The sequence below is a fragment of the Nuphar pumila genome, chromosome 9 (genome assembly GCF_984573655.1).
Source record: "Nuphar pumila chromosome 9, dmNupPumi1.hap1.1, whole genome shotgun sequence".
NCBI classification, from domain to species: domain Eukaryota; kingdom Viridiplantae; phylum Streptophyta; class Magnoliopsida; order Nymphaeales; family Nymphaeaceae; genus Nuphar; species Nuphar pumila.
This window is the reverse complement of record NC_143257.1, coordinates 113614561-113686649: the sequence shown is the minus strand read 5'-3', so window position 1 is coordinate 113686649 and position 72089 is coordinate 113614561. Positions and strand designations below refer to the sequence as shown.

General features: G+C 36.4%; 1 protein-coding gene across 3 annotated transcripts; it reads left to right on the top strand.

The window, feature by feature from the left end:
- Positions 1–34336: 34336 nt before the first annotated feature.
- On the top strand, positions 34337–55659 carry LOC149828930 (protein ROOT HAIR DEFECTIVE 3-like). 3 transcript variants are annotated; one of them, XM_090017806.1, is made up of 17 exons: positions 34345–34377; positions 34584–34692; positions 35287–35430; positions 36842–36908; positions 37053–37155; positions 39902–39972; positions 40060–40123; positions 40198–40269; positions 40348–40395; positions 40468–40530; positions 40629–40685; positions 40909–41067; positions 41334–41425; positions 43907–43985; positions 45679–45844; positions 54344–54423; positions 55344–55659. In XM_090017806.1, the coding sequence occupies exons 3-17, from the start codon at positions 35289–35291 to the stop codon at positions 55491–55493; spliced, it is 1413 nt and encodes a 470-aa protein (XP_089873932.1). In that variant the 5' UTR covers positions 34345–34377; positions 34584–34692; positions 35287–35288; the 3' UTR covers positions 55494–55659. The 3 variants fall into 3 exon arrangements, with proteins under 3 accessions (XP_089873931.1, XP_089873932.1, XP_089873930.1); XM_090017805.1 differs by lacking the exon at positions 34584–34692 and having other exon boundaries at positions 34337–34377; XM_090017804.1 differs by lacking the exon at positions 34345–34377 and having other exon boundaries at positions 34385–34688; positions 34869–35430.
- Positions 55660–72089: the final 16430 nt, after the last annotated feature.

Sequence of the window (72089 nt, the reverse complement as noted above, 5' to 3'; positions counted from 1 at the left end):
AGCATTCAAAAATCACATTTTCATCCAAAATGCACGGTCCAATGGTTGTTTCTTAGCAAATTCACCATGACAAGCACATCCACATGGTTGGATTTGCCAAAAAAAAAGTATTTGAAATACCCATATTTTTAGTTCTCATATTCTAGTGACTCGTATATATAGTCACTAGAATATAAGAACTAGTGTATGAACCACGATTTTTATCAATTTTTTGTTCTTTTATCTTGAATATAGCCATACAGATGTGATCTACATGTTTGGTTTTATAAGAACCCACTCTCGAATCATCTAATTTTGATACATAAATGAGATTTTTTTAAGACTTTAAAATCAATGGATTATAGTATTCATAAATATCCAATCAATCAAAAATCACATTTTTCATAAAAATACATGATTGAATGGTTGATTCCTAGCAAATTCACCATGCCAACCACATCCACAGAGTTGGATTTATAAAAAAAGGCATTTGGAAATGCCCATATTTCCGGTTTTCATATTCTAGTCTCTCTCTCTCTCTCTCTCTCTCTCTCTCTATATATATATATATATATATATATATATATATATATATATATATATATATATATATATATTAGAATGAATTTAACACTCAAAAATTTTTAAATATATAAATTCAGAATTTTTATGTATGATTACGTAAGTTTGAATCTAAAAGCGACTTAAACTCATCGAGTTCAGGTTCGATGTGGGTTAGAACGAACCAGACTCAATATCTGGTCTAAACAGAAGATGAAGCAATACATACTCCATAGAATTGATCCATACGAAATTCGGATTGACCAAGAATCCAAAAACCTCGTTCTATTGAAATAGGTGAGCATGACTTGGGTTTGAATCAAGATCTAAATAACCCAAAGCCCATAAGGGCAAGTACAAAAGAAAGAGAGGAACGAGGGGTGAAATAAGAAGAGGAGGGAAGGTTTTGGGTTTTCCCAATGAAGAGACCACCTTTTTTCCCCGCCCTTCCCTCTCTCTCTCTTCACTCACCCTTGACAGACCCCCTTCCCCCTTTCTTGAATGTACTCTCTATGTCCCTCTCTCACTCTCTCCTCCCACCACCTCTCTCTCTTATCTCTCCCTCTCTCTCTCTCCTCCTTCTTGCATCTCTCTTTTACCTCTTGTGCTTTCCCCTTCTCTCTCATGTTTCCCCAACTCTCTCCCTCTGTCACTCTCATTCACGAGGTCAAATCACTGCCACCAACCCCCACCAACACTAACGTCGGGCCTCCCACGACCACCACCTTCTGACAGCTAAAAACCCCTTGTTAGCTGGGGTTCTCTACCAGTCGAAACCACTTTCATTCAGTAGGGATTTTCTCCCGCCAACCACTCTCTATCGATCGGAGCCCCCCAGCATCAGAAGCATCCTCTTTGCTTGACAGAGCTCCCCTCTGTCGAACACCCCCCTCTGCTGTATCTATTTGCTGGTACCACCTTCTGTCAGGGCCACCCACTGTCGGGACTCCTTCCTACCGAGGTCATCTGAACCCTAGCTAGCCTCCTCTTTGTTTGTCGGTCCTTCCCCTGTCCAGCCACCTTGCAGTCGTTGACCAATCGTCGGCTATCGAATGAGGGATCCTCTGCCAGCCGAACCCCCCATTTCACCGGGGTTTCCTCCCAACCGAGGGCACCTGGACTGCCCCCTCCTCCTATCGGTTTTGCTGGATGACTACTGCGTGTGCAATCGTTGCTACCACACCTCTAAAGTTGTTGCAACCATTCTTATCGAGTTGGGTGGGCCCCACTTATGCTGACAGCAAACCGTTACCACTATCGTACCATTGCCATTGTCGAAGTTGCCTCGAGAATCATGCCATAGTCGCCTCGTAGTTGTCTTAGACCACTTTGAGTGGTCGATATGCCACCCGAGTTCATGCTAAGTTAGAAAATTTTCTGAAGTGAAGGACATGACTAGAAAGGTATGGTTTCTCGGTTCCTTACTACATCTTTAAGATAATTGTGTGGATATAAAGCAAGCTCTACCCTAACCTCTCACAAAATATATAAATCCCAAAAAAGGCATCTTGGGGTTTATAATTATATATAATTATATTAATCAACTAACCGGTGTTGAGAGATTTGACGAACTAAAAATTATAATTATAGAATAAGGAAATTCAGAACTTTTAAAAGTATTTTATGTTGCAGATAAATGTCACACGATAAAATAAATTATATAAAATTGTGTGTCTTGCAGATAAGAATACTAAAAGTGAATGTTCTATATGTGTGTGAGTGTGTTGGGATGACATACGTACAAGTGTATAATTGTACACATATGTCATTAAGGCATTTGCATATACTTATGTGATGCGACCTGTATGTATGCAATCATGTCATACGTATAAGAAAATAGAATTGGGGTGGTTTGCAAATAACTGATTATCGATATGTAGTACGTGTGAATGCAATTGAAGGATACATATGAAAGATTGATGTGATGCATGTGTATATCGGTATGATATACATACTAATGTTTGATATGCTTGCATGTGTATATCAATATTGTATACATACAAATGTTGAGGTAATATGTATGTATAAAAGTTTGGCACATATACAAATACGTGTTAAAATGGGTATGTATTACATTGTACATACATATAAATATTTATTGATGTGAACTATATGTATGCAATTGTGTCGTACGCACGAATGTATAACTATTGTTGATAGGTGACACATACATATACAATTGTATCATATGTACAAATACTTGTGTGATGTTATGAGCGCTTATGCAATTGAGGTATATATGTGAATGCTTATGTCATTAATTATGTATGTAGGATCAACACACAAATTATTATTTATTTGTGCATGCATGCAATAAAAGCATATGCTTAATTTTTATGTTATAGTGTTTATGTATGTAACTGACATATGTATGTATAAATATAATGTATGAATTGGAATAGAATGAATTGATGTATGCATTAGAATTAAACTATATAAGACATCTTGCATGCATTAGAAGATATCTGCTTAGGACTGGTCATTTAGAGAAAGGTAAATGATATTTATGTGTATATATATGCAATTATGACATACAATACAATTACTGATGATATGTGTGTGTATAACTGCGGCATGCAAAACGATGAATGAAAATATTCATTATGCGTGTATGCAATAGAGGTATATGCATAGACATGTCTGAGGTGATGTCTACGTATGTGATCATAACATATGTATGAAAAATATGTTATTTTTTTGTGTGTGCATCAGAATGACATACAAATGAATGTTTATTTATTTGCATATGCAATAGAGGCATACATATGATTATGTATATTATGATGTGTACGTATGCAATTACAATATATATATACAAGAATTATATTGTGTGTGTGCACTTGATATGTATATTTTTTTGTACTCATTTCTAGAAGTCGAGTCTTTGTTGAGTCTATTACCTTCGCAAAATGGTTCCTAGGGTAAGATAATGTATGCATGCACTTTCGCTAAGGCGAGGTCCCTAGTGCTTAATTCTGTTAGTATGTTGCCATTAATTAAGCTTGTGTTGTTGATAAAGTAGAGTGAACAAAAATATTCATGAGGTACATATGCTTGGATGGTTTATATATACCAAATGTTGATATATGATATACAACTGATGTATACATACAAATGTTTGTGTTATTTATATTCAACATTATGAAGTTTAGTGTATTTACCTCAAATGGTCCCTACAAATGTGATGTTTCGTTGTTTGTGTTTAACATTTGCAAATATGGTAAATGGTGGGTCATAAACGTGATGTGTTTCTTCATGTACACTTTTAAATGCGAAAGTGATGGGTATCGACTCAATGATTTCATTGAATGTGAAAGTTTTGCTATTCGTGTGGTTTAATGCATCGTATACTTTCATATATGAAAGTGATAGGCATTGACCCATATGATGGATTCAAATATAAGATTTCTTATTCAAGTTTGATAATTGGCTGTTTGGCAAATGTATGGTGATGGTGTTTGATGTTATAGATTTTTGAGTATCGATTCGAATGATTTATTTGAATGCGAGTTTTTGCTATTTGTCTTAAACACTCACAAGTTTGAAGAATGATATGTGATATGATGCATGGATGAATGGCATAAATTATGGGTATTAACCCAAGTGTTTGATTGTTGTAAAAATTTGTTATTTATTTTTTAATTTTCAATTATGACAAATATGATATTCATAAAATACATGATTGAGTAGCATGAGATGTTTAGGTATTGACTCGAGTGCAACTACTGATGTGATAATATTTGGTTGTGTGCATTCTTTATGAATAGCATGTATTAAGAAAAAGTTATCGAAAGATAAGAAAGTTGCGCATATGTGTGTCACTCTAAGAAAGTTGCTCGTACTATTGAGGTTGAGCAAGTAGGTCAAATGTTAACCTGCGCCAACACCGATCGTATGAAAAATTGTGAATGTAGACTTAGTTCTTCCGGCAGACGTAGACTAAAGTTGTCCTGTCAGGTCAAATGTGAACATTTTTCTTACCATAGTGGTCTAAGGAGATTCATATTCTGAAATTGTGTCGGAATTGAGCTATAGTAGTGCATCTACGACGTTCCAATCCAAGGGATGACGTGAAGATGTATTTTAGACTTTGGTGCAAGTCTTTTGCCATCTCTCGGATTAAAATGCAAAAAATATAAATTGTTAAATTAAAACCCTCTTAAGAGGATTAAGTACCCATAGAATTATTAAGAGTGGTGCTCCAGAGTAATAAGAGAAATATTCATGCATTAACATCCTAATTCCTTCTCTTTTCTCTCTTTTTCCTCTTTCTTTTTCTCCCTTTCCTCACCTTTGCTCGATAATGTATGTGAATTTCAAGTGAGTAGATTGATTGCGTGTTTGAATTTCATATGAGCGTAATTGTATGTTGAATAGAATATTATTATGCTTGTATGCTTGTTTGAGATCAATTGCATAACAGTATGCTTGAGTGATTTTGACCTAAATATATGCTTAGGTTACTCGTACACATAAATTATTTTTGCTGCACGCATTGATGTATGTTTGTGTTATGTGTTAAGATCTATAAATAATGATATACGTAGATTTATACAGATCTTGTGTAGGAGTATGAGTGTGTGTTTGGATAACCTATACGCATAAGTGACTGCATCAATACAAGTGTTTATGATTATATATGTTTGAATGTCTTATGTGCATAAAAGTATGTGTTGGTTGTGTGTTTAATTATGGATGGGTGTGCGTAATTTGTATGCTCCTATACGTATAAAGGTATGCATGCATAGTATGTTCAATATACGTATGAAAATATGCTTAAATAGTTTATTGTTGTACACATAAATGTATGTGTGTAGTGTATGGGTGAATTGTATGGTTACATCATTATGGGATGATGTATGGGTTACATAAGTTACACTATAATCAATAATCGCTTGTGCATCATGGAGTAATAAGATAAAATAAATGTGTATAATGAAATGCACAAATTGCTAGGAGAGCAGGATAGTATATCTGTATGAATATTATGCATAATTGTATGCATGTGCTATTCGTGAGCCAAATGGTAGACTTTAGTGAAATGAATGTGTAATTGTATGCATAAATTGCATGTGAGTGTAAGAGTACACTAGAATGACTTGTGCACATAAGTATATGCATAAGTACAGGTACATATAATTATATACTGAATTTTTTGTGCATATAAAAGTATATGTGATGTATATGTTTATTTATGCATGGTGGTATGCATAAGTTGTTTGCTAGTGTGTGCATAAAGGGTGTGTGTATATTGTATGATTATCCACATATAATACATCATCGTTCGATGATGTAAATGTTACATAGTTATATCCTAATTATTGAGTGTTTGTATGGTATGTATATCGCCGAAACCTGGTAAGGGTCTGCAGAATTGTGTTGAGACATGTGTTTCATTCTACATATTTTATACTTTTCAGATCCGAGTATATAGACGAATGAATGTCAAAGATACAGGGACATTTAGTTTTTGGGGATAGACTGGATTAAACTCTTATGTTATTTTGTCTTTTGAATTGTAAACTCTGAATTTTATTTATGGAATGAATGAGTTTGTTTTGATGATATTTGAATTCCAATGTTTTGAATGATTTGATTCTAAACTTGTGATGCGTTCGAGAGAGTTTGAGGGTAATTTAAAAAAGTCTTTCGTTGTGCATTTAAAAAAAAAAATCCCCTATAGGTAGAATTTGCATGGATTTTTTTTTATCTTGAATTTAATCATATGGATGTGATTTACATGCTTGATTTTATAAGAACCTGCTCTTGATGCATCCGATTTTGATGCATAAACAAGACTTTTTTAAGGTTTTAAAATCAATGTCTCATAATCTTCATAAATATTCAAGCATTCAAAAATCACATTTTTTATCGAAAATGCATTATCCAATGGTTCATTCCTAGCAAATTCACCATGCCATGATCACATCATAAAAGATTTTCTAACGCAGGGTTTGAGCATCTCAGAGGCCTTCACTAGATGTAAAAAGCAGTGCAAGGTGAGTTATTTTTTATTCTTACCCATGTCCATGCTTTCCTTTCTTTGTTGGTTTTATGTTAGTTCATCTCTTCATTCGCTTTTGTTATTTGTCCTTTCTTGTAGGGATATTGAGCCCTCTGTTTCTTAGGCTCCCATTGCATGGCTTGCATTTGTTTTTCTGTAGTTTTTGTCGTTTTTAGCTCACCCATATTAATGGTTGTCAGTTTGTTGTCATTTTATGTTTCTTTAATTCATATTTTTCTAGAGATTGCAAGGTAATATTTTCATTTATTAGAAATAAACATAATCGCAATCATGTTCCCATGCACAAAAAGATCAATCAACCCCTTGTGTTTTCCCTAATATCTTCCCAAATGCATAAACTCTATCTGATTACCAGTTTCCAAACATAGCCCAAATGACTCAACTCTTTGTGTTTCAACACCATTCTTTAATGAACAATCTAGTCAGACGATAAAACTTCATGTCTATTTTATATATTTTTTAATGAAAATTATAAAAATTGAATGATTCAACCCCAAATCCGTTTGGAGCCTGAATCGCACGGATAGAAAATTTAATGATCCAGCTAAGCACCGGCAAGTTTAGCAGATTGTCTTAGGGACATAGTTATTTACCCTCCAACCATAGTGACAAATATCGCGAGATTTATGAAAATCTAGTTATAATATCGCGAGAAATTGTCTGAAATTTTAAAATGGCAATTTCTAGCGAGATTTTCAAAATATAGTGAGATTTATGAAAAAAACATAGATCTACTTTTGAAGGGGCGAACAAGAAAAATGAAAGTAAAACATTTAATGCTGCTTCTAAAGCCCTTAGGAATAGTAGTTTTGCAGATCCGAGTGGGTGGGAGATCCATTTATAATACATCTTGCTATGGCCCTTCCACTCTTTCTCATCAATATGGGATTATTTTTTTGCACATACACAGCAAGAGTCACAAGAGTATTTACCAAGGATCGGTACTAGGGGTGTCAATGGGTCGGGTTTGGTTAAAACCCAGGTCAAACCGACCTCAGTTTTTGGGTACGTATGGTATCGGGTCCGGACCCACTATAAGAGAAACCATACCTGGACCTGATAAGAACTACATGAACAAGACTCCATCCGGACACAGTAAAATAAATTTTTTATTATTATTTTTACATTGAAAAATTGTGGGTCTTAATCGGAACTCAGGTCGGGCCGAGTTTGATATAAAATTTCACAATCTATACCCAGATTTATGTATTAATCCAGACCCAAGTCTTAATCAGGTCTTCTTATTTATCACCATACTCAAACCCTATAGGGTTTGGTACTGGTCGTGACCGGTTGACACCCCCTAGTTGGTACATTGGACAAGGTTGCTAGTTTCTCCAAGCTAGAACCAAAAAAAACAAAGAAAAAAGAAAAACTTGGGTCCGGGGCTCATCTAATGCTGACTGGTTGATGGCATATAAGGGACCAATCAAGTGATCCCCTTCCCGGGCAGAAAAGGGAAAGAATGGTGGGCCCAGCTCCAGCTTTCTATTGTATGATAGAAAGTTGACTAGCCCATATGTATATTGTGAATTTCCTGAAAATCTGGGTCGTCCAATCTCTTTCATTCAAATGGTGGTGTCCATTTTTCTGTCAAGAAAAAATTATGGTATCAAATTTTGGCAACTTTGTTATGCATGGTAAAATAGATTCATAGCATGTGACTGCATTGTTCATTCTCACACTTGATGCTCTTTTTCTTGGGATGGATACAGTGGCGGAGCCACGGGTGGGCACGGGTGGGCATTGGGGATGGATCCCTTCCCGACAGAGGGCTTTGCCCTCTGTCCCTCGATTAACGGTTGGGGCTTTGCTTCTGATTGCCAACAGGGGGCTTCACCCCCTGCCTTGTTCTTTTTCTTGTTGTCATGGGGTAATAATTTCATATTGATCTGAACCAGATGTTTATAGTGCTCCTATGTTCCCTTAAGGGTATGCTACATGCCCAACATGAGGTCATGTTCAGTCATTCAGTGTTTCTTTCAAAGCTTTTAGGTGGTTCAGAACAACATTTCGTTCATTCACTAACTCAGTCTTCTTGTTCTTTTGACATCACACAGCCATCTTCAGCCAGTCTTAGGTGGTAGATTTGGGCGTGTATAAGCAACCGGATCATATGGGATGCTCTCTGCAAGATGACTTTCTTTTAATTTCTTTCTAGTGGTCCTCTTTCTGTTCCAGGATGCCTCCTTGGCATCTATACTCTTCTGCCTTCATCTGTTTTACTTTTTCTTTTGCCAGTTTTTTTGTTTATCTCGCTTTTTGTGAATTTTCAATCTTGCAGCTAATTAAGTGCTTAATTTTCATGAAGTCTTATCTTTCCCTCAATCTCCAACGAGTATATTATGTTATACTTTATGTTTCTGTGAAAATGCAGGTAAATGCCGCTGCAGAAGTGATATATGACCTTGTTGATCCCACTGCAAACCTAATCTTTGGTGCGGTTATAGACCAATCACTCAGTGGACAAGTAAGTTGGTGAATAACTATTTGCTGTTTTACCCCTTTCTTTCTGGAATTTCTGCTGCTGCTTCCAATGTAGAGAAATGCTTAGAAGTTAGAATCTAATAGTATTAATGATTAATGAGTCATGCATTCTCAAATGAGTGCTATAGTTCTTCTAAAGACCAACAATTCTATCTGGATTTGTGTCAATACTCAATAGACATTCTTTCATTGTTCCTAATCAAAATTAGTTGCTCTCTTGTTTTTTTAATAATCATGTCCTGTTTTAGTTGGTTTGAATGCCTTTTCAAAGTTCAGATTCTTTAATCAATCCTATCACTAGGTTATTGGCGACGGATTTGTAAAGGCATCTTACCCATGTATGTTGATGTGCCTGAGTTTGACTGGTAACTTAGTAATTTCTTAGTAGTAAATCATACATAGGTGTTTGAGATTGATATAATTTCTTCCAGGATACTCGTCATGACTTAGGGCACATTTGATAGTGAGGGGAAACTTCTCTGCCAGAGAAGTTTCCCCGCTTTTCGGGTGGGACCCACAGGGGGCTTTGCCCTCTGTCCCTCGATTATCGGTTGGGGCTTTGCTTCTGATTGCCAACAGGGGGCTTCGCTTCTTGCCTTGTTCTTGTTCTTGTTCTTGTTGTCATTTCATTTTACTTGATCATTTTTTGCAATGAGATTTGGCTTATATAACATTGTCATATTTTTTTTCGTTGCGTAGGAATGGATAAGTTTATAACGAAAGGGTCAATCTTTGATAAATCTTCTGTAACTCGAGATGGAGAACCAAGTCAGAAAATATGCAAAACAGAAAATGATGAATCAGAGTTACCTGCAGACCCTGCACTTCGTCCTTCTATTTCTAGTTATCATCCTAATATCCAAGATAATATTCGTAGAGCATATATGATCTGAGGTCCTTGTCAACCTCGAGATTGTATGTTTCAACTAAACCATCAAAAACGAAGATTCATTCCAGCTTGGTATGATGAGTATAAGGATTGGCTGGAGTATAGTACAAGTAAGCATAAAGCATATTGTTTGCAGTGTTATCTTTTCAGGCCAAAAAGCACAGAGAAGATTAATTTAGAGGCATTCGTATCTGAAGGATTTGATAACTGGAAAGACAAGAAGAGGTTTGATAAACATGTTGGAAGCTCTGGCAGTTTTCACAATTCAGCACGAATGAAGTGTCAAAATTTGATGCAACAAAAACAACATATTGATTCTATACTTTATCAACAAAGTGTTCGACAGAAAGATGAATATAGACTTCGCCTTTGGGCAACTGTTAGTGCAATCAGATACTTGTTAAGTCAAGGATTGGCATTTCGAGGGCATGATGAAGCTGAAGAATCTCTTAATAGAGGAAATTTTATTGAGTTGTTGAAGATATTTGTAAAGATCAATGATGACATAAATAAAGTTGTATTGAAAAGTGCTCCAGAAAATAACAAATTGATATCTCCTGATATACAAAAGGATATTGTCAAGGCTGCTTCTATACAAATCACAAATGCTATTATCATGGAACTTGGAGATACTTTTTTTTCTATTTTACTTGATGATTCTCGTGATGTATCAACTAAAGAACAAATGGCTATTGTTTCACGGTTTGTTAATGAAAAAGGTCGAGTGGTTGAGAGATTTCTTACACTTGTGCATGTTCTTGAAACAAGTTCTCTGTCACTCAAACAAGCAGTTGAAGAAGCATTCTGTAAGAATAAATTAAGCATATCAAGTTTGCGTGGACAGGGTTATGATGGAGCAAGTAATATGAGAGGGGAGTTTAATGGATTGAAAAGTCTTATATTACAAGAAAATGCATCTGCATATTATATTCATTGTTTTGCACATCAACTTCAATTGGCATTAGTTGGTGTTGCCAAAAAAAAAATCATTGCTTGATGTGTTTTTTAATATATTAGGCAGGTTGTCAACTTTTTTCTCCACTTCATGCAAGAGATCTGAGCTTATTCGAGAAACAGAATTTATGCGAATTGCTGAAGCACTTGCATTGGGTGAACTTGAAATAGGACGAGGATTAAATCAAGAAATAAGTTCCAAACAACCTGGTGATACTCGGTGGGGTTCTCATTACGATGCTTTGGTTAATTTACTCAGTATGTATTCTTCTGTTATTCAAGTGTTAGATTTCATTGCAGAAGATACATATTCAGGAAAAAGTTCAGATGCAATTATTTTATATCATCAGTTGCAAGATTTTGAATTTGTGTTTTGCTTACATTTGATGTGTAAAGTTTTGGGAATAACTGATGATCTTTCACAAGCACTTCAGCGAAAAGATCAAGACATTGTGAATCACTATATCAAAAGAGTGCCTTCAAGGTCTGAGAGACAATGGATGGGACTCTCTCATAAACAAAGTGCTCATATTTTGTAAGAGATTTGATATTCTGATTCCTGATCTAGGGGACTCATATACACCTCAAGGACGACCAAGACGTAAGGTTGAAAAGATCACCACATTGCATCATTATCGTATTGATGTGTTTTATGTTATTATTGATTTGCAACTTCAAGAGTTGAATGATCGTTTCACTGAAGCAAATACAAAGCTCCTCCTTTCAATGGCATGCTTGAGTCCAAAGAATTCTTTTTCTGCTTTTGATAAAGATAAGTTGATTCGTCTTGCTGAGCTTTACCCTAAGGACTTTTCTAACGTAAACATAATTAGACTGGAAAATCAATTGGATATATATATTGCAGACATGCGAAACAGTGATCAGATTTCAAATTTAAAATCTTTAGCAGAGCTAGCAGAGATGATGGTAGCAACTCAAAAGCACATTGTATTTTCTCATGTGTATCTATTGATTAAGTTGGCATTAACTTTGCCAGTTGCAACAGCAAGTGTTGAAAGAGCATTTTCAGCTATGAACAATATCAAAAGTCGTCTACGTAATAGAATGGGAGATGAATGGATCAATGATGCTTTGGTTACTTACATAAAGAAGGAGACATTTGATACCATCAGTGATGATGCAATTATGAATTGCTTTCAAAATATGAAAAATAGAAGATGCCAATTGTAAAATTTTCATGAATTTAGTTGTTTGTATTTCTTAAGTGAATAATTTTTATTTTAGTTTAAAAGTACAATTTAAGGTTTTATCTTATTATGTTCATAAATTTAGTTGTTTGTGTTTGTAACAATTGTTATTTTAATTCAAAGGCTTATTTAAGTTTTATCTCTCCACGAATGACTGTTCCTCCAGCGAAAATTTTTCGGGTCCGCCACTGGTCCGAATAAATGGATCGTCCTTCAAGACCATAGCATTGTCTCCGAGACCCGAAGTCTGCCCACCCAAGGAAAAACTTCTGGCTCCGCCACTGGATGGATATGAATTTCAGGTTTAGGACCTATGGTCGCTTAATTATCTAGTGAATTTGAATCATCATAGCAACTACTATAGATCTCATATAAATAGATGATGCACAACAATTTTAGTAAAACAATACTTATATATATATAGCCCTAGGTGGGTCCGGATCTGGGATCCAACCCACCTGGGTCTGGATATGGGATCCGACTCACCTGAGTCGAGTTTGGGCTCAAAAGGTTGTTTTGAGATAAAATACAATAAAAAAAAAGAGAGAATTTTTTTGCACCACTCTCACCCCGTCTCAAAATTCTGCCTTCCATCCCCTCCATCTTTGCATGAGTTTTGATTTTAACCTTCATTCTCATCTCATATCTTTCGTTTCCCGGTCCAAACAGGGTGAGGTGGGCAGAGCCCCCATTTCTTTTCGATCTATTGTCATTCCTAAAGGTATTTTAGTTATTTTACTAACAGAGAAGGAGAAAGCGTAAGTCCATCCTCCACACAGATTTTGATTTTAACCTTCATCTCCGCCTCCATTTCATTTACCAGACCAGACACAAGGCCATCTGCATTTCATTGGCAAGTTTGAAAAGTCGGGGATTGGTTAGCGTTTATCATAAATAACACTTTTGACGCAACCCATGTGCCACTTAAATGGGGGAGTTTGACAAAGTCAAAAGAGTAAGTATGTTGCCCCACTCAAGTATGAACAATCTATTTTTATATTTTTTTAATGATCCAGCTAAGCATCGGCAAGTTTAGCAGATTGTCTTAGGCACATAGTTATTTACCCTCCAACCATAGTGACAAATATCGCGAGATTTATGAAAATCTAGTGATAATATCGCAAAAATTTGTCGGAAAGTTTAAAACGGCAATTTCTATATATATATATATATATATATTGTTGAGATCTAGGGGAATTATAGTTTAGTTTGCTTAAGAGTTGAAAAATGGTGCTCAAGAATGTTTCCATTGGATAAATGCACAACAGTGGGTATCATTTGAAATTTGTTGCTCAACTAGGAATAGGAACATCAGTGAGCAAACATCATTGATTAGGAGAAATATCCTTGAGCATTACCTTTTTGTTAGCTTGACATGACTGCATGTGTAATTTATATATAAAAAAAATGTACAAGCATGATTATGACTTATTTTACTTCATGTAGACGTGTCGGTTCCATCTGACCCCTTTTTGATCAACCACTTAGCCTTATACATCCTTAACTACGCCTTGCGTGGCCAGTTGGGCCTTAAGGCCTTGTAAATATGATATAAATTCGTCCCTTATCTTCTTACTTACAGTAGTGTGTGTTTTATCGCATAACCAAGTCTTTTAACGCAGCTTTGGTGAACCACAAACACCGAAAGCAAGTCTTTTAACACATAAGCAACTCACAACACACGCACACGTACCAACAGAAGCAAAGATGCATGTTCGCACAATCACAAAGACTGCAAAGAGGCAAGAAAGCAAAAAGCTTCTTTATAGATATTCAAAAACAAAGTACATCAAGAAGAGAAAAGAGAGTCCGAATACACGAGGTGCTTAGCCATAAGGCTTAATGGGGCACTTGATAGTGTCAAAGAGGTATATATATCAAAGCAAAAAGGTAAAAAATGTGGTGGTCCGAAACACGCTTTTCCGCCTAAGTTGGCATCGTCCTCGACCCCAATTATTCATAATAGTCTTCTGCGAGTTGTTGATACTAGATGTTGTTGGCCTTCTACCAAGTGGCTTCACATTCGGGCAAATTCTTTCATTGCACTAAGTATTTTTTAACATCTCCAAAGTAATTGTTGGAGTGATTGATGACAGTGGCGGAGCCAGGGGTGGGCAGTCACCCACCCCAGAATTAAAAACCGAGGCAAGGGGGGTGGGCATGGGTGAGCCAAGCATTTCTTCAATTCCTTATTTACCACGACATCCTAGACTTGATTTTTGTCATTATAATTTGCCTATTTTACAATGACAATCTTCTCATTTGCATAAACCAACACTGAGAAAGGTCAATATCTCAAGAAAGCCTTTGTGTGTGTGTGTGTGTGCATGCACACCCGTGTTCTAACTTGTTAGTCATCATTCACCAATATTGCTATGAGCAACATTCTTAGTTGAAAAATAGTCACTCTTTTCCAAAGATCTTGTAAAAATTTTGGCAAAAAAAATTTAAAGAGAAATACCTTTTGTGAAGTACAATGCATCAACAACACAAAACATTTTTTAAAAATAAGTAAAAAACACACACAAAATAGATACATGATACAAACTACTAAATATGCGATTTGGGTACAAACTAGATATTACCTATACTACTTTCACAAATCTGACTGCACATATGTGTTCCACATAGCACATTTGCTAGGAACCAATACATTCCAGACGAAAAAATATAACTTTTTGAGGCTTGAATATTAATGAAAGTTTTAGGCCATTTATTTTCAAATGCTAAAAAAACTTGCTCGCTTGTTGTAATTATACGATCCAAGAGTCGACTTCTAAAAAATCAAGCATGGGTGCCCCCCTCAGAATTAGAAACCTTGCCATGGGTGCCTGCCCCCTTGCCTCTGCGAGCCCTTCTCGATAGGGGGCTTTGTCCCCCTGTCCTTCGATTGTCGACTGGGGCTCTGCTTCCCCTGCCTCCTCTAATTGTCGACCCTGTCCCTTGAATAAATGGATCGTCCTTCAAGACCATAGCATTGTCCCCGAGACCCGAAGTCTACCCACCCAACAAAAAACTTCTGACTCTGCCACTGGTTGATGATGATCTCTGGCTCTGTGCCTGGAGTGTCGACGATTGAAGTTAAGGGGCCACCATTGGCTGGCTTCATATTTACTTAGTTTGTCACTTTGTAGAGAGTCTATGCTATAATACAATAAAAAAACGAGAGAGAAATTTTTTGCACCATTCTCACCCCGTCTCAAAATTCTGCCTTCCATCCCCTCCATCTTTGCATGAGTTTTCATTTTAACCTTCATTCTTGTTTTTTATTTCCATTTCATATCTTTTGTTTCCTGCTCCAAACGGGGTGAGGTGGGCAGATCCCCATTTCTTCCCCATCCATTGTCATTCCTAATGGTATTTTAGATAGTTTACTAACGAGGATCGGAGAAAGGGAAGAGAAGGAAAAAGCGTAAGTCCATCCCCACACAATAAAAGATGTGCCTATTTGTAAGGGTATAGAAGGATTCAAGCCGAAAAGGTAAAGACGAGTTCAAACTGAAAGGGTAAAGACATGTTCAAAAAGTCATATCTAGAGGTGATATTTGGTTATCTGAATCATCAACCAATTTTTTTGTTATGACTTGTTTATAGTGAAACTTGCATTAAATCAAATTGTTATGAAAAAAAGCCAATTATTTTCATACTCCATGCCTTGTTATGCCACTGAAAAAATATACATCGTTATCTGAATACTAGTTACAACGGCTAGAAATGTTTTCATTTAACCACTCTGCTAGCTAGGAAAACTCAAAAACCCAATCACTATACATAGTTATATTATTTTCAGTTTAAAAAAAACAGATATTTCTTTTTTTTTACAAGTGAGTCAGTCAGTTCATTTAATTGAGGCTGGCTATAAGGTCGAGATAGGGTCAGCCCTTGAACTAGCCAGCTTGAATATAAGGATGGCAGTGGATCGGGGCAGAGGTGGGAGGACAAGGTCTCCACTCTCACCCTCTCTCAAAATTCTGCCTTCCATCCTCTCCATCTTTGCATGAGTTTTGATTTTAACCTTCATTCCCATCTCATAACCTTCATTCTCGGTCCAAACGGGGTGAGGTGGGCAGAGCCCCATTTCTTTTGGATCTATTGTCATTCTTAAAGGTATTTTTAGTTATTTTACTAACAGAGAGAGAAGAGGAGGAGAAAGCGTAAGTCTATCCCCCCACCCGAAGATTTTGATTTTAACCTTCATCTCTGCCTCCATTTCATTTACCAAACCCAAGGCCATCTGCATTTCATTGGCAAGTTTGAAAAGTCGGAGATTGGTTAGCGTTTATCATAAATAACACTTTTGACGCAACCCATGTGCAACTTAAATTGGGGGAGTTTGACAAACTCAAAAGAGTAAGTATGCTGTCCCACTCAAGTATGAAGAATCTAGTCAGACGATAAAAACCTGTCTTTTTTATATTTTTTTAATGAAAATTATAAAAATTGAACGATTCAACCCCATCCGTTTGGAGCCTGAATCGCACGGATACAAAATTTAACGATTCAGCTAAGCACCGGCAAGTCTAGCAGATTGTCTTAGGCACATAGTTATTTAGCCTCCAACCATAGTGACAAATATCGTGCGATTTATGAAAATCTAGTGATAATATAGCGAGAAATTGTCTGAAATTTTTAAACGGCAATTTCTAGCGAGATTTTTAAATCTAGTTATTTAAATGTTCAGCTTTGTTATTCAACCACAACCCTTTATAACACTCTTTTTTCTCCGTACCTTTCTCCTTCTTAAGCTCTTCTTTATTGCATGTAAAATGCTTCTAAATAACTACTTTCTCTGTTTTTTTTTTACAAGTACTTACCACTCAGTTTAGCATACCAATTATAAAATTCGTGAGCATCCAAACCAGACTCAAATGTTAAATACATAGTTTAATGACACATTTGAGAAGTGCTCTGGAGAGGGATGACAATGGACCGGGGCGGGGGACAAGATCTCTACTCCCACCCCGCCTTAAAATCTGAACCTCTATCCCCGCTTTCATTCTTGCACGGGGATGGATTTTAACCTCCATCCCCCGTTTCATGTCCGTCATCCCCGGTCTAAACGGGGATGAGGTGGTCCATAATCATCCCTTGAAGAATTTGGGGATAGGGCGGGGTAGGAGAACTTGTAAGTTCATCTCCGCCTCTATTCTTGCAGGAAGATAGACTTTTTAACATTCATCCCTCCCTCCGTCCCCGTTTCATGTTCTTTATGGCTGAACTTGAGCATTTTTTCTCATGCCTACATGGTGGTTTTTGTATTTTAAAAAGCTAAAAAGTTAACAAAACATTTATATGATGCGTGGCATTCATCTAAAATGCAACCAGACGGCCACCAGATCAGTGCGCCTTCATCGTTTTTTTTCTGCCCACTAGACAAAAAGGGTAGCTAGCTTTCCAAGCAAGGTATTCCCAAGAGACTTTATTGCAATTGGTCCAATTCCGTTCATGTCTTTATCAACGACAGACTTATCACGTACATGACACTGTTTCCTTCACATTCATTAGTTGAACAAGTCCATGACAAATCTACCAATTTTTTTCCAACGATTTTATCATTTTCTTTTTAGCTTCAAAAATTAGCTGCTTGTCTAACTTATTGCCCGAAAAAATCGTATATTGTTGTTGCCAATCAAAAATCAAGCGCCATGGTTTCGATCCCTCGGTCCACTGCCATCCCTGGCTGTGGATTCAACTTTTGAAATTCAATATCCGTTTCATTTGCATTCAATTCATTCGGAGCCTTCTTCAACAACCCGTTGTATTAGCCTCTTTATCCCACATTTGCATTTTCATCATTGTTACACGTCCAATTTTTTTTTACAAATTTGAATTTGTTGAGTTCTGACAAGAATTTATCCTTTCAGTTCGAACAACTAAAAAAGTTGTTTTTTTTTTTAAATAATAATTGCATTGCTAAATCCAAGACAAGCAAGCAAAATAATAGCAAAAATTATGACAATTACATTCAATTAATTTAGGTTCATTTTATTGCAAAAAACACTACATCTGTCGTGAAAGTGCAGCCATTCAAACATCATTTGGATATGATGATGTGACCAATTATATTTCTGAGTGCATGGTCTTGAGTAATTATGGATATGATTTTAGAAATGAAGGTAATTAGAACATCACACATTCATAATTGAATCCAATACTATGGTTTCTTGCTTGGGATATTGAAAAAAATGACTGGTTTTTTTATACATAACTTTTATACAAATTTTGTATTGAGATCTAATTTGAGATCTATATATCTATAATTTTTGACACACATTCATAATTGGATCCAATACAAAAAATATATATTTGTATGTCAAAAATATGGTTTGTGTAATTGTTTTACATAATTTTTTTTTTTCGTATTTTAATCAAATTCGAGATCCATATACAAGATCTAAATTCATGAATAACGGCGAGAAGATCAAGTAGTATGGTTTAAAATGAAGTAATTTAACCCATTATCCATGTCTGTCCAAGATTTGAAACATAACGACTTAGTACAGTTGTTGGAGAGGATACAAATTATGTGTTTTGTCCATCCAATCCTAGACAAGCTATCAAACAAGCCCTTAATGACACACCACACAATAAAAAATGTCCCTATTTGTAAGGGTACAGAAGAGTTCAAGTCCAAAAGGTAAAAACGAGTTCAAACTGAAAGGGTAAAGACATGTTCAAAAAGTCATATCTAGAGGTGATATTTGGTTGTCTGAATCATCAACATTTTTTTTTATTATGACTTGTTTATAGTGAAACTTGCATTAGATCAAATTGTTATGAAAAAAGCCAATTATTTCATACTCCATGCCTAAATAAAAACCAGGAAACATATATATATATATATATATATATATATATATATATATATATAGCCGTGTTATGCCATTGAAAAAATATACATCCTTATCTGAATACTAGTTACAATGGCTAGAAATGTTTTCATTATTTGACCACACTACTAGCTAGGAAAACTCAAAAACCCAATCACTATACATAGTTATATTATTTTCAGTTTAAAAAAAAAGATATTTCTCTTTTTTTACAAGTGAGTCAGTCAGTTCATTTAATTGAGGCTGGCTATAAGGTCGAGATTGGGTCAGCCCGTGAACATGCGAGCTTGAATATAGGGATGGCAGTGGATCCAAACAGTGGCGTAGCTAGGATTCATGTGAGGGGGGGGGGGGGGGGCAAACAGGGGTGTAGCAAAAAAAAAATTTTTGTGTGCTAGTCGGGGGTTCAGGGGCAGCGCCCCCAAAACAAAATTTTTTATGATAAAATAAAAAATGGCTACAATTATTAATAAAAATCTATTTCATATGGACAAATCAAACTATTTGCTGCAGTCAAGGCTGGCCTGGGCCACCAAAATGGATAAAAATCTATTTCATATGGAATCAGGGCTAGGCTAGGACTGGGCTTTTTTAAAAAAAAAAAAATTTAACTGTTTCGGGAGGCAGGACTGGGCTACAGCCCAGTCCTGCCCCCCCCCCCCTAGCTACGCCTTTGGATCCAGGGGCAGAGGTGGGAGGACAAGTGTAAAACCCCCCTCCGGCAAAGTCGCCGGAGGGGATAAGCATCAAATTAAAAAAAAAAAAAATGGTTTCCCCAAAGGGGAAACCGCGTAACGGGAGAGGGTGATGATAAACCCCACCCCCCAAAATCCGCGGAGGGTAAGGGTTATCCTCACCCTGCGTGAGGGCTATAAAAGCCCTCACGCAGCCTCCCTCCACCGCATCTCAACGAGCGCCAGAGGGAGAGACAAAGTGAGAAGGGGAGAGTCGGGGAGAAGGGATACTTAGAGGCGATGGCGGCGACGGCAGCGAGGTAAGCTCCACCCTCCTCATCTTCATTTTTGTTCTTCTTTTCCGTCGAAGCAAAGGGGGCCGACAGCCATTGCTGCCGGCGAGTTGCAGAAAAAAAAAAGAGAGAGAGATTCTCAGAGAGAAAGAGAGAGAGGAGGGGGTCGGCCGATGTCGGTGGTCGTCCCCTCCTGTCGGAGAAATAGACAGAGAAGGGCCGGCTCCGACGGCCGGCCCCTCTCTGTAAGCTGGAGGGGGACGGAAAGGGGGTGATGCCCCTTTTTCCGCCCCTGTGAGGGTTTTAACGGGGAGGACCGGCTCGGTCCGGGGTGACCGAACCGAACCGTGTCGGTCTGAGTGCGACTTAGACCGAGTCCGTCGGTCTGGGTCGTGCCCAGACCGAGCTTTTATAAAAAAAAAAAGTCTGGTTCGGCATGGGTGCGACCCAGACTGAAACGGGGTGAGGTGGGCAGAGCCCCCATTTCTTTTCGATCTATATATTATCATTCCTAAAGGTATTTTAGTTATTTTACTAACAGAGAAAGAGAAGAGAAGGAGCCCCCTCAAAGAGTTAGTATGCTGTCCCACTCAAGTATGAACAATCTAGTCGGACGATAAATCCTCTTTGTCTTTTTTATATTTTTTTAATGAAAATTATAAAAATTGAACGATTCAACCCCCCATCCGTTTGGAGCCTGAATTGCACGGATAGAAAATTTAATGATCCAGCTAAGCATCGGCAAGTTTAGCAGATTGTCTTAGGCACATAGTTATTTACCCTCCAACCATAGTGACAAATATCGCGAGATTTATGAAAATGTAGTGATAATATCGCAAGAAATTGTCACGGCTTTTTAAAACGGCAATTTCTAGCGAGATTTTCAAATCTAGTTATTTAAATGCTCATCTTTGTTATTCAACCTCAACCCTTTATAACATTCTCTTTTTTTTTTCCGTACCTTTCTCCTTCTTAAGCTCTTATTTATTGCATGTAAAATGCTTCTAAATAAATAACTACTTTCGCTATCTTTTTTACAAGTACTTGCCACTCAGTTTTTCATACCAATTATAAAATTCGTAAGCATCCAAACCAAGACTCAAATTTCATACAAATGTTAAATACATAGTTTAATGACACATTTGAGAAGTGCTCTCGAGAGGGACAAGATCTCTACTCCCACCCCGCCTTAAAATCTGAACCTCTATCCCCGCTTCCATTCTTGCACGGGGATGCATTTTAAGGCGGTCTAAACGGGGATGAGGTGGGGCTCTATTTCCCCTTGGTCCATAATCATCCCTTGAAGAATTTGGGGGCAGGGCGGGGTAGGAGAACTCGTAAGTTCATCTCCGCCTCTATTCTTGCACGAAGATAGATTTTTTAACATTCATCCCTACCTCCGTCCCCGTTTCATGTTCTTTATGGCTGAACATGAGCATTTTTTCTCATACCTACATGGTGGTTTTTGTATTTTAAAAAGCTAAAAAGTTGATAAAACATTCCCAAGAGACTTTATTGCTATCGGTCCAATTCGGTTCATGCCTTTATCAACGACAGACTTATCACGTACATGACACTGTTTCCTTCACATTCATTAGTTGAACAAGTCCAAAACCCGAAATATGACAAGTCTACCAATTTTTTTCCAACGACTTTATCATTTTTTTTTAGCTTAAAAAATTAGCTGCTTGTCTAACTTATTGCCCGAAAAAATCGTATATTGTTGTTGCCAAGAAAAAATCAAGCGCCATGGTTCCTATCCCTCGGTCCACTGCCATCCCCCTGGCTGTGGATTCAACTTTTGTAATTCAATATCCGTTTCATTTGCTTTCAATTCGTTCGGACGTTCTTCAACAACCACTTGTATTAGCCTCTTTATCCACATTTGCATTTTCATCATTGTTACACGTCCAAATTTTTTTTTACCAATTTGAATTTGTTGAGTTCTGACAAGAATTTATCCTTTCAGTTCAAACAACTAAAAAAGTTATTTTTTTAAAATAATAATTGCATTGCTAAATCCAAGAGAAGCAAGCAAAATAATAGCAAAAAGTATAAACATGTTGATGTGACAATTACATTCAATTAATTTAGGTTCATGTATTGCAAAAATGTCTACATCTGTCGTGAAAGTGCAGCCATTCAAAGAGATGGTGATGTGACCATTATATTTGTGAGTGCATGGTCATGAGTAATTATGGATATGATTTTAGAAATGAAGGTAATTAGACCCAATTTGAGTTTCATATTAGGGACAAAAATGGTGATTTTAATCACACATTCATAATTGAATCTAGTATGATATCCATTACAACACTGAGATATTGAAAAAAATGACTGGTTTTTTTATACACAAGTTTTATACTATTTTTGTATTGAGATCTAATTTGAAATCTATATTCGAGAAAAAAATCTATGATTTTTGACACACATTCATAATTGGATCCAATACAAAAAATATATTTGTATATAAAAAATATGGTTTGTGTAATTGTTTTACATATTTTTTTCGTATTTGAATCAAATTCGAGATCCATATACAAGATCTAAATTCATGAATAACGGCGAGAAGATCAAGTAGTATGGTTTAAAATGAAGTAATTTAACCCATTATCCATGTCCGTCCAATATTTGAAACCTAACGTTTGTGTATAGTCAAAACAAATATTGGACTTAGTACTGTTGTTGGGGAGGAGACAAAATATGTGTTCTGTCCCTCCAATCCTAGACAAGCTATCAAACAAGCCCTTAATGACACACCACACAATAAAAGATGTACCTATTTGTAAGGGTATAGAAGGGTTCAAGTCCAAAAGGTAAAGACGAGTTCAAACTGAAAGGGTAAAGACATGTTGAAAAGTCATATCTAGAGGTGATATTTGGTTGTTTGAATCATCAACATTTTTTTTTATTATGACTTGTTTACAATGAAACTTGCATTAGATCAAATTGTTATGAAAAAAGCCAATTATTTCATACTCCATGCCTAAATAAAAACCCAGAAACATATATATATATATATATATATATATATATATATATATATATATATATATATATATATATATATAGCCTTGTTATGCCACTGAAAAAATATACATCGTTATCTGAATACTAGTTACAACGGCTAGAAATGTTTTCATTTAACCACACTACTAGCTAGGAAAACTCAAAAACCCAATCACTACACATAGTTATATTATTTTCAGTATAAATTTTCTATTGGAAAGTTTGACAAGTGGGGGATTGGTCAGCATTTATCATAAATAACACTTGACGCAACCCATGTGCCTCTTAAATGGGGGAGTTTGACAAGTCGGGGATTGGTTAGCAAAAATAACACTTGACGCAAGTATGAACAGTCTAGTGAGACGATAAAACTTCTTGTCTATTTTATATTTTTTTTAATGAAAATTATAAAAATTGAACGATTCAACCCCCAATCCGTTTGGAGCCTGAATCGCACGGATAGAAAATTTAATGATCCAGCTAAGCACCGGCAAGTTTAGCAGATTGTCTTAGACACATAGTTATTTACCCTCCAACCATAGTGGTAAATATCGCGAGATTTGTGAAAATCTAAATTGTCTGAAATTTTAAAACGGCAATTTCTAGCGAAATTTTCAAAATATAGTGAGATTTATGAAAAAAACATAGATACTGTAATTTAAACGTAATATTTACGTTTTAAACTGCTATTTATTGTGATTTAAATGCGATATTAATAAATTTTATTAATATTTTTTTTTATAAAAATCAAATTATTTATTTATTGTTGAGATTTTGCCAAAAAAATGTGTGATTTATGGATTTTTTTTTTCAATTTCTCGTGAGTTTTTGAAAAATGAGAAATTGCCGATAAAAACGTTTGTCACTATGGCTGAGTGTGGCCCACACATTATCCATTCAAAGCAGTTTTGGTACGGTGCCCCTCTGCTTTAGGGATTTAGACGATTCAGATTGGATCAAGATGTAGGTATTTTTTACTGAATTGATCCATGTAATTGGTTTTTAGATTCTAGACGCAAACTCACAGTTAAAATGAAAAATTATAATGCCAAATTTGTACCCAACTTTCTAAATTGATAAATCTTATGTGTTCAGATTCGGGTCATTCGTTGGATTAGATCCAGTTTGAATTCAGATTTTATATGATCTATTGAATGGGACTAAGTGGATTCAGATTCGGTTGGGTATCCCACCAAAATCTCATCCATGGAAAAAATGAATATTTTATTGCGCAATGACTTTTGTTAAATAACAGTAAAAAAAAAAGGGGCAAGCTGAAGGACGGGTTTGGTTAGGATTCACGCAGAACCAAACCTAGACCTGATTTGAATGATGGCACAACATGGATCCAATCGGACCCACCATAAGAAAAACCATACCTGGACCGAGTCAACTAAGTCCTATCTAAAATTAACTAAAAAAAACACTCAAAGTAAGAACAAAAAAACAATATTTACTTTTGAAGGGGCGAACAAGAAAAATGAAAGTAAAACATTTAATGCTGCTTCTAAAGCCCTTAGGAATAGTAGTTATGCAGATCCGAGTGGGTGGGAGATCCATTTATAATACATCTTGCTATGGCCCTTCCACTCTTTCTCATCAATATGGGATTATTTTTTTGCACATACACAGCAAGAGTCACAAGAGTATTTACCAAGGATCGGTACTAGGGGTGTCAATGGGTCGGGTTTGGTTCAGACCCAGGTCGAACCGACCTCGGTTTTTGGGTATGGTATCTGGTCCGGACCCACTATAAGAGAAACCATACCTGGACCTGATAAGAACTACATGAACAAGACTCGGGCCGGACCCAGTAAAATAATATTTTTTTCATTATTTTTACATTGAAAATTTGTGGGTCTTAATGGGAACTCAGGTCGGGCCCGAGTTTGATATAAAATTTCACAATCTATACCCAGATTTATGTATTAATCCAGACCCAAGTCTTAATCAGGTCTTCTTATTTATCACCACACTCAAAGCCTATAGGGTTTGGTACTGGTCATGACCGGTTGACACCCCCTAGTTGGTACATTGGACAAGGTTGCTAGTTTCTCCAAGCTAAAACAAAAATCAAAAGAAAAAGAAAAACTTATATTAAATATAACATAACAAGAAGAGGTTTTGCAACAAAAATAAAAATAAAAATAAAAATAAAGAAAAAACTTGCCCTTGTAGGTGACAAGGGACTTCGACCTTGACCTAGTTTGTCAGTGTTGGTCCATATCCGTAGACCACTACAGATCAACAATTTCAATCTTCATGATGAACTGTTGCACATTTCTTTTGGGACGTTTCACTGTTTCTGCCTAAAAAACTCGCTTTCTCAAGTGTAAATCCGTTAATATAAAATAATAATTTCCAATGATATTGAAAATGCACCTTTCAAGTTTAACGAATTTTTATAATATCTTTTTATAAAAAAAACTTACGTATGATGAGATTTTTTTTTAGCATAAGCTTGGAAAGTAATAAAGTAAAAAATGTTACTTCTTACTTGCCTCCATTCATGCTTCATGTTTTAAGGCACTTTTTTAATGCTTGTTTTTCATTATGCACTTCGTGAATCGCCTCTTGCACCGACTTCTTACTCTGGTTAATCTTGGAACTCAAATCATGTATTAACTATCTATCTAGAGCAATCTTCGTGAAAAAAAGAGATCATGATGCTGTCACCCAAAGTTTGGAAATATTGATAAATGTCAACCAATATCAATTGATGGAAGTACCCCCACAGTTGTTGATTTAGAACCAATGTTAAGTTGAATGCATTCAATTCCATTATTGTTCTTTGCATAATATGGGAGAGATGGACCTTGCACCGCATTAATGGTATGATGTATACAAGGACTACAAACAGAAAAGGAAAAGAATGGTGGCCTGGCCCAGCTCCAGCTTTCTATTGTATGATAGAAAGTTGACTAGCTAGCCCATATGTATATTGTGAATTTCCTGAAGATCTGGGTCGTCCAATCTCTTTCATTCAAATGGTGGTGTCCATTTTTCTGTCAAGAAAAAATTATGGTATCCAATTTTGGCAACTTTGTTATGCATGGTAAAATAGATTCATAGCATGTGACTGCATTGTTCATTCTCACACTTGAAGCTCTTTTTCTTGGGATGGATATGAATTTCAGGTTTAGGACCTATGGTCGTTTAATTATTTAGTGAATTTGAATCATTATATAGCAACTACTGTAGATCTCATATAAATAGATGATGCACAACAATTATTTTAGTAAACAGTACTTTATATATATATATATATATATATATATATATATATATATATATTACCCTAGGTGGGTCCAGATCTGTGATCCAACTCACCTGGGTCCGGATATGGGATCTGACTCACCTGAGTCGAGTTTGGGCTCAAAAGTTCATTCTTAATCATTTTGGATAGGTCTTGGATCCAAAAACTTCTCAAAAAGGATCAGCAACTTAAAAAGAAACAACTATGAACCCGGATACACCCTCCGATGACTCAAAATGGATCCTAACGGTTGTCAGAACTAATCCTAATAAAAAAATAAAAAGATAAAAATGAGATTGTCTTGAAACTCTACAAAGAATATATTGGATATAAAGTGGCTTTCGGGTTCCTCATGCTGGTCCGAGTGGAAGCGAGCTTGTGGTGTTAACCCTTTCTCCCACATTCTACTCTCACCCGGTGTGCATGTGCTTTTCACTGGTGTGCCTAGTAAAGGCTTTGGGTGTCAGTGACCAGACCCAAAGTTTTATCAATGTATGCAAGTTAAGGGGCCACCATTGACTGGCTCGATATATATTTACTTAGTTTGTCACTTAATTTGTAGAGAGTCTATGCCATAAAAACAAGAGAAAAAACATATAAATTTCCATATATGTGGTAATGATCTTCTCTTCCGATAGTCCAGTTTTTATCAATATATGCAAGTTAAGGGGACACTATTGGCTGGCTCGATATTTACTTAGTTTGTCACTTTGTAGAAAGTCTATGCTATAAAACAAGAATTTTTTTTTAGAAATTTCAATATATGTGGTAATGATCTTCTCTCCCGATAGTCTGGTTTTATCAAGTTAAGGGGACACCATTGGCTGGCTCGATATTGACTTAGTTTTTCACTTTGTAGAGAGTCTATGCTATAAAAAAAAAAAAACTTTTTGCACACAGAGAAAGAGAAGGAGAAAGCGTAAGTCCATCCCCCACACAGATTTTGATTTTAAAGCGTAAGGCAAAATTGTAACCTTACCAGACCCAAGGCCATCTGCATAAATCATTGGCAAGTTTGACAAAGTCATAAATAACGCAACCCATGTGCCACTTAAATGGGGGAGTTTGACAAAGTCAAAAGAGTAAGTAGGGATGGCAGTGGGGCGGGGTGGGGCGGGGGACATGGTCTCCACCCCCGCCTCCATACCCGGCGGGGAATGGATTTTATCCTCCATCCTCGCCTTCATCCCCGTTTCATGTCCTCCATCCCCGGTTCAAACGGGGATGAGACCGGGTGGGGCGGGGATATTGCGTGGAAAAGTAGTTGGGGGTGGGGATGAGGATGGGATCGTGGCGGGGACGGGGCGGGGCAGGGAAAAGTGCATGTCCATCCCCGCCGCCACCCCCGGACGGGGATGGATTTTAACCTTCGTCCCCGCCTCCATCCCCGTTTCATACCCTTCATCCCCGGTCCAAACGGGGTGAGGCGGGGTGAGGCGGGGTGGGGCTCCGCTTTCCCCCAGTCCACTGCCATCCTTAAGAGTCAGTATGCTGCCCCACTCAAGTATGAACAATCTAGTCAGACGATAAAACCTCTTTGTCTTTTTTATTTATTTTTTAATGAAAATTATGAAAATTGAACGATTCAACCCCCAATCCGTTTGGAGCCTGATAATCGCACGAATAGAAAATTTAATGATCCAGCTAAGCACCGGCAAGTTTAGCAGATTGTCTTAGGCACATAGTTATTTACCCTCCAACCATAGTGACAAATATCGCGAGATTTATGAAAATCTAGTGATAATATCGTGAGAAATTGTCACGGTTTTTTTAAAACGGAAATTTCTAGCGAGATTTTCAAAACTAGTTATTTAAATGCTCATCTTTGTTATTCAACCACAACCCTTTATAACATTCTCTACCTTTCTCCTTCTTAAGCTCGCTCTTCTTTATTGCATGTAAAATGCTTCTAAATAAATAACTACTTTCGCTATTTTTTTTACAAGTACTTACCCCTCAGTTTAGCTGGTTTTTTTATACTTTTGTATGGATCACAGATATCGCTGATTATTACATTGAGCTTTAGGAGAACATATCACCGTTCATTGTTGGTGAGTGGTGAGCCATCAGACCTTCCATTACTGTGATCTATCATCTCCTACAGCTAAAATGGGGCCCATTAAATATGGTGCGTGGTGATCTCACCACCTGGGCCCGCTAATCACTGCGATGAGATGTTGTGGATGGTGGTGATGCCATATCACTAGCGGATGGTGGTACGACTTGTCAATTGACTGCCCTACATGATACGTCTTGATCGTTGAGTAGTCATTAGAGAATCAAAGTCCAGAACGACTAGAACCTAGACCTAGCCTAGTATGGATTAGCGTGGGTGCTAAATAAAAACATTTTTTGAAGAAAGCCTGATTAACTCCAGACTTTGGCCATGAGTTAAAATGGGCTTAGGTACCAGGTGAGCTAGTCAGTAGCTAAGTCAGACCGACTCAGATAAAAGGTTGATGCACCCGCATCGCATATACCCGACACGGGTGTGATTTTGGATACAGGGTGGACATGGTCAACTAAGTGTCGAACTCAGTCAACGCATCGGGGCCGACTCTGTCTACATTTTAGACTAAGTCAACTTTGACCGAGTTTATTTTTATTCATTTATTTTGGTAAATTTGTGTTGTTACCTCAATACAATTACTTTTTTATTTTTGCTTTAAATTTATAATCTTATTATTGTTATATATATATATATATATATATATATATATATATATATATATATATATATATATATATATATATATATATATATATATATATATATATATATATAGCCGTGTCCATGTCAAAAAAAAATTGACTTGGAAGATCTTCACAAGAGTAAGATGCACTGACTTGGGATTATTATCAATTCAGGCATTCGTAGATGCGTGGAAGGCTGCTTGTGCATCAAATGGAAGGGTTCATATGGTGATACCACAGGGCACATTTCTCAGTGGCCCAGTTGAGTTTGAGGGTCCTTGCCCAGGTGCATATCCTATCGTAGTAGAGGTGAAAGGAAAGGTGATAGCTCCCACAGATCTCTTCCAATTCCCATCAGACGCTTGGATATCTTTCCAACACATCAATGGCCTGATGTTAACTGGTGATGGCACTTTCAACGGTCGTGGTGCCTCGGCTTGGCCAATCAATAAGTGCCCCAAAACTGCAAACTGCAAGCAACTACCAACAGTAAGATGAGATGATCATTTGATGCATATCTCTCATTTGAAGGAACAGATGGCTTAATTTAGTTATTAAGACTTGTTGTGAATGTCTGAACAGTCTTTAAGATTCAATTTTGTCACCAACTCAACCATACTAATGCAAATGTAGTCCCTACCGGCACGCAGGTGCCGCCTGATTGTATGCTGATTTGAACAATGCAGCTGTGCGCCCTTCAATTAGATTTACACGATTTCCTTTGTGAATATTGATGTGTAGCGTTGATTTGAACAACGTAGCTATGCACCCTTCAATTACATTTACACGATTTTCCCTTTGTGAATATTGATGTGTAGCTGTGCAATACTTTCAAACGGTAACCTGATTTGTAAAACGATTCACTTGAGTATTGGTATCCTGGCCAATACAGCTGAATCAAGGTCTAATTAAGCTCAAACATGTTAACGGATCCCCTCCATATTCTTGCTCATCCCATACACACACACACACACACAGGTCGGCAAGTAGAAAATTCGACTAAAGTATGCTGAGAGATGGAGCCATGGAGGGTGGAGGCACATTTTTTTCCATGTCTTTTAGGGGGAAATATTATCACCCTCATGCATACCATACTCTCTAGTACAAACCAACCATTCCTTCACATTTCCTTGATTTTTCTTTATCAAGCCTTATATGTATATGATCTATATGATTTGTTTATCAAAAACATGATTCACATTGTCCAATTGTGTTCTATGAGCTTATTTTCTAAAGGCTACACAATCAATGGTATATAATGCATCAAAATTTCACTATTAATCATGTTTTTACGTTGAAACTACCAGATTAAAACTGCACGGATCTCCTAATAAGTGGACCATGATGAATCTATGTGTAGGGTCAAACTGGTTAAATAAAACTCGCACTATGAGATTCAACTAGAGTTTTCATCCAAACCATTCTTGGAGAAAAGCATAAAAATTAAAATTATGTTTCTTTTTTTGTATTAATTTCTGTTTTTAATTAAATATTGCCTATTTGTGATTACATGACAGACACAAGATTAATGAGGAGATTGATGTCTTGAGTTTTTGGAAAAATAATCAATCCAAATATTTTGTATTATGTAAGATGGAAGAAGCCGAAGACAAGGATAAAGGAGGAGTATGAGAAAATAACTAGAATAATTAGTAAATATTATGTTATATATTCAATTAAACATTTAAAGATGTTGATAAACTTAGAATTAATATGCTTCACATTTTAGTAATCAAAACTTTAATTCATTTTTTTGCAGATTTTTCCCATTTCCCTTCTCTCATAGAAATTGTCGGGTTGAAGTGAATCCTAGAAGAATACTCAAGAACTCATTGAACTTGATACATTTTGAATATGATATATCATTAGTTTTTTTTTCAACTTGAAATTATTGGTTGGCATGGAAACATTCCTTTTACATTATTGAGAATAGTTAATAAGATTTTGTTGTTAGCATACAATTTTAATAAATAGTTGATTCCATTAATTTATATATATTTTTTATTGGTGAGTAATTAGGTCTAAAATACCAATCATATCAAGGCCCAAACTGATAATGCCCGAACCCGTTAACCCATATGGGTCTACTTTTTGAGCCATACCCAGACCCAAACCTGACTAGAATCAAAACTGGTATATTAAAGACCTGGACCGATTATACCCGACCCGATGCATACCCAAACCAGAATGAGATTGAGTCGGGTTTGGGTCTTACTTTTAGAACTGATCGAACCCAACCTGATTACACTTTTATATATATATATATATATATATAGGATACCATGAGGGAATTGCCTTTGGTGCATAGGAATTGTTATTCCAATTAGTGTGAAAACTCTCCCTGAAAAGCAATCTTGATTTCATAGATGAATCTCCAGGAAATGATGCAAATGCAGCAATAAGGGCAATGGCCGAAGTAGAGAGGTTGAAAGGAAGCACAAGAAGAAGCATGAAGAGGCTTCACGGGCATTAAAAGATGAACAGCATATGGTCCAGATGTGTGTGTTTTTTAACGAGGGGAAACCCTGGTTCGGGTGGTAAGGCTCATTGCCGTATTGCCCACTCCCGAATACTTTAAACTAGGGGTGTCAATGGGTCGGGTTTGGTTCAAGCCCAGGTGAAATCAGACTTGGATTCGATTTTTGGGTATGGTATCGGGTCCAGACCCGGATCTAATCGGGCACACTATAAGATAAACCATACCCGGACCCAATAAAAACTACATAAACCAGACAGAGACCATAACTGGTAAAATGATATTTTTTTATCAATTTTACATTGAAAATTTGTGGGTCATAATCGTAACTCGATCAGTTTGGGGCCGGGTCTGGTATAAAATTTCACAAACTATACCTAGATCAATGTATTAATCAGACCTTCGGGTCCGGACCAGGGTTTTAATTGGGTCTTCTTATTCATCGCCATACCCAAGCCCTATAGGGTTGGTCTGAGTCAGGTTTGGGTAAACCCCACCGGTTGACACCCGTAGTTAAAACCCTGTGGGCGCCCTTCCCTAGCAAGGAGCCGGCCACTCTGGCCTTAAGGCCAGAGATACATATGTTGGGTATTGAACTCGTGACATCCTTCAAGTTGAATATCTCAAACCAACCCAGCCACCAAGTGCGCTGAGCCCTTGTGGTCTTGCGTAGTCTAGATCTTAGTCATAGAGATACACCACGACGTGTCCCTGGTGACACACTCTGACACATGGATACGGACACGATATGTACAAGCAATATTTTAATACTATTTTTACGTTTTAAAGTACTATTTTAATAAAAATGGATTTTTAACATTAAAATATCAAAAAATTAAATTTTCATTGATTAATTTTTTTAAAAAAATTCAATGTCCTCGTGTCCTTATTTTCGAGTCAAACTCTAGTCTCGCATGTCATAGGTCCAGATGCTTTTTTATTTCATCAATAACCAGCTTGCCATGCAAAAATAGAATTGAAAGTGATTCAAGTGAGAAAACAAGCAAGAACATTGTGCACATGACAGAAGACAGACGGTCACTGATTGCATATGAAGAAGAGGTTAAAGGAATTACTGTTACAAGTTGAGAAGCTGAACTACTGCTACAAGTTTTTTTTTTTTCAAGGAAAAATAATCAGAATTTAATAAATCAGAAGTGAATAAATACATAGAGAATGACGAGGTGTCACTGACGTGCACTTTATATATAAACTGAAAATTTAAGCATAAAAGATTCATTGGTATTAGGCCATTTGAAGCAGATCCTTCGCCGAAGCTCCCTCAATGCCACATTGCCTGGGAGCTCGCTGCCCAGGTGACGTCTGGCATTGTGCTGCAACCAGATTAGTCGCACAAAGCATCGTCAAGCGAACATGATCTTGCTGCTCCTTGGCGGTAATTACTGCTACAAGTTAAGAAGCTGTAAGAAATGGTAAACCGAAATCGCAAATATAAGGCATTTCTTTGAAGCAGTATCCTGGAAGTTCAATAAGCATTTTTTCTCATGCCTACATGGTGGTTTTTGTATTTTAAAAAGCTAAAAAGTTAACAAAACATTTATATGATGCGTGGCATTCATCTAAAATGCAACCAGACGGCCACTAGATCAGTGCCTTCATTGTTTTTTTTCTGCTCATTAAACAAAAAGGATAGCTAGCTTTCCAAGCAAGGTATTCCCAAGAGACTTTATTGCAATTGGTCCAATTCGGTTCATGTCTTTATCAACGACAGACTTATCACGTACATGACACTGATGGCATTGAATCGATACCCATTACAACATTGGGATATTGAAAAAATGACTATGGTTTTTTTATACATAAGTTTTATACTATTTTGTATTGAGATCTAATTTGAGATTTATATATTTATGATTTTTGACGCACATTCATAATTGGATCCAATACAAAAAATATATTTGTATATCGAAAATATGGTTTGCGTAATTGTTTGACATAGTTTTTTTTTTTGTATTTGAATCAAATTCGAGATCCATATACAAGATTTAAATCCAGTATGGTTTAAAATGAAGTAATTTAACCCATTGTCCATGTCTGTCCAAGATTTGAAAGGCCATCTGCATTTCATTGGCAAGTTTGAAAAGTCGGGGATTGGTTAGCGTTTATCATAAATAACACTTTGACGCAACCCATGTGCCACTTAAATGGTGGAGTTTGACAAAGTCAAAAGAGTTAGTATGCTGTCCCACTCAAGTATGAACAATCTAGTCGGACGATAAATCCTCTTTGTCTTTTTTATATTTTTTTAATGAAAATTATAAAAATTGAACAATTCAACCCCCATCCGTTTGGAGCCTGAATTGCACGGATAGAAAATTTAATGATCCAGCTAAGCACCGGCAAGTTTAGCAGATTGTCTTAGGCACATAGTTATTTACCCTCCAACCATAGTGACAAATACCGTGAGATTTATGAAAATGTAGTGATAATATCGTGAGAAATTGTCACGGCAATTTCTAGCGAGATCTATTTTATTTACTTTTTATTTATTTTTTATTGTTGAGATTTTGCGGCAAAAAATAGAAATTTCAATATATGTGGTAATGATCTTCTCTGTGCGGACAGTCTAGTTTTATCAATATATGCAAGTTAAAGGGCCACCATTGGCTGGTTCGTTATAATTGACTTTGTAGAGAGTCTATGCTATAAAACAAGAAAAAAATAGAAATTTCAATATATGTGGTAATGATCTTCTCTCCCGACAGTCCAATTTTATCAATATATGCAAGTTAAGGGGCCACCATTGGCTGACTTGATATTTACTTAGTTTGTCACTTTGTAAAGAGTCTATGCTGTAATACAATAAAAAAAAAAAGAGAGAAAGTTTTTGCACCACTCTCACCCCGTCAAAAATTCTGCCTATAGTGTGTGTGTTTCATTGTCTGTGGTGTCCTGGGCCGACTTAAAAGCCTACCTATATATATATATATATATATATATATATATATATATATATATATATGTTAGTGGAAGCAGGATTGTGCTCGCTGCTACTTCGACACATATAGGTCTTCTACTGATGTACAATTGCTTTTCTTAATACATAGATGTTTCCTTCAAGTGATCTGCTTTCTTCTTGCTTTTTGTTTTTGTGATAATTTGCACGCGTGCATGCTTGTGAGATTGCGCTGACACACTCCCTTTGTGATCTTGCACATGTGCTTGTGTGTGTTTCACTAGCCCCTTAAGCTCGTTAGGCTGACCTGGTTGGGATATATCACATCCAGTTTGCTTTCATCCTTAACAGTAACTGGTTGAGCCATCTTTTGGAAGGTGAACAAATCTTTCAAGACATTGTAGACTTGGAAGAGACTTCAGTAGGTCTTTGGTTGGTAGGTTGATTCTCAACTGAGTCCGGTTTGAATGTTTTTTATTAGCTATTGATGTGAATAACTCCATTCCCTTGTCTCAGCTTGTCCCTGGTTTTTAAGTTCTGATAAAAAAAAACTATGTAAATCAGATCTTGAATTCATGATAATCATGCTCTAATGTAGTTGGAAGTGTGTTTTTAGGTAAGGTTCCACCTCTCTGGGTATCAAATTTGGGATGCAGTTGCAACCAGAATGGGAGGACGACAATATTCAGTGATCAAAGTTTCATTAATCCTCAATTGCTTTTAGCTTTAACATTGACTCCTACAAGAATTTCGAGAGTTCTATATCTCATTTTTTACACTGTACCTAGGGAACCAAGATATATGTGTGTTTCCTTGTTTAGTATCTACTTCCCTAAAGAGAGGGTCCTTCTCAGCTTCATCCAGCGGACATATGCCAATTGTTTGAGAATAAAGCTTACATATTTTAGTCTGTTCTTGTGTTGGATGCTTCAATTGAGGCCTTATCTTCAGCATTTTATGTTTTTTCTTTGCATCCTCAAGTCTGATTCTGGATTCACACATCTTTTCTCTTTTGCCATTTTCCTTAATTGCAGAAATGGCGAACTCTTATATTCAGCTTATTGATGAAAAAGGTTCATTTAAATCTTCTGATATTAATGATCTCACTAAAGCATTGAATTTTGGTGAATGTGGAGATTCCTATGCAGTAGTTTCCATCATGGGTCCTCAAAGTAGTGGTAAGTTCAGCTGTTTTTTCCTTTACTTTTTCTGTAGCATTTGCATGATATGTATTCATTGGAGATCTACTTTATTTACTATTTCAAAGCTTATACTATATGCTTGGGAAAGAGGATTCAGGTAACTTTTGTAGTCATTGTTAGTTTTGTGTCATAATGGTTTTTTGTGCATTATGAAAGATAATGGTTTTTTGCTGCTCTTGTACTTTTGCACAAAATCTATTACTTGTTGATATAATTTCCTGCTTTTTCTTGCATTGTCTGATACTATCGGACACCACTTAATACTTGCTGCATGAAAATGGACTTGGTTTTTATTTTGCTGATGTGGTTGTGTCACAAATGATTCACGTTCTTCACATAATGCTGCTACATCAGTTGTTTGTCTTTTTAAAGAACCTTCTGATGTAATAATTGTTGGGTTTCCCTCCTTTGTGGGACTCGTCTTGGAAATAGATCGTCTGATAAAGGATCATTTATAGTATGATCATTGGAACCATGCACATTCATTATCGCAGCAGAATTCCCAAGCACGACGTTTGATTGTCTTGAGGGCGATTTCAGTATTCGCCAGATAGCGATTTGTAGAAGTTCTCTCAGTTGAATGACGATTCAGCTTTTCAGAGATTTGAGGAACAACGATTTGTCGATTACGATTTGTGGTTTGTGCTTTAGCTGCATAGCGACTTGTGCTTCAGCTGCATAGAGATTTGTGGTAAGGCGATTCAGGCGCTTCGTAACTTGTGGATGCCATTTAGTCTTCCACATTAAATGCTAGTCATGTTATTTATTTAAAGGGGATGAGTGTGAGCTAAAAGATTTTTTTGAGAGAGTGGGATACACTTTTAGGGCACCGAGAAGGGTGTGGAGAGAACAAAGCAAGAAGTGTTGCTACACTTCTTTTTGGACAGCTTCGTGAGTCTGGTTATTCAAAACATTTGTTCTTTGTTCTTCGGTGAGGTCTATCGTCTTGTTATTTTGTTACACATTGTGTGTTTGTAAGGCTTATGCCTCTTGGCTACTTTGTAATATTTGTTTGAAGATAGTGGAAGGAATTGACCTAATCGATCCCGTGGACGTACCTCAGTTTGAGAGGGAATCACATAAATCTTTGTGTGTTTCTTTTATTTTCGTTGTTGTTATATTTTGTATTGATTCTATTGATTCACACTTGTAGGAAAGCCAGTTTTTCCTCAACAATAAGTTTGATATATAGAATATATTCTGAGAAACATTTGTGCTAATATGTTTATTCGTGCTTAATATTGTCCAACGGTTCATTTATCTGATGTTGAAAAGGATTAAGTTTATCCTTCTCTCAGAAAATAAAAGATTAAGTTTACATGGCATTTTATGTATGTTAAACACGTTTTTTGCATCACAGCCTAGTTATATGTTTTTTTTTTAACAGGGAAAAGCACTCTTCTAAACGAACTTTTTCGTACAGAATTTGAAGTATTGGATGCTTCGAAAGAAACGTAAGTGTCTAACTTTGATGACCTTTGTTGGATTTCTAATTCCTATGAACTCTGCATGTTCCCTCAAAAGTTATGCTTCACCAGTTGCTGTATTTGGTTGTTATTGGATGAGGTGAGAAGTAATGCCAATTAAATCCTTTTCAGAGGTCGGACAACTAAAGGAGTTTGGTTAGCAAAGTGTGCTGATATTGTTCCTTTCACATTTGTTATGGATTTGGAGGGTACTGATGGAAGCGAGAGAGGAGAGGTGATTATACAAAACTTTAATGTTTTACACGGTGTTTCTTTCCTTTTATTCATCTTTTATAGTGCAGAAGCTTTCAGTTTGGGTCTCTTAGTGCTACGTCTGTATGTGATCAGACTTGGGCTACTTCTTGGTTTTGCCTTCAGTTAACCTTGACTCTGACTTTTTGTTCATGACCAAGGAAGGCCTAATCAATCAGATGAATCATGGAAATTTTTAGATATATGTAATTGGCCTGGAAGTACTATACTCTCCTCTGTGGCTTGACACTAAGTGCGCTCTGTCCGTGATTGGCCGGATTTGATGATGTCATTGGACCCAGTAGAAACTCTAAGTTTTGTTCTATTGGTTGTACTTGGGTCATATCTAGTCATTTGATAATCCCTAATTGGAACTTCCATTGTAAATATGATGTATTTTTGTTTTTCCAAAATGGCAGTATCTCAAGTTTATCCTGATATTTTCAAAGGTACACTAACTAGATCTGAGCTTGTTTATCACAATGTGGTTGTGAGATTATCTCTATCTGGTCCCAAGATGGAAACAATTCAATGTCTTGTTTTCCCATTTTTTTTCTTTTCCCTTTTCGTCTAAGGGGATATTTACTTGGCTTAGAAACAGCAAATTTTCTGTAGGCCCACAAACCTGTATTAAAACTATTGGTGCCAGGGCCAAAACAATACGTCCACTGCAACAGATTCCAACCTAGAGGGAGGGGGTATCAGACTTTGTTTCCATTACAGGAGGCATTATGTCTCATCTTGTGCATGACAAACACCCCCTAGATGTTGATAGTTTTTCTTGAAACTTTTGATAATCTCTTTGGGGCCATTTGGATGACAGGGGGCAAAATCTGGGTTTGAGAAACCTAGGTTCTGCTTAAAATCAGGTTTTTTGGAAAACCTGATTTGCCAAAACCTGATATTCAGATTTTTGGTCACTCAGAAAGAAAAAAGAAAAAAAATAGCCCTGGCCATTTTCCGGTCGGTGGCTGGCCGAAAAATGGTCAGCCCTCATTTTAGGAAAAAAATTACAAAAAGAAAAAAAAATGGTTGGCCCGAAAATGGCTGGCCGGATTACCATGGTTAAAAAAAAAAAAGGTATGCTTCCAGCCATTTCTGGATGAGGCCAGACTGGTACTGCACGCAGAAATGGCCGGAATGCACTTGGGTGGGAGAGAGCTTGGGTGCCATCCAAACAGCACCTTTATGTTTTCAGTTCTGTGGTATTCCCAAGAACAATATTAGTGACATAGCTTACAACATGCTTCATCACCATCATTAATAATAAAATCAATAATGATGACGATGGTGATTGCTATTACTGGCACTGCTATTGGTGTTTCTTTGCTGGTCTTGTTCAGCTTGTCATAGCAATGAATGAGCGTAACAAAGCTTTATGTAGTGCCATCTAACATCCTATCTGTACAAAATAGTATATAGTTAAAGAAATGTCTGTAGATACATCTTCTCAAAGATATGTAGTGCATCGAGTATATACCAAAAGAAAAGGAAGAAAAAAAGAGTATATACCAAAAGAAAAGGAAGAAAAAAAAAACTAGGTCTCAATTAGCATTCCTACGACAGTCTTTAGATTTGAAGCCTTTTCTGCTTAGTGAATTCCTGATGCACATGATTCTGGGTGACAATGTAGTGCTTGTATGTTCGATAGAAAATCTTGCATTCCTTAAGTACTTATTATTTGTTTCGAGGTACCCATGTAGTAGTTAATTTGCTCTCCAACATAAGTTTTATTTTTTGCCATGTCAGTTGCTTGTAATTCTCCTCGATGGTAGCCCAGTATTTGAAAAGGTATCATGACAATGGCAGTGTAAAATATTCTGGCATGGTGATACTCTTTTTATTGGTTTAAGTTGATATTATAGGCTTGTTGTGGCTTTTGCATGCTTGAAAGTGGTCCATGCAAACATTACCAATGGTGGTACTCATTTTAATGTGCTTGAACTACCATTGTCATGATACCTTTTCAAATAACCTCAATCTCACTCTTGTCATGTCTCTTCACTTTATGTGGGTGGTTTCACTCTGTATTTGTCAGTTGGGTGCTGCAGTCTTTAAGGAAACAATTTTATGATCCACTCTTCTATACTCAAAATATGATTTGCTTCTTTTCATTAGAATTTTAGCTTTTCCATGCTCAATTAATTACTGTTCTACCTTCATGCTTGTGAAACAAAAATAATGTTGCTTGTGTTTTATGTATTTATGTGTTTCTTTATGGCTTGCTGTAATTTATCATTATTCATGGTTTGTAATTGCTGTATTCTGATGCTTCCTGGGGACCCTTATCGCCATGGTGTGTATGAGAAACAAGGGCGTAGCTAGGGGGGGGCAGGACTGGTCTGTAGCCCAGTCCTGCCTCCCGAAACAGTTATTTTTTTTTTTTTTTTTTTTAAAAGCCCAGTCCTAGCCCAGCCCTGACTGCAGCAAATAGTTTGATTTGTCCATATGAAATAGATTTTTATTAATAATTGTAGCCATTTTTTATTTTATCTCAAAAAATTTTTTTTCGGGGGCGCTGCCTCCGAACCCCCGACTCACAAAAATACATTTTTTTTTGCTACACCTCTATTTGCCCCCCCCCCCCCCCCCCCCTCACATGAATCCTAGCTACGCCCCTGATGAGAAAGCACTTATGATGTAATGCTGTCATTGTTCTGATTCAGCTTATCTAGTGGAAGTACTTCAATTTGCATGGCCTAATTATGTGGCATGCTGCTTGTTTTCAGGATGATACTGCATTTGAGAAGCAGAGTGCTCTTTTTGCCGTAGCTGTTTCGGATATAGTACTTATAAACATGTGAGTACATAAGTTCTTGACATGCTTTTTTTCCTGGTCAAAGTGGTGCACTTTTTGTTTACAGTAACTTGAAATGTTATGTTTTAGGCGCTGTGGTGACATTGGACTTGAACAAGCAGCAAATAAGCCTCTTATAAAGACTGTTTTCCAGGTGCTCTCCCTTTGTGTTATCCGACAGTGTGATGTTTTCACCTGCTAACTACTTCATTCATTTGGTAATCACAGGCTATGATGCAATTGTCATTGTTTAGATCTCGTAAAACAACTTTGCTCTTCGTCTTACGTGATAAAACAGAGGTTTGCATTTGGTGACATAGAGATACTTAAACTATAGTTTTTGCTTTCTTTGTCATTCTGTTTCTGTTTTGCATGCAGACGCCTCTTGAAAAGTTGAAAGCAGTCTTGAGAGAAGGCATACAGAAGGTAACTCATCAATATTGCTTGGTTGTCAACTATTGATGTTTCCATGCTTTAAACTATTTTTTTATGTTTTAGATATGGGATACAGTTCACAAGCCACAGGATCATAAAGACACTCCACTTAGTAAATTTTTTAATGTAAGTTTCTGTTTGATAACATGAATAGAGTTTTTGCATATAAAATGATTCGGTGGTGCCTCCTTGATTGGAACTCATCATTCATGTTCAACGTCCAGGTGGAAGTTGTGGCCCTGTCAAGTTATGTGTACGAGAAAGAGAAATTTAAGGAGCAGGTATTTTGTTTTACCGTTCTTACATGAGACAGATTTTATCAATGTATCTCAATTTAATGATCATTTTCTTATGCACTACCTACCGGGCACAAGTGTTCTATTCACCATGGTTTACCTGTGTCAGTCTATGCTGGATTTTATGTGCCTTTGCCTGATTTCCAGAATTGATTTTTATCACCTGGTTTCATGGGAAGACCTGACAATTATTTGAATAATTATGAAGGTCTCACGTTTAAAGCCACAAATTCTTGGTTCTATTGCTCCTGGAGAGTTGGCTGGTCATATACCTCGTGATGTGCCTGCCTCGGGATTTGCTTTAAGTGTAGAACATATCTGGGAAGGTATTAAAAAGAACAAGGACCTCAATCTTCCTGCACTCAAGGTGTTTTATCGTTCCTGATTTTGATGTCCCTTATTGTGGATTTAAGAAATGGGTTATATCCCTTGTTGATTTAAGAAATAGATTTTACCCTGGATGTCTTCTATTTGTTGGCGACTTTCCGGTGTGAAAAAATTGCCAATGAGAAATTGTCTCATTTAACAACTGATAAGGTATATAATTTACATTGGGCATTGTGGTCATTGCAGGTAGTTAGAATTAATTTTGCCAGTTATAACACGCTGTGCCCTGTACTACTATTTTAATAGGGTTGGTGTAAGCTGAAACGGGCTGCAGAAGTGGGTCCAGTTCCTGAGTTTGGAAAGAAGCTCACTGCAATTCTAAATTCCTGTTTGTCAGGGTAAACCATCTTTTGCATTTTCTGTTTTTTAAACACCTGATGCCTCCATATGATTTTTTGATCTTATTCACCTGTTAACAGTAAAACTGTATCAACCAACATAGCGAAAACAACTAATTAGGCCACCTAAATTGTTTGCAAATTGATCTAATTTAGATGTAGAGGACCTGTCTGGTCCGATCGTGTAGTGGCTCTTTCTAAGAGACGGGAATGTAATAACTAATACCTGATGGTCTTTGTCATGATATCTCAGCTTTTCTTGAAGACTAGTTCAGTTGTGATTGATCATGATGACTATGTGCATCTTAAAAAGAAAAAATAATATGTAAACAAGCAAATTAGATACAAATACCCACTAAATAATGAGTAATGAATGTTTTTAGTATTTCAGTTGGAGCAGCACAACTTGATGCCAAGACCTGTAAACACTGATGTTTAAGACTGGACTCGGCCTGTTATGCATATTTATATATTCCTTTATCTACTATCTCCTTCCTGAATCAATAGGAAGAGTAACAAGTCATAATTATATAATCCGCATTTGGCTTCTCCTGCTCCCAGTGGATAAATATCGAAAATAATGTGCTTGTGCTTCTGTGTGTTTCTCGTAGGGATGGCAGTGGACCGGGGGAAAGCGGGGCCCTGCCCCGCCTCGCCCCGTTTGGACCGCGGATGAAGGGTATGAAACGGGGATGGAGGCGGGGACGAAGGTTAAAATCCATCCCCGTCCGGGGGTGGAGGCGGGGATGGACGTGCACTTTTCCCCGCCCCGCCACGATCCCCGCCTCATCCCCGTCCCAACCCCGCCCCGACCACTTTTCCTCGCAATATCCCCGCCCCGCCCCGCCTCATCCCCGTTTGAACCGGGGATGGAGTACATGAAACGGGGATGAAGGCGGGGGTGGAGGATAAAATCCATCCCCGCCGCGGAGGCGGGGCGGGGGTGGAGGATAAAATTTTGAGGCGGGGCGGGGGTGGAGACCTTGTCCCCCACCCCGCCCCACTGCCATCCCTAGTTTCTGGGGTTCTCTCTCTCTCCCTCTATATATATATTATATATGTATGTATGTATATAGGGTAATGTATTAGTAATGTTGCCATTATGTACAAACGCCTCCGGATGTCTCATGCATGGGTTGTTTTGATCCAATTTGACCTCATTGATCCAATTTGACCTCATGGATGCATTCAGCATGTTCAAAATAGTGGGAACCGTCTTTTGGATAATGTTTTTTTGATGAAAAAACACGATTTTATGACCTGGGAAAGTGTCTTAACATTGTAGTTGATTTTTCAAGCCTTGTAAAATTCTGCCTATGTGTTGTAATCGGAGTTCCCACTAAGATGTAGATCACATCTGTAAGGTTAGTCATGAAAAACAAAAAAGCACAAAAGCCAAAAAAAGGGAGGCATTTGTAGGTAATGGCGACAATGGCATATAAAGGCCCATATATATGCATGCAGATATATAAGAAGGTCACATGGGTGCCGGTGCGACATGGGTGCGGCCCAATTTCAAAAATTTTGGACACGGGGACTGGGCTATATATATATATAACAATAAATTAACACATAAAGATTGTAAATTTTAAAGCGAAAATAAACAAATAAGCTTTTATATTCTTGGTTTCTCTATTTCTGGTTGTGAGATAGTGCATGCATGTGATAATTTAAAAATAAGGACACATGCATAAAATATAAGTGAAACATTAAAGATTCAGTTAAAGTTTTTTCTAGTTACATTAGCATTGCTGTCGTATTGTCATAGGGATGGAAGTATGAAATTGTTTCTAAATTCATAAGATTTTCTTTTATTGTTCACTAATATCATAAAGTAGCCGATTTGTGCTACTATAGTCTATAGTGAAGACTCATGAGTTGTGGAGCCTGATTCAAAGATTTTTTTTGCCCTTACAGAAGGGGGGTCTGGGGTCTCCCCCGGCGCGGCCCGGGTGTGTTGTGGAGCAAGATTTTTTTTTTCTTGGGCTTATGTTTGGCACCCAGTTTCTTATGGATCAGACCCGATTTGTTTAGGTTTAGGGCTTATGTACAAAGACTTAATGGGAACTCTTATATTTGTAAAATTTGTTATATAAATATATTTTTCTATTTTTTATACTTCTTTTGCCTTAAAATGAACAAAAATAAACTTAGTCAAAGTTGACCGAGTCCAAAAAGTAGACAGACTCGGCCCCAGTGCATTGACCGAGGCCGACACTTGTTGACCGTGTCCATCTCATGTCTGCGTCCGCACCCATGTCGATGCAGGTGCGTTGACCTCCTAGCCGAGTCCGTGTGACGTAGAAGAAAACCTATTGTGATGTAATATATTTTTCTATTTCAGTTATACTATCAATACTAATAGATAATTGACATATAAGTTGGCATAGATTTGTGTATTGATTGACTGCTTTCAGGTCATTTGAATTGTTCAATGTTAGGCCAAGAATCGGAACCTAACTCATATTTTTGCTTCAACAGGTATGATAAGGAAGCTATTTGTTATGATGAAAGTGTTCGAGTGGAAAAGCGCCGACAGTTGGAATCCGAAGCGCTACGTGTAATCTTAAAAATAAATTCTCGTCTTTAGAATTTGGAAGTTTTCGTTTCTTCTTGAAGCTTGGAACTATAGACATCCTTAGAAATTTGATGATCAATAATATGCGTAGAATTGGATTGAGGTTCACTTTAAACTCCCCTCCATGCTATCATGTAGAAATCTCATGCACTTTATTTACTATTTATATGGTTAATCACATATGCCTTATTTTTGTTGGGACTTCAGATGTTCTGATGGACCCACGTTGCAGTCCCCTACAAATCAAAATCATTGACTGTTTAAGAACTAAATTTGTGTGCACCTCATGAATTGTGGTGCCATCTCAAATCAGGGGTCTCTAACACATGTTCTCCATGTCTGGTTGTCTGCATGACCCACTTATTAGATATACCAATATATTAGTCATTGTGCATTTTTCCCCCACAGTTCAGGGAGTTATATTTTGGATGCTTTCTCGTAAAAGGTAAGCCCCTTGATTTTCTAAAATTCTATTGAATATTTTGCTTAGAAGTTATAGTTGCATGACTTAATCTACTTAATTAGAACACGAGTACTACTTTAACATTTTTTAATTATAAAACATGTTTTGGATTGAATTATTTCAACTTCCAACAGAAAAATCTGTTTTTTTGTATCATGAAAGTTTAGAGAATTGTGGGTTACTGTCTTCACTTGTCATTAAACACCTTCTTTGACTATCAAAACCTAAAGTATGTTCTTGTACTAATTTATCCATAGAGGTCACATCTGTAGGCTCTGATCCACTCAATAGATTATTAAAAAAATTAATGAGGTTTATGGGATAGTATGGTACTGTCTTTAATACCAGATTCAAACCATGTGTGGGAACCGGCTAACATTCCAGGGCCTTCAGGAACCCCCTGCAATAGGTGGTCAATAACCCACAACCCATGACCATGCTGCCATTGTTTACCCTGCCTTAGAAATCATAATAGGTTTTGGTAACATATCCCTCTGGTTCTACATTTACCATTCCCAAAAATCATAAGTTAAAAAGATAAAGTATAAAAAGTAATGCAGAATAATCGTACTCAATTGTCGTGGACCCCCACCCGGGGTTTTCATCCTCATCATAAAAAAACAATCAAACTCAATTACTCTAGGGACAGCAGGAATATGAGCTAGAAAGAATAAAATAGAAGGAGAAACATCCCAATTCACCCATCTCTGGCTTCTTGGTTTCGAAGTTACACATGAATTTTGCTCAGTCAGGCATGCAGTGCATGACATGATACACCTATTAACCCATACCTCATTGTTGGAAATGATTGGGCACAATTTCAAACAAAAAGGCACTGCCATTCGGGTTGTACATGGTTGAAGTTGTGTTTAACATGGTAAAAACCACCCATTCTATTGGATATTTAATGGGTGAGGAATTTAAAAGTGTTATATTGTAAAAAAAAAACACCCGTGTGCCTCCAGCTGTTCTATTTATTGATCATTTGCCAAGTACTGTGTGAATCTTGTTGGGGGCTCTTAACAAGCATTGCTGGCAATAACTGTGTGAGACAAAATAAGCTTTCATTTCACACTGTTGTGGAATTTTCGGAATTGATATTTATTTTGCCAAGTATAATGACACTCTCCAAAAGTATCTTAGTTGATCTTGCCATTCAAGAGTGCTACATATGATTTACTTTCTCATGGTTCTTTTTTCTCACCTTTGTAGCTTTTCTATCCTTCATATCAATCTGTGCTGGGGCACCTAAGCGCTATAACTCTAGACAGTTTTAAAAAATTCTCTGATGAAGCTCTACAAAAAGGTGAAGGATTTGCTGACGAGGCTGAAATTGAAGGCTTTCGTTGCATGTCAGAATTTGATAAAGGATGTGCAGGTACCAGGAAAATTCTCCTTTTAGTCTACTTAGAAAAAAAATGTTTGCATATTTCTCTATTTGTTCTTTCTTGTTATTTGCATCCCTACTAGTTTTTTACAACATTGGTTGATAAGATGTGTTCCCAAGTGAATCTTACAAGTAAACATTAATTATGTTATCTTTTGTATAGCACGTATAACTTTTAGACATACATTTCTGGTTTTAGTTTCCTGGAAATGGCTAGGTGATTCATGATCAAATCATTTTTTCTGGCACCTTGCTTGCTGGAAACTTGGAGTGCATAAATTGGTGGGGACAAAATTGGAGCCACTTCTTTTTCTTTTGGGTTTTGTTTTTCGTGCTGGAACCTAACCAGTTTCATAGTCCGACTTTTGCAAGCCTTTGGGTTCCGGTTCATCCTACTAAGAAGAGATTCCATCTTTTCTTGGCTTTCTTCCTTTTCTTCTCCCTATTTGCCTCTAATCCTCAATGGAATCAAAATCAACTTCTTCACTAGCGGGCTCATATATACATAAATATGAATATTTTTATATATGTATGTATGTATGTATGTTGCAAAGACATGGACACGGACTTGTATTTGACTCACAAATGGGACATGGATTCAAGAAAATATGACACACAGACACACATATGTATATATACCAGTGTCACCAATATCATTGATATTTTGTAAATATTATGATATTATCGACAAAATATCACCAGAAATAAAAATATCGTGATAATATTTTATATATTTAATCTCTGTTTTTGTATTTTAAAAAGTTTTCATAGTTATTTTCGTATATTTTTTCCAAGAATACCTAGTATTTTTTTATATTTCTTATGATTTTTAATATCTTTTATATTTTATATATTTAAAAGTCCTGAGAAAAATCCTCGTCAAGAAAAACACCTCGATATATATATACCTCCAGCGAACAAGGTTTTTCTAACATGGTCAATTTGCTAGAACACAACACTTGGATCGTGTTTTTTTGATAAAAAAATATAAACTTTTAAGCTTGAATATTTATGAAAATTTTACATCATTGATTTTCAAACCTCATAGAAACCTACCCATCTGCAGGGCTGCACAACGAGCCGAGCTAGCTCGAGCTCGTCTCAGGAATGACTCTTCTAAACCCCACTTGGGCTTGTCCGAGTAAATAAATGAACTGAGCTTGATCAGGGGTTCAAGCTTGATTAAGCTCGGTTAGCCCTTTTAAGTTTGATTATTAGTATCATATGGTGACCACTTTTAGGATATGTATCATTCTTTGTTAGATAATAATCATATAACTTCCCCTTAGCCAAGTGGTTAACGTCTTTGATTGAATTCTTTTTTTTATGTAATTTAGTGCGGCTCGAGCCAAGCCGAGCCAGTCTCGAGCTTGAACTTGGGAAGTACACAGGTTTTCAAGCTTGGCTTTAGTCTAGTCGAGCTTGTTGAGCTTGAGTCTGGCTCTTGTGCAGTCCTACCCATGTGACAGAAAGGGATGATCCAAGAGTCTTTCTATAAAATCAAGCATGTTTAACACATCTATATGGTCAGATTTGCGAAAAACATGAAAAAACCCTTTAGAAGCTTGTTATGCTAACGACAGACAAGGATTAGAGTAGGAAGCTATCCCCTACTATATATATAATCTAAGTCACATGGGTGCGGATGCGAGTGCGGGTGCGAGCGTGCGGTACTTTAAAAAACCTTGGGTGCCGCAGGACAAAAATATAAAAATTTGTATATATATAAATAATTTAGAAGTTTTAACAGTTAACATTGTCATGATATCATTCATCATGCATTATCAACCTAAATATCAATCAAATAAGTAAACCAATTATATAAATCAACTTAAATATCAATCAAATAAGTAAAGCAAAAAAGAACTAAATTGCATACCAAAAGTATATCCTACAATGTATATGACGATGAAGTAATGGATCTTAATAATTTTTTTCTTCATCAGTAAATGCATAATTAGAAGGAAGACTGGGCTCAGACAAATTCATGTTTTTCATGTTGAAATTATGGTCTCCCTCGAGGTCAAACTCTTTTGGGTTTACATCCCAAAATTTGGATATTCCTTGACTGCGTTAAAAATCCAATTTGAAAATGTTAAATACAATACAAGTATATTTAAATGAAAAACTAAGAAATAATCAAATAACTAAGAGGGCAAATTAGTACTTGTATTCATCATTGGTTCGCGAAAGTAATCGAAGATTTGAATAAACATATACTAAATCTTCTGCACGCTTGTTGGTGAGTTTGTTTCTCTTCACGTTGTGAATTTGAAAATATGTGCTCCAATTTCTTTCACAACAAGATAAACTAGCAGTCTGCCATAGCAACCTTAATGCAAGACATTGGAGAAGAGGTGTTTCTGATCCAAATGTTGACTATCATGTGATAGGATCTATATTATCCTTCTCTCTCACGAATAATGTCGGTTCATATAATCTCAAAGATTAAAATTTTTTAAACTCTTGTGTGACTTGATTTAGAAGATATGCTTCTGAAAAAAGTCTTATCATATACATATTTCTATGTCATGGTAGCTCTGGGTCTAAATTTTGAGGGACATGACCAATACCACCTATTTGCCACTTTTTTTGCATATTATTTTGGATTTAGAGAATGTGTCATGCAATGCAAAGGAGTATTGCTCTTATCTCGTCTTCTGACTAAAATTGAATGAATATTAATAAAAAATTTTGAATCATACAATGCATTATTTTTTTCTTCATGCTTGAAAACTACTTGTATTTTTCAACATATTATCCAATATTTCATAAAATCTGTGATGCATGGGCTCATCCTTATCAACTTCTCTTAATATTTCCCAAATAGGTTGCATAAATTGAAGAAAGTATACCACTATGTCCCAAAACTCACATCAACAATGAATTTCTTAATTTCCTGAGCCTTGACATCATCATTATCACGATAAAATGTTCAATTTCCATCAGTCACCATGCTAACCAAAGCATTCTTCACTTTTTTAATCATCTCCACCATCACAATGATGAACGCAAAATGTGTTTCAGCGACCTTCAATAATTTCACGTCAGAATGCCTATTAAATATAGCATTAACACAATGGTAGTTAACAACAAAATTCTTAATGCTTTTGACATTTCTTTCTAAATATTCAATCCATGAACATAAAGCATATGCTTGTGAATTTTCTTTTTTAGGGTTGCATATGCTCTTTGGGGCTAGATTTAAGTTGTGTTCTACACAGGAAGTCCAAAAAATATGAGGGTACTCACTCTTCAAATTCAACGCTGCACTTTTACAAACTGGAGTATTGTTTGTAATGATTTATACTATTTTTTGACCACTTATTTCTTTTATGACTTCTATAAACAACCCCTTCAAATACTTAGTATTTTTATATTCCTCAGATGCATCAACTGCTTTCAAGAATACCGGGTCACTAAGAGAAGAAACAATGAAATTGATCAGTGAACATCTTTGGATATCTGTCCATCCATCAGAAACAATAAAAACTTCATTTTTCTCCCATGAATATTTTTTAATCTCCAACAACCTCTCCACATTTGCCCTCTCTTCTGCAAGAAGTGTGGTTCACAGTTTTTTTGAGTTTGGAGGTACATAGCCACTCAATTTATGATTTGCCAAAGATGTTATTAAATCCTTCTAATAAGGATTTCTAGCCGCATTAAATGAGAGTGAACTACAATAAAAATACCTCCCTACTTTTCTATCTATATCCTCCCTTCCCTATATATTAAATGTTGTGTGTATCATTCTTCTACCTCCTACATTGACTTTTCTTTTTTTTAGCATCTTTTTGGTGGCTTTCAATTGGCATACTAATTGCACAAGAATCGTTCATTGTCTTTCTCTTCTCATATTCTCCTTGTATTGCCTTCGCATTGCCTCATCAACTTTTCTGCATCTTGAAATGTCATGTCCTGGTGTTTTCAACTAATGAGCCTTCACTCTTGTTTAAGACCCAACAAAATCTCTTTCACAGACTTATATCAAAATCACTTGTTTCCACCACCTCCTTCTCCAGTTTTTGCAAGTTTATCTACATGTACCCATAGTGGCCCCACATCATCACTCCCACTATAACTATCAGCAAAACTAGCAGCAGAACTCACATGTGGGGATGAGAATGACGCAAGTCCTTTCCTTTTATCCGTTATTTTTATCCTAAAAATGCAAAAAAAAAATTACATTGAAATCAATTATGCAGACATTATTTCAAAATAAAAAAATATATTGAAATCAGAGGGAGCAGGGAGGCGAGCTCGACCCTCCCCTGCCGAAAATAGGGAGGGTCTCGGCCTCTCCCCTGAAATAAGAGGGAGCATGGAGGAGGGCTCTCCCCCCCCCCCCCTCCCCCCCCCCCCCCCCCTCCCCCCCCCCCTAAAATCAAAGAGAGCAAGGTGGGGGGCTCAACCCCTCCCCTAAAATCAGAGGGAGAAGGGAGGGGCTGGGCCCCTCCCCTGAAATCAGAGGGAGCAGAGTGGGGGCTCGGCCCCTCCCCTGCCGAAAACAGGGAGGGGCTTGGCCCCTCACCTGAAATCAGAGGGAGTACGGTCAGGGTCTCAAACCCTCCACTGTCGAAAACAGGGTCTGAAATCAGATGGATCAAGGAGGGGGGCTCGGCCCCTCCCCTGAAATCAGAGGGAGCAGGGAGCTAGAGGGTACCTACGATGATGGAGAGGAGGTGGTGGCATTGGGCTCCTCTGAGAGGCGTCTGGAGAAGAGGATGTGAGTGGAGCTGCACGGGAGAGGAGAGGAGAGGATTAGTGCAAAAAAAATTTGCCCTAATCCTCTTTTGACAGCCTTTTGATCGAGCAACATTTTTTTTGTGTATGAAAATTGGACTAAAATGACTGTGGGTGCATTAACCGCACCCAGGGTCGTGTTAACCACACCAGGTGCAGCACCCGCATCGTATCGCGTTGATGTGGGTGCGACACCTACATTGTCGAGTCCCTGTGACTTAGTATATAATGGTCTTTTTACAATATAATTAAAAGTTTAGGCTTTTTGTTTAATGCATTTTTTATATTTCATAGTTAGGTTCATTTATTTAAAGTCCTTGTAATTCAGTTCATATTTCAGGGTTCTCCTTCATTTTCAATTTTTATAAGGTTATTTTTTGTAATTAAGTATATATTACACAAATTTCTTTGTGATTTCCTCCCTCTCTCTCTCTCTCTATATATATATATATATAAATATATATATAATTAATGTTAATAATAAATGAAAGGTGATCAAATGAGGTTGATTGTGGTTCCATGTGGACACTACCATATGATAAATGAGTTGTAATTGTATCAAGTGGGACACACTGTGAGATTTGGCATATCTATGTGATAGGTTATTTCCAGCACTTTTTCTACAAATCTAACCCACAAATGTGTTCAATATTGTCTATTTGATAAGATTTGACACTTGAATCTTATTTTGAAAACTTATAAAAACATATAAAAACCTATAAAAACCTAGCTATTTGGAATCACATAATCCAAGAGTTGATCCCCATGAAATCAACCATGCAGATCACATCCATACTCTCAGTTAAAAAAAAAAAACTTGAAAACCCTGGTTCATAAGTGAGCTCACATTACATGTATGTGCATTTGTTTGCTTGTGTTCCCTGGTTTGTGTATGGTTCCATCTGGATTGGTGCTCTATTGCATATGTTTTGTAAATCAAACCCTGGTTTATTTCAAGTTGAGCATTTATTACATGGGAAATTTCTTATGTCAAACCAGGTGTGCAAAAGAATCTAAAACTCAGTAGTCCATATTGTTAAAATGTAATATATATAATAATATTTATATTATTATTATATATTTCTCTATTTTTTATCTTATTTTTCTATATTTTTTTATTTTATTTTAGCACTTTTTAGTGTCTAGTTCTAATAGAACTAGACATGCCTTTGTAATGAAGTATGCGGAAAAATCAAGAATGTAAATGCATTCACAATGTCCAACAATGGACTTGGCACAAAGGCACACAAAGAGGAAATCCACTAAGGGATAATACGAAAAGGCCTTACAAGAAGGCTACACATAAAAAAGATAGATTCTTTTTATTAAAAAAGGAGCTCTAAGGCTTGAAGAAACACAAGGGGGAGTATCTCTATTTATACACTCAAAGGGACCACTTGGGGGCTCTCAATAGAGTCGTTGAGAGCCCCCAATGACTTTATGGTGGGGCCCCTTAAGTGCATAAAATAAAGAAAATAAAAATAAGAAAAAATGAAAGAAATACAAAAAATAAAAAAAAGAAAACCAAATATCCCTATTGGGTATTATGTAAAATGACCATAATACCCCTACTGGGAATTATTGTGCTTCTCTATGTTGATGATATGATCATCACCGAAAGCGATAAACAAGGAGTTAAAAACATCAAAACACTCCTTAAATCTCACTTTGAAATGATTGATTTAGGCTTATTGAGACATTTTTTAGGCATTGAAGTCACATATTCTCCTAGAAGATATTTATTATCTAAACTAAATTTGCTTTTGACATTGTTTTCAGGTCTGACATTACCGATGATAAGAAAGTAGACACTCTAGAAGTTGTCAATATTAAAATGAAGATTGCTGATGGAGAACTTTTTGAAGATCCTACTCCTCACTTTCTTATCTATCCATTATCAGACAGACATAGCACATGTTGTTCACACAACAAGCCAATTTCAACATGCTCCTACTTCTGTTTACATGGGAGCAATCATGCACATTATCAGATTCATCCAATCCTCTCTTTCACGGGGACTTTTCTTGTCTTTCTCGTCATCCCTTGATTTAATTGCATATACTTATGCTGATTGGGAAGGTGATCCCATTAATAAACACTCAACCACTGGTTTTTGTGTCTTCTTAGGTGAATCCTTAATCTCGTTGAGGTGCAAAAATCAGCAAAAGGTCTCTCTATCATCTACTCTGAATACTGAACCATGACAACTACGACCATGAAAGTAGTTTGGCTCCGATGTCTACTTGCTGACATGGGAGATAAAGCAACAAAAGCTTCACAAAGCTGTTGTGACAACAAGAGTGTGATCTACATTGCAAGAAATATAATATTTCACGAACGCACCAAACACATCGAAATGGATTGTCACTACGTCAGAGAGGAATATCTACATGGGACAATTGATCTGTCATATGTTACTTCAGAACATCAGTTAGCAGACTTCTTTACAAAGCCACTCGTTGTTCCCCGATTTCACTTTTCTCTTAGACAAACTTTTGCTCATTGTACCATAGGTTTGACGAAGAGTGTTAAATGTAAAATATATATTAATATTTATATTATTATTATATATATTTCTCTATTTTTATCTTTTTTTGTATTTTTCTTTATTTTATTTTAGCACTTTTTAGTGTTTAGTTCTAATAGAACTAGACATACCTTATCTAGTTAAGTTCCACATGGAATGTAACTAGAAAGGTAACCATTGGAATAGTGCAACTGTTACATTTCTAACCGTTGGACTATTCCAATGGCTACAAGGAGAGCTCCTTAAGAGCTCTCCTCTTCCCACTTGTATATATAGGGGTGCAGCCCCTCTTGTAAATGTATCCAATGCTTAAGCATTGTGAGTTCCACTTCAATAAAGAATATATTTTATTCTCTTTTTGTGTTTCCCATTATATCCTTTTTAAGGGTTATGCAACACTCTCTCTTGCGGATCTTAGTTCGTTTTTGGAAGATCCTCATTTCATTTCATGCACCGAAATCTTGCAATAAAATGTTCTAGTTTTTTCATCAAAATAATTCCATGGATGGCATGTTTTCTAGCAAATGAACAATGGTGAACACATCTACAGCTTCAGATTAATCAAGAAACACCTGCATCTATAGCTTTTGGAAGTGGTCCATATTGAGTCAATACTCAGTAACTCAAACTAGGGAGGACAGACCAATCTCTCTCTCTCTCTCTCTCTCTCTATATATATATATATATATATATATATATATATATATATATATATATATATATATATATATATATATATATATATATATATATATATATAGAGAGAGAGAGAGAGAGAGAGAGAGAGAGAGAGAGAGAGAGAGAGAGAGAGAGAGAGAGATAATGTTGAGATGGCATCATATTTGGTAGAAAACACTACGTCTAAGTTTTTCTTTTTTAATCTGTTTGGTGGACCAGACCCTAGCCCACAATGGATACACTTCTCAAACAATTGTGTTTTTGCGTTGGGAAAACCTGATCTATGCTGTAATCCTCACTAAACATACCATGTTGAACACATATACTATGTCAGATTGGGTGGATATGACATGGACCTATGGTTTCCAGCTAGATATATAGAACGGTCATGTTTGCCTGATACATTGTTCCATATGTGTGCGTGCATGTGCATGTGTGTGCACATGTGTGTTTCTGTGCTGTGTTTGCTTGCATGTGGGTGTGTTGGTGGGCATGGGCGATGTGCAACATTATTACTAATGTTTTCTAAACAATATCAGATGCATCTGTTGAACGAGCCAGTTGGGACCCTTCACAAGAAAGGAAAAAGCTACAACGTGATATTAGAGCGCAGTACAAGGTATGCTGGTGTTGTATTTAGTTTCCATGTTATAGATTAACCTCTTAACAGTGCTGTTTAACAGGTAGATCTGTATTGTTGTATGTGGTGTATCATCCTCTGCTTATCTACTTTTAATTTGTCTACTAAGTATTGGTTAAAAAGTGTCTCGCTGTTGACGAAAAGTTCCTTCATATGCAAAAGGTTATTGACTTTGTGTAGGGTCTGATTTACTTATTAACTATTGAACCTTTGGTCTAAATTTATTTTCATACTATGATCCACTTAGGGCATGTTTGCTTTGGTCACAGGTCGAATGAGAAATCAGAGCTGAGATTGTTGGTCACAAGGTCTGTCTTGTGACCAACTTCGACAGTATTCTAGTGAGAAGCATTATCAAGTGAGAATCACAATCACAACTTGCACTTTCTCATGTTTCACTAAACTTGTAGAAAGTGCTTTCAATGTGATTTGCAATCATTGGAAGCTGGTAAAATCCAAGAATCACAGGGTGTTGCAAACATGCCCTTAAATTCCTTAGCTTAGCCTTTTGTATTGGTTGAAAGAGCTTGGGCTACATCATGTTGTTTGATACTTGATGGTTCTTTTCTGCCTTGTGTTCACTGCAATTATATGTAAGGCTGATTTCATGCCTGCTCTTGCTGTAGATGGTACATTTTTGCAAACAGATGTATATACTAATTTTGGATAATGCAGCTTGTACGCCTGCCATGCCTTTGAATTCATGCTTGATTAGCCTTCTGTTTTGTGCTTGAAATCTCAATTTGGTAGCACGTCGCTTTCTTCTAAAACAAATTTATTGTTTAACAATCTTTTTATTAGAGGAGGTTATCTAACTCATTCTTGTTTTGCTATCTTGTTCTTGTTGGTTGCTGTTAAACTAAAGCCTCTTCATCATTTAACTGCTTGAAATCTTTCAGGAATCTATCAAGCAAAAGGAGGCTAGAGAGAAAAAGGAGGCTAGAGAGAAAAATGTTGCATATATTAAAATTGGAGTTCAAGTGGGTTTTTTTCTGGCAAGCACTATAATACATGTCATTGGCGCTTTTTATTTCGGTGGTTCTCATTGAATGTATGTATGAGCAAGTTGATTTTTGAATGAGTGGAATGAATGCATATGTGAGCTGATAAACTTTTAAATGAGACAAATGAATTTATATATGAACAAGTTGATTTTTGAATGAATAAAATGAATGTATGTGCGAGAGGTTGATTTTTGAATAAATAAAATGAATGTATGAGCATGTTAATTTTTTAATGAATGAAATGAAGGTATGTATGACCAAGTTGATTTTTGAATGAATGTATTTATAATTTGGATGATTTTTGAATGAATGAAATGAATGTATGTATTAGTGAGTTGATTTTTTAATAAACGAAATGAATGTATTTATGAGCAAGAGGATTTTTGAATGAATGAAATGAATGTATGTATAATCCGGTTGATTTTTGAATGAATAGAATGAATGTATGTATGAGTAGGTTAATTTTTTAATGAATAAAATGAATGTATGGTTGATTCTTGAATGAATGAAATGAATATATGTATAAACAAGTTGATTTTTTAGTAAATGAAATGAATGTTTGTAGGAGCAAGTTGATTCTTGAATGAATGTATGCATGAACAAGTTGATTTTTTAATGAATAGAATAAATTTATTTATGAGCATGTTGATTTTTTAATGAATTAAATAAACATATATATGAATAGATTAATTTTTGAATGGTTGCATATTTGTTTTACATAAGTTTTATATTGTTTTGGTATTTAGATCCAATTTGAGTTTCATATTAGGGACAAAAATCATGATTTTAATCACATTCATAATTGGATCCAGTATGATACCAATTACAACATTAGGATATTGAAAAAAATGATTATGGTTTTTTTATACATAAGTTTTATACTATTTTTGTATTGAGATCTATATTCGAGAAAAAAATCTATGATTTTTGACATACATTTGCTTATGATTTTTGACACACATTCATAATTGGATCCAATACAAAAAATACATTTGTATATCGAAAATATGGTTTGCGTAATTGTTTTACATAATTTTTTTTTTCGTATTTGAATCAAATTCGAGATCCATATACAAGATCTAAATCCATGAATAACGGCGAGGAGATCAAGTAGTATGGTTTAAAATGAAGTAATTTAACCCATTATCCATGTCTGTCCAAGTTGTTCGCACGTCGTAATCAAACAATGAACATTTGAAACATAACGTTTGTGTATAGTCAAAACAAATATTGGACTTAGTAGAGTTGTTGGAGAAGAGAGAAAATGTGTGTTCTGTCCATCCAATCCTAGACAAGCTATTAAACAGCCCAGTCCTGCCCCCCCCTAGCTACGCCTCTGGTTTGGTTCAAGTTGGGTCCGGGTCAAACCATACCCTATACAGCATTCCACTTGGTTCGTATGAGCTCTAGTAGATATCGTGAGCCCCTGAACTATATGTCCAGAGATAAAAACAACCAGGTTTTACCAATAGTTTGACCGAATCAACTAAGTCCTATCTAAAATTAACTAAAAAAAACACTAAAAAAAATGAAAGTAAAACGTTTAATGCTGCTTCTAAAGCCCTTAGGAATAGTAGTTATTCGGATCTGAGTGGGTGGGAGATCCATTTATAATACATCTTTCTACGGCCCTTCCACTCTTTCTCATCAATATGGGATTATTTTTTTGCACATACACAGCAAGAGCCACAAGAGTATTTACCAAGGGTCGGGTACTAAGGGTGTCAATGGGTGGGGTTTGGTTCAGACCCAGGTCGAACCGATCTTGATTTTTTGGTATGGTATCAGGTCCGGACCTGGGTTTAATCGGACCCACTATAAGAGAAACCATACCTGGACCTGATAAGAACTACATGAACAAGACTCGGGCCAGACCCAGTAAAATAATATTTTTTTTTTTTTACATTAAAAATTTGTGGGTCTTAATCTGAACTCAGGCCGGTCCCGAGTTTGAAATAAAATTTCACAATCAATACCCAGATCTATGTATTAATCGGACCTTCAAGTCCAGACCCAAGTCTTAATCAGTTCGTTTTATTTATCACCATACTCAAACCCTATAGGGTTTGGTACCGTTCGTGACCGGTTGACAACCCTAGTTGGTGGACAAGGTTGCTAGTTTCTCCAGCTAGAACAAAAATCAAAATCAAAAGAAAAACTTATATTAAATATAACATAACAAGAAGAGGTTTTGCAACAAAAATAAAAATAAAGAAAAAACTTGTCCTTGTAGGTGACAAGGGACTTCGACCTTGACCTAGTTTGTCAGTGTTGGTCCATATCCGTAGACCACTATAGATCAACAATTTCCATCTTCATGATGAACTGATTTTTTTTTTTCACTTGATGAAGTTACATCAACTAAATTTTTTGGGTATGGTATGGGTTTGGACTTGAGTCTAATCGGGTATACTATAAGAGAAACCATAACCAGACCCGATAAAAACTACATGAATCAGGATCATACCCAATAAAATAATATTTTTTATCATTTTTACATTGAAATTTTGCATGTATTAATCGAAACTCGAGTCGGGCCAGGGTCCGGTATAAAATTTCACAAACTATACCTAGGTCCATGTATTAATCAGACCCAGGTCTTAATCGGGCCTTCTTATTTGGTCCGAATAAACTACATAGTGGACGGCTCGCAAGCTGTGTGGCATGCACTGGGTCTCAGTACCGATAGTGATGAACTAGTCACTTGGTCCATGTCTTAAAAGTCTATATTTTGTTCCTAGCAAATTATGGCCTTGTGCCTACCCCTAAGTAATAAAATAAGGGCTTTTAGTCCATATTATGTACTTTCTTTCTGGTCTAATAAAATCATGTTTTTAATAAATAAGGATTTGTATACAGATTTTTTCAGCAATCCAAAAATCAATGCCTAAGCATAGATTTTTTGCAATTAATAAAAATATAATTTTTCATTGAAAAAACATGAACTAAGTCTATTCCTACTAAATCAAGCATGTTGAATGCATCTATGAGGTTAGATTGTGAGAAAACAACTCAATGTGATATTCAAATTAGATTGTAGGTACAATCGATTGTACCAAATATAAACTCATATATATATATATATATATATATTTAAAATTATAAATAAATAAAGAATATTTTATTGATGAAGCAACAACCAACAAAAAAAATAAAAAATCTCAAATAAACATTAAAGGCACCACATATCTGTGGTTAGCAATCCAAAGGATGGCGGGATTGTTGATTACTACAATATGGATAGCAATCTGTGGACGTCAGTTGAGAAGTTCGCAATGACTCAGGTATTTCTTGCAATGGTCACTTATTCCGTGCCACTGGAATGCCTACTGAAGCAACATTCAAGGTTTCTTTTGTTTTCCATTATTTTAATCTCTTAAATGTGAATTGGGGTTACTTATAACTCTCCTTTATGCCATTTCTATCATCAATAACAATGATTTTATTTGTTCATTTTGCACAAATATCAAAATTAACAATCTATGAAAGATGGATAGACACATAATTGTACCTAGACTTGAAGTTTTGAAAGAAGAATATTGTGCATTTGTCTTGATAACCGAATCATATGACACCTCAATGCCTACAAATAATAAGGGAAAATCAGAAACAAGAAAAATAGGTTTACAAGCAAAAACAAACAAGAAAAACAAATGTGAAAAATAGGTTTCTGACACATTTCTATATGAGACTCCCATCATCCATGATCTATTAAAAACAAACAAGAAAAACAAGGAACATATTTTACAAGCAAAAACCTTATTGTATGATTACGATTTGTAGCAATGCACCACGATTTTGATTTTTTTTCTCATTTATTTGTTTTTTCTTTTAAAAAAAATCAGAAAACATCAATAATCTTTCATAGCAACAGTAGTAATAGGCATTTTTTAGGAAATAGAAGAGAGATATAAATGTGTTTATGACCCAGTTTGCTTGTTTGTTTTCTCTTTCAGGGAATTTGAAGCCAAGATTCCTTGGTTAATTAAGATGCTTAATTTTTAGCAAGAACTTTCAGGATTTATATAGCATGGGCACTTCTACTAGGCCCCGTACCAATGATGTACCCATGCCAGTAATAGGTGGTGTACTCCTGACACAGATCAACCGGGTTATTTTTATGTAGGTCGACCCAATTTATCCATCTTATGATCTGATCATTGTATGGTCTATGCTTGGCAATATCAGTGTAACTATATACTTGTTGATATTTGTTAATTAGTTAACTATATACGTTTGACATGCTTCAGAATTTTAGTTTGTAATTGATTATCTAACTTCATATCTAGAGCATTTTATTAAATATAAGATAATTCTGCATATATATATATATATATATATATATATATAGGAAACTACTGTCAAATAGAGTTCTTGAGTACATGTATTTAAACTTAAATGATAAGACAGACATTGTCCATCTGATGAATGACAAATCATGGGCAGCTTGCAGTGAAATCAAATAAAAATTCCAAAGTGAGGCTTGTACGCCTCAGGGCATATGAGGCATGCACCTCAGAGCTTTTGCGCCTTATGTCTGCACCTCAAGGCACAAAGCCCCTCGCCTTGAGGTGAGGAATGCTTTTAATAACACTAGACAAATCCATATATATATATATATATATATATATATATATATATATATATATATATATATATATATATATATATATATATATATAAACCAATTTCTTGTTTTGATCAATCTCTTAAGTCACTTATTAATACATGTTTATGGTCCAAATGAAAGAATTTTATCTATAACAAAGAACTAATCTTGGATAATTGACGGATAAAATCTCATCTGATGCATTGATGCGTCAATTGTTGAAAAGTATATAATTGAAAATCTTGCTTCTGGTTTAGATAAACTACCTCCATAAATTCCAATACATAAAACCATGCAATGCCTCACCCTATCTCGAGACACGTAATAATGGGCCCCACACAAAAAAAATCACCAACACTAACTGGCTAACGTTTGTAGGGCCCATAGTCCCCAATTGGACAGGTGTTTTACAGTAGCTTCTCATTTTTCCTGTACAATTGTGATTGCACTTGATTTGTCCTCTATTTGCCCCCATTTTCATGTGCAAGTTGTTATGAACCGAGTTATACATAAGGCTGGTTCCACTTGTTAATGGAGAGTATATCTCATCCTGGAACCACCAAAATGGGGAGGATCATGCCTTACAATAAGCACAATCCTCAATTCAAGGGCTTGTGGTTGTAAGTTGAACTCGTTAAGGTTCCTGTCAACCCGACCTATTCGGTAGCTCTCGACTAGCATCATGGGGTAGAAATACCGAGGGATTCCCATTCTGAAAAGTCACAACATAGATTGGATCTTAACCAGATTGGTACTTGAAGGACGAGTCGATTAAACACATAATGGAGACACCAAAATGTTAAAGAGCAAAGGTTTGCTACTAGTAATTTGGTAGTTTGAAGACTGGGCCTAGGGTTTGAGTGGCCAAGAAGTTAAGGAGATGTCAGAGAGAGAGAGAGAGAGAGAGAGAGAGAGTGAGTATGTATGATGCAGTGCATGCTAACGACATCTATTGTTATGAACTATATCTTTTAATCTATTTATGCACGACTGCTTTTTTAAATAGATTGATTTCTGTGTGAATGTTATTTTAGAATCTGTTGTTTAGGACAGGTGGACATCTTTTCTAAACTTAGTATTACATCTTAAATGTGTGTTGAATCTGTTTTGCATATCGTTAAAATTGTTTCTTTGTATCAAATCTGAATATATTGAAATTTGATTCAGTTAAGGCTTTGTTGAGGGTTAATTTGCTCCTACATCGTTGCATATGATTGACATGTTGATCAGTTCATATGTTAATCTATTCGATGAAAAATCATATTTGAATAATGTGTATTGCATCAAATTTTTTTATGTTTGATTAACTTGTTTGTTATTTTTAATTGTTTGATTTGATTAGAAGGTATTATTAGGACAGGGTTATTTGCGGTTGTTAGTTTCATGAATATTTTGTGTTAGGACTTATGCACATACGTTGTCCAAACCCTCTCCTTGGGGTTGCTCCCCACCTATTCGGTGAAATGCCCCAACGAGTTTGAGTTGTTGGGAAGCAATCCCAACTTGTTGTATTCCTCGGGTATGTGTTGGCGAGTCCTTATCAATGGCGATGCTCTAAACCAAATTAAGAACTAGGGGGCTCGCCTGAGCACAAGCACAAGCACAAGCACAAGCGTATAATTTATTTCAGTATATTTTGTTTATCAATGTTGACCTTTCTTTTCTCGTGTAGGTTGCTGGCGATAATCAGCGTAGTGGAGCTAAAGGGACAAAAAGAAACAATGAACAAGAGGACGCACAAAATCTTGGCGATGATTAGATTCATGTGTTGAATTTGTTCTACTTTTTTTTGTTTAAAAAATGTAAATGTTGAATTGTAAATAATTAGAACTTGCGAATTTTACAGTGGATCGATTAATTGTTTTAGTTTCCTTTTATATGTATTTGGATGTTTTCTTTGTTTTTTATTCACATGAAATATAAATTGTACAGGAAATATAAATTGTATCATGAGATTTTTTTTTGATATTTAATTTTCAAATATTTTTTTTATCTTTTTTCTTTGTTTGCGACGGATTAGCGATGGATATATCCGTCGCTAAGTACTATTAGTGTTGAATGTAGCGACGAATTAGCGATGACTATAATTCCGTCGCAAAACCAAAATAGTCGTATAGTAATGATGGCCTTGCGACGGATGTTGGCATTAGTTATTCCATCGCAACTTAGCGACGAAACTGACGACAGATACATTCCATCGCTACTTAGCAACGGAATGGGTGACAGATATATTCTGTCACTAATTAGATTAGCGTCGAAAAATTCGTGATGGAAGCTATCCGTTGCTAATCCGAAGCTAATCCGTTGCTAAGCTATTTAGCGTCGGATTAGCGACGGATTTAGGTCATCGCTAATACACAGGTTTCTTGTAGTGGGTCCACTGTCTAGCAGACCCAGTTGGACTTTTGGCATATTATGTGCCTTGTTCAAATATATGTTTGGGGACCATACGGGCCCCATTTATTTGTTTTGACGCATCGGTACTTTGTACCTTATGTTTGTCATTTGAGTAGCCGAATTGAAGTTTGGGTCTGAGGTAAACCTCGTGTTTCCCCGTTGTTTCGTCAGCATTGATAGTAGTCGGGTGAGCTTTACGCTTCCCACACGTACATAAAGTTTTTCCTTCATCTTAATTATTCGACAACTTCATCAAAACCATCACTCTAGCAACATTGGGTTTTGCAAGTGCGATAACCAACCGTGGAAATGCTAATGTAATTTCCATACGTATGGGAATAATTTAGATTTCAATCTCAACACATAAGTGTGTCGAGAATTATAGAATTTGGCCTTGTTAAGTGAAAATTGTCAAGGTATGACACGTAGAAATCCGAAGCTTGGAAAATTGTAATTTGATTTGTGATATTTGTTATAACTTGATGTTCACATTTTCCTGATATTGCTCTGCTAATAGAGTTGCATATTTCTTCAGAATGTGAACTGGAACACTCACTTGCACATTGTCACTTGTTGGAATAGTCATGCATATGTAGTTTGCCTCTGTTTTATTACTTGTGCAAATGACTTAAGGAAATGCGACTTTAGTCTCGTACCTGCATGTAGCACAACTTGACACTAGTACTGCTTAGTACGTACATCGAGAGGTACACTTTTGTCTCGTACTCGAGGCATGGAGGAGTGCACAAGGTGCACAATACACTTGTGATGCACAGAGTAACACAAAAGCTTGAACATCATAGGGTATGAGTAACACACTGTTGTGGTTTTTAGACTCAGATAGAGTCTTTGGGCGATGGCCCCTTATTCGTGAGTGAGCTCACGTATGTCTATACCCTAGAAATGTATAAGATAAAATGGTGTTATAATCGCTTTTACGAGCGATGTGCTCTTGTTAGCCGTGTCAGGCTGAGCACGTGAATGGCCAGGCTAAGTCCTCATTTATATACCCTATGGGGACCACGAGACATACATACCTTGAAAGGAGGTATGACTTGATAAATAAGCTTAAGAAAGATAAACCCGTCATGCCCCATTCATAAAATAGTTCACCTTAGAGAGGGTGGATGGTACAACCCTGAGTGACTAATCGTTACTACGATGCATATTTTGACAAGAGTTGTAGTGTCCTTTGACCTCTAGTTACTCAGAGTTAGGAAGGTTGATGTGATCTTTTAAGGTACCTCACTACTGCAGTAGTGTGGATTACAATCCTTACCTATGCGAGGATTTCTCTCAGCTGCGTGCTGCTCGCATGAGGTTTACTCGATCTGTAACATCCATGGTTACCATATTAGAATTTGAATAACAGACGTCGGGTGCATGGCTCACAGAATGCGAGGTTCCTTCGCATACCCAAAAGAGTAATCAAAAGAACTTAAATACTAACCAATCACAGCTAACGTACTTTAGTGTTTTCCTTTACTTGCTTACTTGCTATTGTACTTGCTTTGTTTCCCATACTTTCCTTAGCTACTTGTGTATAGTAGTTGCTCAGTTCTCTGTTTTACTGATTTAGCTTGTTTGCACTTGTTACACGTGCACTTACTTGACACAGGCACATGTATATGTTGTTTCACATGTTCCATGTTGTATACATGTTTCCTTGAGAAATAGATATATGTGATGTTGTTGATTCTTCAGCCACCTTGCAAGAGTAGTGACCCCATTTTATGGGAATGCAGGTGATGAATAGGTACAGCGGTGATGCGACGATGCATGGTCTGGAGGCTTGGGGACCCACACTTAGTTGCAGATCCTGGTTCCTTGTTGGTTTTGTGGTTTTTAGGAGATGCTTCTTGTATTTTTTAGAGACTGTGAGAATTGATGTATTGTCTCATTTTGTATTTAAACACTTTGGATTGTATATTTTGGACTTATTGGTTATGTGTCACTTATCTGTGGCCCACTCAAACTTGTGGCCTTGTTACTATGGTTTTACCCCTTTTTCCTTGTTTTTCGTTGTTTATTGTAAAACCATTTCAAAAAAAGAATCCTTAAAAATCAAAGGATTTTTCCAAGGTCGGGGTTTGGGGTGCCACATCTGCTCTTTTATGTTAATGTCTATTCTATCTTGTAGTAATAAAATGATTGTTTTGCCCCTGTTCTTTATTATTTTTGATGTTTGTATCCATTAATTACATAACATGTCCATACTTTTCTAGTAATTTCCAGAAAGAGGTCTGAACTCTAAAATATAACCAAAGCAGGCTTAAATTTCTTATTTTTTACAGAAAACCCCTGATTTTTTTTTAAGTCCTGTTTTTGGAGGATTAATTTTTTTTCTACAGTACTCTCCTCTGACTTTTCTGAAATTATAGAAAAGTGTTCATAGATTGCAAATCGACTCTTTTTTAGTTGAAAAAACAAGAACTTTATTGTCATATATATTTTTAGTATTTGCATGACATAATAAGTTTGATATCATGAATTTGCTAATTATGAACACGATATTTTATGAGTTCATGGCTAATATTATCTTATTTATCTACTTATTGAATGTTGAACTTATATTTATCATGCTTTCCCATCATAAAATACTTAAATTTAGCAAAATGATAAGTAGGGTTTGTGCAACCGAACTGACCAAAACTGATAAACTAAATAGAATCAATTTTCATATTTGGAAGAAGATGATTCCTCTTGTTTTAACTTTAGAGGGCATTAAGAATGCCCTCACTACTGAAATGAGTGAATCTGGTGCTGAAGCTATCGAAAAAGACAAAACAACTTTTCTCAAATATAAAAGAGATAACATATTGGCTAGAACCATTATGCTCACTTACATGGATAACGATCTAATTAGGATGTGTGAATTATCATATAACAAAGTCTATGTTTCATGCTATTTCAAAGAAATATAATACTACCTCTGAAACACATATTCAATTGCTTTAAAAGCAATATAATTCGTGTAAGATGGAAAAAAATGACAATGTAGTTGACCACATGAACAAAATGTTAGTAATGATAATGTTGTATATATTCAATCGTATAAAACGTTCTTAGATCTCTTAGTGCCAATATAGATCTAAATCACATGTATCATGTATAGATTTCATTCGAACCATAACTAGGTTCATATCACACCACGAGTTTTGAGTAAAAAATAATTCCAAAACCGGATCTCCATACTTTGATCTATGTTGAATTATTTGATTCATCATTTAGATATCCTCAAAACTCATAAGATGACTCATTCAAGTATGATAATTGTGCAAGCAGGTCCAATAGGTAAAACTGAATCCAATGGTGTTGCCTGGATCCAAATTAATTCAACTACATCTATTCAGATTCATTCCCAGACTTTAATGTGTTGGGATTATATATAGCCTCTCATGGTATAGCCGTTTTCATCCCAAACTTTAATGTGTTTTTAATTCATGCATTTTGGGTTTATGAGCCCACTATTTTTTTAGTTCTTGAGGTTTCATTTGAAAACCGTGATCCAACATAACCTTCATCATAAATAAGACCGGACCCAAGGCCATCTACATTTCATAGGCAAGTTTGACAAGTCAGGGATTGGTTAGCCTTTATCATAAATAACAGTTGACCCAAGCCATGTGCCACTTAAATGGGCGAGTTTGACAAAGTCAAAGAGCTAGTAAGCATGCTACCCACTCAAGTATGAACAATCTAGTCAGACGATAAAACTTTGTCTTTTTTATATTTTTCTTGAAAGAAAAATATAAATTGACCGATTCAACCCCATTCTTTTGGAGCCTGAATTGCATGGATAAAAAATTTAATGCTCCAGCTAAGCACCAGCAAGTTTAGCAGTTTGGCTTAGGCACATAGTTATTTACCAGCTCCAACCGCTTGTTTGAGAGTGGCCCACACATTACCCATTCAAAGCAATTTTGGTACGTGCCCCTCTGCTTTAGAGATTTAGATAGCTCAAGGAAAACTATAGGTGACATAGGATATGATTGTTGTTCAAATCCATATCCTTAAGTTCTAAATCAAATATCTGCATTATACAATAAATCTATATATAATGGGTCCAAACAATAGTTGTCTATAAGCACATGCAATACAGTAATGTATAAAACGTTCATAGATCTCATAATGCTAATATGGGTCTAACTCACCTGTGTCATGTACAGATTTCATTCGAACCATAACTAGATTCATATCACATCACATCACAAGTTTTGAGTCAAAAATAACTTCAAAATCAAATCTTCATACTTTGATTTTTGTTGAATTATTTAACTCATCATTTAGATATCCTCAAAACTCATAAGGTGACTCATTCAACCGAATCCAATGGTGTTGCCAGGATCCAAACTAATTCAACTATATCTATTCAAATTCATTCCCAGACTTTAATGTGTTTAGATTATATATAGCCTCTCTTGGTATAGCCATTTTCATTCCAAACTTTAATGTATTTTTAATTCATGCATTTGGGTTTCAGATGAGTTATAGTTATGAGTTACTAGGATCCAACGTAACCTTCATGGTAAATACGACCGGACCCAAGGCCATCTGCATTTCAAAAGCAAGTTTGACAAGTCGAGGATTGGTTAGCCTTTGTCATAAATAACACTTGACCCAACCCATGTGCCACTTAAATGGGCAAGTTTGACAAAGTCAAAGAGTAAGCATGCTATCCACTCAAGTATGAACAATCTAGTGAGACGATAAAACTTCTTGTCTTTTTTATATTTTTTCTTGAATGAAAAGTATAAATTGACCGATTCAAACCCCATCCCTTTGGAGCCTAAATCGCAGGGATAGAAGAAAATTTAATGCTCCAGCTAAGCACGGGCAAGTTTAGCAGTTTGGCTTAGGCACATAGTTATTTAATGCTTGGCTGAGAGTGGTCAACACATTACCCATTCAAAGCAGTTTTGGTACGGTGCCCCTCTGCTTTAGGGATTTAGACGATTCAGATTGGATCAAGATGTAGGTATTTTTTACTGAATTGATCCACGTAATTGATTTTTAGATTCTAGATGCGAACTCACAGTTAAAATGGAAAATTATAATGCCAAATTTGTACTCAACTTTCTAAATTGATAAATCTTATGTGTATTCAGATTCGGGTCATTTGTTGGATTAGATCCGGTTCAAATTCAGACTGAATTCAGATTTTATATGTTCTATTGAATTGGACTAAGTGGATTCAGATTCAGTTGGGTATCCCACCAAAATCCCATCCACAAAAAAAATGAATATTTTTATTGCGCAACGACTTTCGTTAAATAACAGTAAAAGAAAAGGCAAGTTGAAGGTCTGGTTTGTGTAGGATAACAGTATTGGAATCTGGGTCCATACCCAAGTCCAAATCCTACTAAAACAGAATTTAAGTGGCAGCAGGAAATCTTGCTAAAAACTAATAGTTTAACTTATATTATATTGTCTTACTATCACGTCTTTTATATTATATTGTGGCAACTTTACATGCCACGATATGATATGGTAATTTTAGTGGGATTTATAGAATGAATACCACTGTTAATATCTTGTGGCAATGCTGCCCAAAATCGCCTTTAAAAGTTTATCCCTGTAAACTGGTTTTCTTGTAATTGATTTGGCTTGCATGAAGCTCCTACCTATTTGTCAAGTGAGATCAGTGGAGCCGAGCCATGAGCAGCTCAATAAGCATAAATGAGTTGAGGGAAAATAAACAGTTAGGGATGTCAATGGGTCGGGTTTGGTTTGGATCTAGGTAGAACCAGACCCAGACCTGATTTGAATGATGGCACCGGGTCTGAACCTGGATCCAATCGGACCCACCATAAAAAAAACATACCCAGATACAATAAGGATTACATGAACCAGACCCAGGCTATACCTGGTAAAATAGTATTTTTTTTATCTTTCTTGCATTGAAAATTTGTGGATCTTAGTCATAACTCAGGTTGGGCATGGGTCTGATATGAAATTTCACAAACGGTACTCGATCGGCTCCATATATTAATCAGACCCTTTGGGTCCAATTCAGATTCTAATAGGACCTTCTTATTTATCACCAAACCCTGACCTTAGAGGGTTTGGTACGGGTCAAACCCTACCCATTGACACAAGTATATACAGCATTCCACTTGGTTCGTATGAGCTCGTGTACATATCATGCATAGGATTATGCATAACATGTGTGCCAAAAACAACATTTACTTTTGAAGGGGCAAACAAGAAAAATAAAAGTATAGCCTTTAATGTTCTAAAGCCCTTAGGAATAGCAGTTATGCAGATCCGAGTGGGTGGGAGATCCATTTATAATACATCTTGCTATGGCCCTTCCACTCTTTCACACAGCAAGAGTTACAAGACTATTTACCAAGGGTCGGTACTTGGGGTGTCAATGGGTCGGGTTTGGTTCAGACCCAGGTCGAACCAGACCTGACCTCGATTTTTGAGTATGGTATCGGGTCCGGACCTGGGTTTAATCAGACCCACTATAAGAAAAACCATACCTTTTCCTGATAAGAACTACATGAACCAGACCCGAGCCATACCTAGTAAAATAATAATTTTTTATCATTTTTACATTGAAAAATTGTGGGTTTTAATCGGAACTTGGGTTGGGCCCGAGTCTGTATAAAATTTCACAAACTATACCCAGATTTATGTATTAATCTGACCTTCAAGTCCAGACCCAAGTCTTAATCAGATCTTATTTATCACCATACCCAAACCCTATAAGGTCTGGTACGGGTCGTGACCTGTTGACACCCTTAGTTGGTACATTGGATAAGGTTGCTAGATTCTCCAGCTAGAACAAAAGTAAAAAGAAAAAGAAACACTTATATTAAATATAACATAACAAGAAGAGCTTTTGCAACAAAAATAAAAAATAAACAAAAAACTTGCCCTGGAAGGTGATAAGGGACTTCGACCTTGACCTAGTTTGTCAGTGTTGGTCCATATCCGTAGACCACTGCAGATCAACAATTTCCATCTTCATGATGAACTGATTTTTTTTTTTCACTTGATGAAGTTACATCAACTAAAATATGGGACCAAAAACTATTTTGACAAAGTCAATGCCTGGCAGGTTATCTTTATTATTATTTTAAGGCAACAGCAACCCTTACGTGACACAGCCAATCACATGACTCCATTTTGAGTGAAGGCTGCATTTCATTGATCTGGGGCTCCTGGAATGCTGATTGGTTGATGGCATATAAGGGACCAGTTAAGTGATCCCCTTCCTGGGCAGATCAGGTGCAATCATATTGCACACTTTAAGTGAATTTAGTTGTTGCACTTAGGGGTGTCAACAGGTTAGGTTTGGTTCGGACCGGCCAGTGGAACCAGACTTAGACCAAATTTTTGAGTATGGTATTGGGTTTGGACTTGGGTCTAATTGGGTCTACTATAAGAGAAACCATAACGAGACCCGATAAGAACAACATGAATCAGACCCAGATCATACCCAGTAAAATAATATTTTTTATTATTTTTACATTGAAAAATCACAGGTCTTAATCGGAACTCGGGTCGGGCCAGGGTCTAGTATAAAATTTCACAAACTATACCCGAGTCCATGTATTAATCGGACCCAGTTCTTAATCGGGCCTTCTTATTTGTCACACCTTTTAGGGTTTGGTCCGAATAAACCGGACCAGTTGACACACCCTAGTTGCACCAGCTGTCTCCTCTTCATCTATGAGGGGTACAACCTATGAGCTGTGGGGCTCAACAGAAGATGGAGGGTAGATCAGGTGCAGTGACATGCTAAAGTGTGCAATGTGATTGCACCTAATCCGTCGACACTAGCTTTTCTTTCTATGCTACTACGTAGCTACATTCTCTTATAAATACACCTCTCTCTCTCTCTCTCTCTCTCTCTCTCTCTCTTAGTTTATGCATAAATGGCCATCTCATCACAAAAAAATTTCCTGTGCCTCCTCCTAATTCATGTGTTGGTGCTTCCTTCTACCGCTATACAATTGTGTAGCAATGGCAACGGTGACTGCAATGTTATTCCAACCTTGTGAAAAATGGATTTCAGAAAAGAGATTTCAAGCCTAGAGGCACGTTCCTAAGATCGCTATCTTTAGAACTTCAATCGCCCCACTCCGAGAATTCCAAAGATGTGAAAAAGGGTTTTGTTACGACTGAGTTCCCAGGATACAACTAGGCTTGAACCTCAAGAGAGTCACTGCTTCGCAAGAACAGATGACCTCTCCCACACATGAACTCTGCAAGCCAAACCGAGAAGAAAAAAAGGAAAAAACTGGAGAGTTAGAAATTCTGATTATTCAAAAGACGAAAAAGGAAGAGATTTATAGACTTGTGAGAAAGACCAAAACATTTTGAGATAAATGAGATTAATGGCCATAATCCAGACTATTTGAAAATAGGATGAAAAGGTCCTTGAATGGTCACCCACCTTTGACTGTCAATCAAAGGCCTTCAAAACCGTCCAACAGTCACAATGCAACATAAACTCAATATAAATGCTATTAAAACCTTTCAAATGGCAAAATAACCCAAAACCGAAAATATAAAACAGACATTTGCACCTCAAGCGCCCTTGCGCGTGTGCGCGTGTGCACGTGCGCGTGTGCGCGAACGGTGCGTCAGTTGTTGCACGATGCGCAGCAACGTCCGCAATCCACCTAAAGACTCAAGGCTTACCAAAGTAAAGAATAGATAACAAACTCTCTATTTAAACCTCTTGAAAAACTTTTCTCTCTTACATATGGGACTAAACTTTTTCAAAACACTTTTGGTAGTAAACAAAATCATCAAGTTTTAATATTTTAAAACTTTCCTAACAATCCCCCACTAGTTTTAAAATATATTTGGCTTGCATAGAAACTTATGCATCAGTGAGAGTGTGTGCATGACTTGAACCCCCACTATTTGAAAGAAAACCTAAATTAACCAAGGTGCTAAGTTGACTTACCTTGAACTTAGCTCCTTATATTGTTAACGGAGTTTTCAATCATACATAGGTTTTCAAAAGTTCGATTGTGTGGATTTCATGTTGGCACATTTAGAGCCTTGTGCTTTCCTTGATTCATGAGTGCTCTAGAGAATTGTCAATTCTCATAAGAAATAGCTCACATTTCTACACTCATATAGGTGAGTTTGTCTAGGTATACTGTAACACACACCCTAGCCTTAAGGCATACAAACTCATTAAGAGCTATTAGCTCAACCCTCATATTAGTTACAGCTCATGAGCACACATTAGTAATGGGCTTACATAAATATGCTCAATATCTGTCATTCACCAATTTGTTTCCCATTGAACCTATGCATGTGGGATCTCCAGCGCTCTAGGTTGGGTATCCTTAGATGATGACTTAATTGGCTTAATTTTCATTCCCCTCGATGTTTTATTGATGACATCTCTCGAAAGGCCTTTCGTAAATGGGTCTGCCAAATTTTGATATGACTTCACATATTTCAATGAAATAATATTGTCATCAATCATTTGTCTTATAAAACTATGTCTTAGACTAATATGTCTAGACTTTCCATTGTATTTCATATTACCTGCTTTACATATAGCTGATTGGCTATCACAAAACATTGAAATAGCAGGTATAGGCTTTTCACCTAATGGAATATCCACTAGTATATTCTTAAGCCATTTAGCTTCTCTA

What these genes read in the sequence shown, in the direction of transcription:
- LOC149828930 (XM_090017805.1), top strand. Translation starts at nt 35,289, where the DNA reads ATGGCGAACTCTTATATTCAGCTTATTGATGAAAAAGGTTCATTTAAA. An exon ending in TTGGATGCTTCGAAAGAAAC is followed by an intron (nt 36,909 to 37,052) that starts GTAAGTGTCTAA and finishes AATCCTTTTCAG; the next exon opens with AGGTCGGACAACTAAAGGAG. An exon ending in AAGAGAAATTTAAGGAGCAG is followed by an intron (nt 40,686 to 40,908) that starts GTATTTTGTTTT and finishes ATAATTATGAAG; the next exon opens with GTCTCACGTTTAAAGCCACA.